Below are 72,089 nucleotides of genomic sequence, written 5' to 3'. Positions count from 1 at the left end.
ACAAAAGCTCATCCCATCGGGCCCTCGGAAATCCAGTGTACAAAAGTCCAGGTGGAAGGGTTTAGAGGGACGCAACACCAAATCCAGAATGTGCCAGGGTTCCTGCGTCTGAAAGAAATGGGTCATGCATAAGCATCAGGAATCACGTTTCTCTCGGGTGTAGATTGGTTAAACCAAAGTGAGTAAGTGTGATTTTATGCCACTTTGGCAATATTTCCAACGACGGACCTCAGAGGTGGGCGTGAGACATAGTATTTAAGTGGGGTCTCAAACACTGGCAGTGAACATGGCGTGCCAACACTTGAAGAACTAGGCTACACTACCACTCCGCTAACATGCAGAAACCAGTCTCAACCTTTCCCATCTATACCTAAATGGCTGTATACTATGAGAGCATGAGTGTGCACTGTATATTAAACAAATATTCACGAAGACGCTTATTTTCTTCCAAATAGAGTTGGAAACACCTGCCTGACTGGTCCTCTGTCGTCCTTCCAAGGTATCCTTGTCTACAGGATTAAAACCTAAATCTACAGGATTTCAAGACTTTCTGTCTCCACGACGAATATTTCACATCATTGTGAGTCGGTGCTCAGACTGAGTCGCTTGCTTAAAGTGTGCGGCTGGAAACGACAAAGGGCAAACCAGCCACCTTACGCAACCTAATCCCAGTTGCCGAACCCGAAACAAAGGGTTAAAGCTATTGAAAGCACCTCAATCACAAGTGTTAGCACAGAGACATATTTTCTGATTTAGCGTGAGCCAAGTAAGACCTGGTAATATTCTTTGTTGAAACAAAACGAAACAAAAATTTCTTTCATTAATTACAGGTTTATTTATGTAAGACAATATAATTAAAACATAATCAACGGCTAATACAATACAGGTATGACGCATTGTAAATTTAAGAACCCAAAGTGACATAGGTGACAGATCATTCAATACAAATGAATTAAAACAAACTGTCGTCCGTGTGTGGGAATGTTGTAAATTGTGATGTGCTTATCACTGCTCATCGCATTCGTGACTCACTCGTGTTATTTTGCGATTACAGTCTGTTTGCCGTGAGAACGTACCCATGAATGTGTCTTTAAACAAAAAAAAGTAAATCGGAAAAAGTGAACTTAAGATTGCAAATTCATATAATTTTACTTTGCCAATTCAACATTTAATGCTCAGTATTTTATTGAACTTAGGATGAAAGTTGTTTAACAAACATCATAATTTCAAATCACTTTCTTTGTTTGTATTACAAGGGGGTATGCACATTAAATTAAACGCCGAGAAGAAGTTGGGTTGGTCTAAGTTTACGCTCATCACGTACCGCACGTGCTATTGTTTCACTGTTCTGACTGCTGTGCTTACCCCCTAGCAATACAAACCAGTAATAACGATTTGAATCTATGATCGATCGTTTGTTAAACAACTTTAATCCTTAGCTGAATAAAATTCTAAAACTTAAATTTTCAATTGTCAAAATAAAATTACGTGCATTCGAAATATTAATTTCACCATGTCTGGTTTACTTTTTGTTTAAAGTGAGAAATCATCTCAACATGAGACACCTCCATCACATTCACCAATACATGGCGCACCACCACCGGCATTACATGGGTACACCACAACATCCACCAATGCACGGGGCACCGCCACCACATGCACCACTACATATAGACACCACAGTCACCGACACAACATGGGACGCAACACAGCCACCACTAATTACGACACAGCTACATCTACCACTACACCACTGGAACACCCAAACCACATCAGTCACTGTATGCATGTCATCATCAAGATATGCTGCTATGGTGGACACTGAAGTGTTTTAGCCCTTCATGTTCAGTGGTGAGTTTGTTCATCCTTTCCTCGTGGAAACTAGTTCTAAAGATGTGTTGTGATGCGACGTGCATCCTAGAAAGGCAAAGTAGGATCGTACCTTTTGAATGAATTAAATCTTTCGATATGGATGAATTTGACGTTAGAGGAAAATGCATTTGAAACCGCAATATTGACACCTAGGTGATTTACAAAGTACATATGATATGCTCCCAGTTTTGCGATATTCTAAAAAAATACTATATAACTTTAAACACATGAAACGTTTTATTGATAACAGTGCTTCTTTTTTATTCTTTACACCACGTTTCAGAGCTAATTCTTGCTCCTAGATTTTTTCCAGATGATAATATGTTATACTTACTAGTCAGTGTTTAGAATACCTCTTGGCTATATTTTCAGCTTCATGTACATTTGCTGAATCAGCTATCACGTAGATACAAGTCATGGTGTGGATGCATATTCCAGTCATCGTACATTGTAGTTTAAACATTTGTGGATTTAGATCTGGTTTTACATAATCGTGGATTGTACATCTGTTTATTCAGATAAGAATCTAAATAATCGTAGGTTATACATTTATGGATTAAATCTGGTTTTGAATAATTGTTCATTGTCTATGCGTGTATTAAGATCTGGCTGCAGACAATAGAACATATAAATTAATACATGTTTTATATAACTGAATCAAATTCCGATTTATTCCCGTAAAATTTAAAGATATATCCGCCTTGATGATCATGAGTCCTACAATTTCTTTACAATCACCCCACCCATGTTTGATGAAATTCGTGAATGCATCACCCCTTCATTAAATAAGATGTCTTTCTTTTGTCCACCCTCATTTTTGTCTGTGGAGGCATGATGATGTCGATGTTTCCATCTTGAAACTGATAACGGAAATAAGAATGGGCTGGGTACTTACAGAAATCAAACCAGGACATGTCTGCTATTATCACTGCACACGCTTTCTTTCTTGGTCCAGCCTCATTTCTCTGTGGAGGCATGATGATGTCGATGTTTCCATCTTGAAACTGATAACGGAAATAAGAATGGGCTGGGTACTTACAGAAATCAAACCAGGACATGTCTGCTATTATCACTGCACACGCTTTCTTTCTTGGTCCAGCCTCATTTCTCTGTGGAGGCATGATGATGTCGATGTTTCCACCTTGAAACTGATAACAGAAATAAGAATGGGCTGGGTACTTACAGAAATCAAACCAGGACATGTCTGCTATTTTCACTGCACACGCTAGAATCAGAGTGAGAATGTAGTGCGAAAAGGTGTCTGAATACGAACTAGTTGAGTTAAGAAAGAGTTAGAGCTGGGTAGTGCATGTTAAGAACGTGGTAGGTCTAATTCAGAACGGATATAGAGAGACTAAAGACGGGTTTGAACTGCTTGAAAAAGTTGTTCACATGGGGAGAAGGCTCATTTCTTCCCATCCCAGGTAATACCAACTGTCTGGGGATTGGGCACAGATGAAGTAGACATACTGACAAAATTAATGTTTATGATCAAAAGAGCATCGTCATTTATATAATCATTACACTTTCTATCCCGTTCAATCTCATTTTACAGTTATTGTTAAGACAGGTCAGAACGTCCTAAGAACTACAAATGTACCTTGATGGCCCTACCAACAGGTAGCATGGCCGGACCAACAGAACTCCATCGACTAGACGTGTTGAGAGGACCGCTGATTTTGTCCCAATGTCTTGGTAGTGGTGTGATTTTACCAACAATTCTGACTTCTTGTGCCGTTGACGATCATCTTTGATTCGCTCCCCTACTTTGACCGACTCTTGCCTGACATACCTGTACCAAACAGCACCAACTTTAATGCACTCAGTTCGATTCCGAATTTATCCCAATGCATATCAGCCAAGTCTCGATATTTTGAAGCAGTTCCCTTTCTGCACATTTGCAAATTTGCCATTCCATTTAACTATATGAAGAGCAAGCATTCTCTCCTCTGCTAGCATGCAGTGAAGGACCATACACTCCCGTTTAAAGTTCCTCTTACAAATATCATTTGATGTTTTTTTCTTGATGTTCCATCTAAATGAGCCATTGTGAAAGGAACACCAGAAATGTCAATGTGCTAATCAGGATTGATGGAAAATCCATTCAGTTTCAAAATTAATAACGTGTCATGTCTGTATCTTACGGTCATTGAAAGTGGAATTGTTGTCCCAAGGTATATAAGTCACAGCTTCTTGCATGTTGAACAGAGCAAAAGGATTGATATCATACGTAGTCAGCTGAACTCTTCCAAGACAAACGTTTAGTCACCTTTACATCGATTGAACCTGAAACTGAAAATCTCCTCTTCTACATTGATTCCCCCAAAGTCTGTAAAGCCCAGGGTTGAGAAGCTCAACACAACAAATGGGTCACGATTTTAATGTTCACAAAACAGTCTTTACATCATGTGGACATGTTTCTAATGCTATGTATCTAACACATAATGTAGTGATGCTTGTAGATGAAGTATTGACAACCCCCCACCCCCACCCCACCCCACCCCACCCCACCCCACCAACATCCAACAATCTAAAACGTCTTATTGAGCGAGTTAACTACCATGTGCATGTGTGGATACAACCAAACATGAAGATTCCTTCACCAGTTGGCCATGGTTGGAGCATTTAAAATATGATGGTCAGCTTATCCCTTTTCTGCTGTTCTGATGTCAAGAGATTGGTTGAACTGCCAGCAGAGAGATCTATGTCAATGCAGATGAACTGAGTTATTGTGCACAGAGACATGTCTTTTTGTATGGCAGGTGATTGTTGCCCGAACAGCATTGGCTTGTAGATAACTCCAATTCTGACATGATGTAACGTTTGATATGAAAGAAAGTGAAGAGGAGAGTTAATTGTACGTTTCTGAATGTGTCAAAAGTGATCAAGTGTTACCTGACAGACCCCTTTGAATGGCTACAACTGGACCGAATTTATCATTTCTCATTTAAAGGAGCACTATCAACATTAAAAGAATGTTATATCAATACGTTTATGCATAAAAAGTAACCTGTAAAAAAATTATAGGGGGCAGCTGTACCCCTGATTCCCCGACCCTGTACAGCCAGAGCTTAGACGCAGTTATCGGCCGTGAAGCATAGTTTTCTAACACTTTGGATGATGTTATTTCATCAACTATTTTAGGCAAATTTCATAATCCATACCACTGAAATTTAGCTCTTTTTCGATATTGTATAAAACGTTTGACACCAAATGAAATGTTTGTTTACATGCTTACTTGTTTACAAACTTAGTCCGCTGCTATGTATACGTAGTGAAACTGAAATGGCGGCAATCTTGGCAGCCATTTTGAATTCTGGGTAATATGAAATAATTCCATACAACATGCTGTCACTCTAGAAGTAAACAGGAAACAAAAACAGCTGATTCTAGTTACAAGAATAATGTAATCTTTCAATAAATAAATCACCACCACACATTTCCATGAAAAGCCGGAGAATCGCTACAATCCCCTGTCTCAAAGAATACGTTGTAAAACATTATAATACCACGACGACATGACCATGCAAAATTTCTTGTTTTGTGCCTAAGCCACCACTCTAGAAGTAACAAGTGTCAAAAAACATCAAAAGTATCAACATTGGATGTAAATGGACACATTCGGTGTTAATTTTTATGTAACTTTAACTGCCGAGACGGCAACACACGACAATTCAAGATGGCGGCCAAAATGGCGACCATGTTGATTATTTTCAAAAGCAAAAATATGTCAAACAAATTCGACATCCTTTAGCAATGCACAAAGTCAAAATGAAAGTGATCAGATTGATAGTAGTAAAACTATCCATGATTAACTTTGAGATGTTGTCGGGAAGCAAACCAAATGTCATGAAAATGCTCACAGACCCCCACCAATTAAAATGGCCCGTGAAAAAAACCTGATACCACAATCTTAGAGTATTACAGGCCTTTTCATGAGCCCAAGACATCATACTAACTAAGAATAGTATCAAACCAAATCAGTACTGGGGAGGCTACGAAATCCTATTTCTAGGCCCCTTGTGAGATTCTCCCCCTGGACTATTTCTCTTCAGACCGTCTGCGACGCCGACGCAGCTTTCGACCGTCATCAGATATCCAAGGAGCTGATGGGCGATCTCGAATAAGTCGAGTGACCCGTGGAGCATGCCGATCTAGTACTAGGTTGAGGTCTCTGATATAGGCGTTGACTAATGCCTCCAATTTCAGAAAGTGCACTTTTGACATTATTGGCTGACTAAAGGCTTTGATTTCATCATTAAAATCACCAGAGAGATTTGATGTTCCTTGGTGTTGGATGAATTCGAAGCGTTTGGATGTTTTAAGGCGAGAGACTTTCAGCTTGCAAACTACAGCATGATGGTCTGACAGGTCTGCACAATCAAGAACTGTATCTAATGACAGTAGACTGACATCACTACGCACGACAACCCAATCCAAGATATGGCCATTCCGATGTGTCGGTCTATCCACCAGCTGGAAAAAACCATGCTCATCCAACATCATTTTAAGCTTGTCTGCATGCATGTCTGAACTATCATCGTAATGGAAATTGAAATCACCCATTATAGATACATCGCTGAGACAGTCAGTGAAAGTAAACAACAAATCTGGAAGTTCCTTAAAAAAGTCAGATATTAACAGCTTGTTTCGTTTACTGGGCGGTGGCCTGTACAGGCAGACGACAACAGCAGACGAGTTGCATGTTGCTAATCTGAGTTCAACACATTCAAAATAGTTATATTTCATAGGTTTAAAAGATATTTTTGTAGCACAATAATTCTTAATGATACAACCTATGCCACCCCTCTAGACTTTGTCCGTAGAAACGAGTGAAAGACATGGCCCAGTGGCGTCATTGCTTCAATGTAGGCTTCATCACCCTGGGAAAATAGCCATGTTTCTGTCAAGGCTAATATATCAACATTGCTATCAGCAACAAGTTCATGAATATCAGTTCCTTTCTGACGACATGAGCGCACATTTAAACAGATGATCTTCAACTCCTGAATAGCACCATTCCTTGTCAGCTTGGATTGTTTCTTGCCTCTCCTAGTTTCCTTACATTTACCATTTTGCCAAGATTACATAGCAGATCAAACGTTGATTGGGGTAGTCTGTTTAACTTCGGTCTGATTCTGATGAGAAGGAAATCAACAATGTGCACACTCATGAGGACCACTATAGCTAAAGGCCATATCTTACAGGACTCGGGATCAAGGGCAGATAATTCATAATGGATTAATTTCAAGCGATGAAGTTCACACTGTGGCACCTCAACGGCGCAACCAAAGAAACCTGGTTAGGTGTAGCACCTTCGGATGTTATGATATTTTGTTCTTGCTGGCCAAATGTCATGCTGATTGACAGTAACACTGGATTGAAGGACTTGGACTAAAGTCGATAACTTCTTTCTGAAAATATTACGTGCAACGCGTCCAAACTCGAGTGTGGCGAGTGCGTCGGATATGACAGACACACAATACCCAGGACGAAAAACGGCTCTGCAGTCGGTTAAAGGGGGGTCATTTCTTCTGATCAAGTGTTAAAGCAAACTACCCATGACCATTTTTTTCACCGCCAACGACGCAGGTAAGTCGTCCATTTGTGTCCACCCTTTTCTCTGTCTGTAGATTTCCTGTGTATAGAAAAGACTACTATACCCTACTGCCCATCAGCTGATCATTCAAATAACATGCTCTTTATAAAAAGTGAAAGGTGACATACATTGGTGTCTGTTTTGCATTTCAACTTTGACAAAAAATTCAAATTCAGGGAAGTGTTCGTAAAATATGTAAAAACGGATTTACAGTCGACTATGAGAAAACTCATAGTGCAGTGACAATCTCCAGCTAGCTAGAACAATAAAGGAGATAGGTCTACCGGAGGTATAGCAAGGTGTATTTGGTACCGTTGGAAAGATTGGAATCTTTAGTTTTCCAAAGCAAAGATGCCAGACTTGAACGTGTCAGGCAGTATGTCATTTTGGTGCGTTTCCAAAAATGATAAAATCACCATTGTAATGAAAACATATTCTTTCACATACAGCTGTCATGCTCTATGAAAAATAACATGGTTACCATGGAAACGCACCAAAATGACATATTGCCTGACACGTTCAAGTCCCGGAGGAATCAGAATTGCACCAAAAAACATTGTGTATGAAGCTACCAAGCTATATCTATAATTGGTCGAATGTGTCAACGTATTCACTCAATCAATATTATATATAGCCCTCAACGAGTAATCATATACTTGCATCAAGAGTGAATGAGTGAGTGAAGTTTTACGCCGCACTCGACAATAATCCAGCTTTATGGCGGCGGTCTGTAAATAGTCGTGTCTCGAACAGACAATCCAGTGATTAACACATGAACACCAATCTACGCACTTTGGATACATGCCTGACTGCCCGTTCCTGTTGCCACCACGTATTGCAAGCACGGGTCTCTGAAGATCAATTCTAGCCCGGGTCTTTACGGGTTTCATCAGAGAGACATTGAGAGGGTGTACGAAGTACCTATGATGAATAAAAACAAGTCTAGACTTGTAACTACTGGGAATGTCATCAGATGATAAATGCCATTCAGTTAAGATGTGAGTGATCCTCGAAAAAACGCAGATTTGGCTCAACAAATGTATGACAGCGTATCTGTTCAGTGTCTGGAAGTGAAAGACACAAGGCTGGGAATCCCAATACTATAAAGGAGTCGGTTTTAGTAATATTCCAGCGGTGTGGTGTGAGGGATGCCAGAAATGGCCGTCACACATTGTACCCATTTGGAGAATCGAACCCGGCGTGACCAACTAACGATTTTACCACAGGGCTTCCTCACCGCCCCTCTATAACAGTGAGTGAGAGTGAGTTTAGTTTTACGCCGAACTCAGCAGTATTCCAACCACGACGATCTATTAATAATCGAGTCGAGACCAGACCCAATGATCAGCAGCATGAGCGTCGATCTACGCAGTAGGGAAACAATGACATGTGCCAACTAAGTCAGCGAGTCTGACCTCCCAATCCTGTTACTCATCTCTTACGACAAGCATGGATTACTGAATTCACTTCTAACCCCGATCTCCACGGGCCCCCTCTATTACAGAGATATCTTAGGAGACGCAAGTCGACATTAAAGCAACAGAACACTTCATATTCACAGAGATCCGCATCACCAACCGCATCGCAGGACGACTACCTTGGTTGAGTTGACACCCAACTTGGAGAGCTACAGATGAGGCCAGCTAGGGTAGAAAAACTCCCCTTGTTGAACGCTGTCAAACGTTATGTTGAACGCTGTCAAACGTTATGTTGAACGCTGTCAAACGTTATGTTGAACGCTGTCAAACGTTATTATATGGAGAACATAACACTTCGTTCATGAGTACAATATGTCGTGTTCTTCAGCATCTATATGTAGTAGTCTGCGATTGGAGAAAACTATCTGAATATTTTGATTGTTCCACTGGTGTTAGACACGGGTGTCCACTTATTCCCTTGTTCTCCATAGAGTTCCCCCGTCGTGATACTGATGGAACAGTGCTTCAAGGGGCGTAAAACTACACTCACTCACTCATTAGTGACTGTAACGAGAGAATCTAGACCCTGAGTCAAATATATCCAAGAAAGCCCACACAAGTCAAGAAAATGTGGAAGTCTCGTGACTCCATTTCATTACATTATTTTTGCTTGCTATGAACGTTATTCAGTAAAATATATTCATTTGAGAGACTAGATGTTAGTCTAATAGAAACCCTCAATTATCAATCTCTCAATGAAAGCTTGTACAGATGTTGTTTTCGATGGTTAGTTATTCGCTTAAGTTTTTTTCGATTAGTCGTTTAGAATGCGTACAGTTTGAATGTTATCTCGTTACACCCACTGACTCCAGACCGCCATAAACCGCCACCACAAGCTTGTGAAGTAGTGCACTACAAATACACCGTTATGTCCATTGTATTCCGGACAAACAGCTTTTATTGACACAGCATGCAAATACAAAAGAAGATAATAGAAGCCTAGTGGAAATACGGCTGACGGGGCCTTTTGAAATATAACACACAACATCCTACATCTCAATTTGAAGCTGAAATAAGGTTTCTAGACAATCCTGAATACATACTGAGGTAATACGAATTTATGTAACTGCGTACCTTGGTTTCATAAAGGGTTGGACCCGTGAAAATCCGGAGTAGAAAAGGTCTACAGCAACCCATGCTTGCCACAAAATGCTTCTGTGCATGGCGTGAGAGGCGAGTACATATAACGGGATCAGGTGGTCAAGCTAGTTGATTTGGCTGACACGTGCCATCGGTACCCAGTTGAACAAACCGATGCTCATGCTGTTGGTCAATGGATTTTCCAGACTTGGTTATTTACAGACTGGAATATTGCTGGATTATCAAATCTAAATATAATAATTATGACTGGATAAATACGTGAACATATTTTCAAGTTTGATGTTGTTTATGTAATCAAATTCCCAAATCAAATAAATATCCCCAGAATGAGTAATTCCCCTGTAATCAATGCTAGTCTTTGTTATTACCTCCTCTATATAATATACAGTCGCAATACTCTGCCTGCCAAAGTCGACATGATGCTTAATTATGCTGTTGAAGAGACATTCAGGCTTTGCGTTGATATAAGTCCTCTGAAATCAATGAGAAATGCTATCGTTAACTGGCATCCTGTTGATTTATGGTGGGCAGAAAATGCCATTACCATGGTAATTCAATAAGCAACTACTACAACCTCAGCGGAAACAAACGTATAAAGTAATTATAGCGGCTTCCTTGCATGAGTATGCCACAGTTCGTAGATGTCCTTGTAGAAAATACCGATCCATATTGTAGACTCGAAATGGGTAAAGGAGTGAGTGGGTGCGCGAATTAAGTATTATTTTACGCCGCTTTTAGCAATATTCCAGCAAAATCACAGCTAGGGACATCAGAAATTGACTTTACACTTTATACCCATGATGGGAATCGAACCTGGGTATTCGGAATGACGAGCGAACGCTTTAGCCACTAGGCTACCACATCGCCTCGGGTCGGCACAGAGGATATATACAGGATGTGTGTAGTGAAATGTGACGTATCTGTCGTCTTGTGAGGTGAAACAATTTACGTTTTGACGAGTGATCTCGTCACCAGTGAAAACATCACTTTCTTCACGTCTGGAGATTACAGACACATCATACACTCTTCAAAAAAAAAGAAACGCGAAACCAAAATGAAAATTTGGTGTTATTCAAGGACGTGTAGATCAGCGGAAAACCAAGATACATGAAGGAAATTTTGTGAAGCAATGCATCTTATTTTATGAGAATAACAGTCATCACAGCCATTACTGCTGTCCACCAGATGGTGTTGAATTCAGTACCTCGTCTGACCATCTCCAGCTGCTACCACTGCCCGACACCTCCTTGGTACAGATCGAATAAGTCGTTGGATGTTTTGTAGTGTTTTCCATTCCTTCTGCAGCATTTGGAACTGCTGAAGATTCTGTGGTGGATTACGACGTCGACGTACCCGTCTATCGATCTGATCCCAAAGGTGTTCGACTGGGTTTAGATCCTCGGATCTTGAGGGAGGATGTTGATATGGGCCAGGTAGTCCACGGTGATGTGTGGGGCCTGGCGATGTCCTGTCGGAAGAGCTGCCGTTGACGGTCAACAAGGTGAAGGGCGTGCAGACGGAGAATCTGGTCGATGTATCGAGTGGCTGTCAAATTGCCTTGGACAAGCGCAAGTTCCGATCTGTGGGTGTACGAGATCGCTCCACACAATAACACTAATATCACCGTTTCTGTCCCCCTATCTGATGCAGTTAGGAGCTAAATGTTCATGGCATCGTCTGTAGACACGGTCTCTACCACGATTTGCCAGGTTCCATGGCAGCACGATGTTACACCATGTCACTCGTCGACGTCGATGTAGTCGTGTCCACGAGGGGGCAACTTTTGGACGTTTGGCACGTATTCCTACTTCTCGGAGACGGTTCCTGATTGTTTGATCGGACACTCTTCGGGCTCCAAACTGTTCTTGTGCTGTGTCCCGGGCGGTACGATGGCGGTCACGTAGGTGGGTTACCCGGATGTACCGATCTGGGCAGGCGTGGTGACTCTAGGTCTTCCTGATCATGTACTGTCATTTGTCGAGTTTGTCTGACGAAATCGATAGAACAATCGAGTTATTGTGCTTGGATGAAGGTTGAAGATCCTTGTAACCTCACTCTTTGAATCGTCAGCTTGCAATCGTCCAATTGCCCGGTTTCGATCGGCAGCGTTGAGGCATCCCATTTTCATGTACAGTTCTTCTAAAGATCGTGGGTGAAATTGTGAGATTCATTTGGGTCTTTTATAGTCACATGATGTACTCATGTTTTGCATGTGAGAAACAATCTGATATTCGTGTCTGATATTCGTGCTGCATGACAGCCACGTTCATCATGACAATCCTGATTGATAAAACCGTTCAAAGGCATTTTTGGTTGCGTTTGGTCAAGCATGATCTTCTAAAATATTCAAGAAACAATGTGCAACCCTAAAAAAATGTTTGAGTTTACATATGTGCACAAAATTGTGAGATTCATTTTTGAATTTCATTTTGCGTTTCTTCTTTTTTTATGGGAAGAGGGTATTTCCACCTGAACTAATTTCAGTTAATTTTATTTTGACCTTTTTCTCTTAATTAAATTCAAACATTATCAACCCCGCGAAAGTTCGCTTAACGAAATCGAAATTCTCAAAACCGTAAACTGACGACTGCTAACTTCTTCGATCAGACACTTGTTGATTGTTTGTGGTATAACGCCGAGCTCAGAAATATTCCAGCCATTTGAGGGCGGTCTGCAAATAATCGAGTCTGGACCAGACAATCCAGTGTCAACAGTGTGAACATCGATCTAAGCAATGGGGATCCGATGTCATGCGTCAACAAAGTAAGCGAGCCAGACCACCCGGTTACCGCCGTTTGTCGCGACAAGCATGCATTGCTGAAGACCAATTCTAACGCGGATCTTCAGGGGTTCCCAAAAGGTTCAATAGGAAACAAAATGTAAGATTTGACCAGAGTTGGGTATAAGATAGACAGGAATACAACAACAGCAGTAAGCGTGGGTAGATCTTTAACTAAACAGTGTAATAAGCTAGCATTAATGAGCTGAATATACTTACATACATACACTAAGCTTCATAAACGGGTCAAAATGTTGTGCTATTGAAAATATCAGTCTAAGTAATCTTAGGTTCAGTACACTGTATAAGCAGTGTAACGAATAATACTGAGTCTAAATTTTAAGGTTGAAAGACTGAAAAATATCAGTCTAATGGCTCGTCTTTCGTTTGGCCAATGTTTTGTCATAACAAATTAATTGACAAAACTCATCGCTAGTAAACTCAGACAGAGAGACACGCCCTGAAAGGGAAGCCGTGTAACTTCTCATTTAATAATATCAATATCGAGAGAGACTATTATTTGCGCTCATAAATACATGCCAGGCAATCAGGTTCAATCAGATTCAACGTAATCCAAAGAATAGCCAAACCGGGCTTGCACTAATCACTGACTTGGTCTACTCTCGTTGTTTACAAGCGTTGTTGGTCCATCAGATCCCAGACATTTTCAGTGGTGAATAACTGGAGGGGTTTGCGATTCTTTGTTGTTGTTGTTAAGTTTGTTGTTTAATGTCGCACTCAGCAATATTCCAGCTAAATGGCGGTGGGCTGCATATAAAAGAGTCTGGGCCAGACTATCCAGTGATCAACAACATGACCTACACAATTGGTATATGATTGTATGATGACGAAGCTCGGAAAAGCAGTCGGTTTATGTGTGTGTGTGTGTGTGTGTGTGTGTGTGTGTGTGTGTGTGTCTGTCTGTTACTAGCATTACTACATGCATGAAAACTCCTACATGGGATTACTAAATGCACATGTAATTATTCCTACAGAGATGTAAACACTTCTGCTGAGTATATTTCCTTCGGATGTAAACTATTCTTGCTAACGTGTGAAACAGATATTGATCTTACATTTTAAGCATATAGTTCACTTTCCTTAATCCCATTTGACTTTTCGACGTTTCAGTACATACCATTTATTGTTAGGTTGGAGCAATATTGGGGGTTTTCCTGTTTCTTTCTTGTTCGAAACGATTAGGAATGATTGACATGAAACGCGCGATAGTCTGAAATTCGGGGTAGAAAAGGTCTTCAGCAACCCATGCTTGTCACAAAATGTGACTATGCTTGTCGTTAGAAGCGACTAACGGGATCGGGTGGTCAGGCTCACTGACTTGGTTGACACATGTCATCGGTTCCCCATTGCGCAGATTGATGCTCGTGTTGTTGAACACTGGGTTGTCTGGTCCAGACTTGATTACTGACAGACCGCCGCCGTGCAGCTGGAATACTGCTGAGCGCATAAGAGACAGAAGTAAATAGTGTGAGGTGTTATATGATTCCCTTTGCCAACCAGTTTGGGATAAACGAGAATACAAATGAGTCACAGTTTTCGGACCGAAAATAATTTCGACGAGGATGGGATTCGAACCCACGCGGGGAGACCCCAATGGATTAGCAGTCCATCGCCTTAACCACTCGGCCACCTCGTCCTTAACAAAAGCTAGTTCAGTCATCATAATTGTAAGCAGGTACACAGCAGTAAATGATATCTTGATCAATACCTATTCACGTGACACGTACCTGATATGCTTACATGCAAATGACCCACAGCATGTACATATAAACAGAAAGCTGGGTCGCCTTGCACTGCACCGGAGGGCCCTCAGTACTGTGTTGCGCAGCATGCCAGTTCTACCAGTTATGCTTATACTGATTAAAAGATAATATGTTTGTGTGCACTGGATGGAGCAATTTGAGTCTGGGCGTTTCATGGTTTCAGGCATCAATGGACACCATTATGTCTACTGACCTAAACATACCCTTGAGGAACACCACACTCAGCAGTATTCCGACAAGCGTCTGTATATAATAGGGCCTGGTCTAGACAATCCAGCGATTGATATCATATGAACTTAACTCCTCACAACATCAGTTTCACTTACATCAGGGATACTCTACAACATATAGACTCCCTGCTTACATGTAGTTGGCTTGTTGAGGAATTACGGTATGTGTACCTTTCTTATCCGCGAATAAACTGTGAATTAATCTTGGTAAGAAATTTTCAAAATTTATCCCCGCTATAACTAGGATTGGTTTATTATTTATAGATAAATGATGTTGTTTTTTCCTGCAGCGTAATGGCGACAACAGACCCGTTATCTATTTCTGAAACGACGTCACTTTAAATCGTGTGAGATGTCGTAAACATACAGTATGTCATCAACATTGGAGCGAGAATTAATCAACAGAGCGAAGGTAATCTTCCCCGGTGAGAAATCCTGAAAAGCATTCTCTCCTTTTCTTTCCTTTATGCGTGGGTAATTTGTAAAACGCGGGAATATTGCTATATAAAACGGCATAAAACCATACTCACTCGTGTAATGTGTAGATTTAAACGTTGGCTTAGTCATTAGTCAGTCCCCTGGTTGCTTTTACTCACCCTCAAACAGAGTATTTCAATTAGATTCCATTTACTGATGATATTTTGATATACAGCCCTTTAAAATATACTTGCACCATGGGTGTTTGGACGCTAAAGAACAATCCTTGTTTTCTCGCTAATCGTGAGAAAGTTTTTTAAAATTTTACAACAACCTTACCTAATAAACAACTTAGCCACTTGTAACGCAGTACAGCTCGTTATAGCCTGTGCCGTAATACTATATAATCCGATGATAGTTAATGCTATTTACACACATTTTTGATGGACTCACTCAGTTTGTTAGTTTTTGCGAAAAATAAAAACCAACCCGAAACCCCAACATCCTCAGTTTATATTAAGTTTCACAACGAACGATGTTATTTTCCAGGAAACAATTGATTAGATTATTATATTTATTGTGGATGATGCCACACCCCTTTGTAATTTGTTTTGGGAAAGTTCGGCAAGTAAATTCGTATCATACTACTTTCGTAACAACACATTTTAATTAATAACGCATGAGGCAATTTCAGTCAAGTTTTGGTGAACTGTATTTACAAACATCGATTACATATATGTGTTATTTTTTAAAATATCAATATTAAATAACAAATGGTATCGTTTCAGTGCATGTCAGTTAAATATAGCCTCCGACTGTTGCAGACGATAGCTTTAGAACGCCCACTGGTAATTCATTCTTAGTACAAACCTTTATTTATACCAGTGAGGTCTTTAGACTACTACGTATATTATACGTAAATGTACTACATATGTATAAAGATATGTTTTTGAGAACCATTTGAAATATGACCAATGTTAAGCATATAATTACAGCATAGTAAACACAATATCACGGAGTCTTTAGGGAACTATCATCAACCTTACGTGGCTAACAAACTGTCATGGCGGAGACTGAAGGACTTGTCAATGGTGTTGAATCACTATCTGTGAACGACACGCCGCATCCAGAGTCTAGTGACAATGTCTCTGGCGATGAATATCATATCAAGTGGGGATTTTCCTTGGAGGAACTCTACAAGATCGCCCTTAAGTTCTACAAAGGTAATATTAACATGAGCACGACAAATGTCACTCGCACTTTCGCTTTTTGGCCGCTTTTCAAGCTAAATTTTGTGGCGTTTATTATAAAACAACAACCTCAAATCCGATTTCTGAGTAAACTCTCCACTCTAAAGATCAACTAGGTTTCGAAATATTCATTATATTGTATTAGATTTGTTGTGGTGATAACATTGATTAATTAGTGATTCGCTTAGTTTGTACTGTTTTAATTTGTGGTTGTGCAGCTTGCATTTGTGTTGTTGGTAATAGGAACGTAGCCAAATACTAGCTGTATCTACGCCTGTCATCAAATGTAAACATTGAACACTCAAAAGCCATAAAAGCAAAGACTGTTGCACGTTAACAGTGTACTCGATAGTCGATATACAAAGTCATCAACCGAGAGCACGAATACCAGTCATAGCTGACAACCCCGAAACTAATAAATCATGAAAACAGCAGAAGTAGACATAAGCTTAACAAGGCTTATACTGGGATTGTTTAGCATTTTAAGTTCAATGAGTGGCATAATTCCATAACAACAAGGTAACTGAATATTTTTCAAGTTAGAAAGTTTGAGGGGATTATGATTACCATGTCATTACTATGTTGTTGACAGTATGTATGATGTACATGTATGTGATAGATAGTATGATAATGGTTTACTCTTCCCTAATTTTCTAAAGACTCCATTGGCAAGTCTTGTATGTAAATAAAACACGATCAAGTCCAGTGACTTGGGACCCGTGAAGGTCCCAGGGTAGAATAGGCCTTCAACAACCCATGCTTGCCATAAAAGGGGACTATGCTTGTTGTAAGAGGCGATTAATGGGATCGGGTGGTCAGGCTCGCTGATTTGGTTGACTGGATTGTCTGGTCCAGGCTCGATTATTTACAGACCGCTGCCATATAGCTGGAATATTGCTGAGTTCGGCGTAAAACTACACTCACTCACTCCAGTGACTTGGCTGACATATTCACAGTATCGATCTGTGGATTGTGTGGTTGTGATTCAGTGGTTTACAGGTTGCTGTTATATGGATGTTGGTGAGGTGGGGTAAGCAAGTGGTTAGAGCATTCACTCAACTTGCGTGGAACACACGGGTTCAATTCCCCACATGGGTATAATGTGTGAAGCCCATTTTCTGGTGTGCCCCCTAGTCATATTGACCACTTTTAACTTGTATAAGGTAATTCACTACAGCCGTGTGATCAAGAATGATGTGTAACATATCAGATTATATTCATTGTAACCTAGCAGATGTAGATATTCTCCATGCAGTGCTACAAAGCAGGGTTGTGAGGTTGCTTTTACGCATAGTAGTGCATACGAAAGTTACGGTAGTTGTGAAGGATGAAATGATACATTATCAGCAGTCTAAGTAAACTCAGCCTCAGTGTATTTCGTAACTTACACTCCAACACTGAGTCTAACAAAACCTAGTAGTAGGTCGCGTCAGGTAACTTTTGAGCGACCAATAACCGCCCAATCAAACGCGAAACGGTTAAATAGATTTAACCAGTCAGACAATGGCTACTATTTAGGGATCTGAGGGACTTTCAAAATATTCAGCTCACTGACACACATCTCTCCACAAACAAAAATCCGCATATTACACAATTATTTTACCTGCAGTATATACGCTTTGGGGTGTTTGTTGACAATGACATGGTTACCATTAGCTAATACATGTATTTCCACAAGATGACATCCTTGAATATTGCCCAAAACACCATTTTCAGCAACTGTTTACTTACCATTGTCATGGTTGTACGTACGCCGTGTGCATCACCCGGAAGCGAGAGTGCGTTAAATAGCATTTGGTAATCGTTTGGGCATGAAACTTTTTGAGATAAAAAGTTCTAAAGGTATGTGGGAATGTCCACTTTCATGATTTGGTAAGCTGTGTTCTGATTGGTCAACCTCAAAGGTTAGCTGACGCGATCTCCTTTAAGGTTTTGTTAGACTCAGTAGTGGAGTGTAACGAAAAAGTTTTGAGGATAAGTTTACTTAGACTGACATCATCAATGAATATCCAATCTGCTCAGGACCAACATGTGTTATTACAGCATAATGTTTTTCTTATTCTGGGAAAAGGTGACATAATAGTCCAAAGTTGCGACTGTTCACTTGCTTGGTTGTGTCCCTTACCCATGTCAGGATCTGATTAATCATGATGGTTGTGATACTGGTCTGTCAGTTAGGTCTGTGCAGTACCCATTAAGTTTTCATGGCAGTGTCTTAAGACTTCAATCAGCATGATTGAAACCCAGGGTTTCTTCTCTGATAAATATGTCCTTTTCAAATGACTGTGGCATATAATGGTTACCATGGTAACCAGCTCATTAACAAATTTCAATTGTCAAGTACCCATTTTTACAGCTTAGTTGGTAGTTACAGGAAAAACAGAGCATTGTTTTGATTGCAACACCTGATTAGTAGTGTAAATACTGATATTAATATCCAGTGGAAGGGTATAATACTCACTAAATAGACAGGAAATAAGTATTCTTTATCTTTATGAGCAGTGGTTTTACCTAGTGATTGGAGTGTTAGCTTGTCAGGCTGGAAATCAAGGTTCAAATTTACATGTGGATACATTGTGGTGTCTCTTAGTATAATACTGTGGTATTTCTAGGTCTTTGTGAAGGCAGCTTGAAGCCTGATAGTCTTATGCTTATTCGCTGCTTATCTTTGCAGAGAAAGAAGGAAAAGCCCTTCAGGTGACTTACAAAGACAAATTGCGGCTCGTAGCATACACGAAACAGGTGTCGTTTGGCAAGTTCCGCAATGACGTATCACCCGATGTTGGCTTCCTTGATGTAGTCGGCAATGATAGACGGTAAGTACCTAAAACTCGATCTATTTTTGTAGGAACTAGGAGGCAAAAGGCACTATCGCATGTGCTTTAAACTTGAAACTTTGCCAGCCCCAACTTGTCTCAACTTTACAACTTGTGATTTGTAACATGAGCTGTCAATAGTGCATGAGTATATGATAGTGGCACATGCCAGTGTACTGGGTCGTTTAATATAACAAATATTTTCATGCACATTTTGTAGTCGGGTGTATGGTTTCCAGTGCTGTATTTGTATTGTGCCTTTGTGTGAAGTCATAACTTTACCAAAGATGTTAACTCTTTTGAAATTTACACAGTAACAAACTTCAGATTCAAGAAAAATGTTGTTGAGTGCCACAGTTAAATTTTACAATGTTTTATTGTTCTCAAGAGTGCAGGGCCTAGATTTTTAAAGTTCTTTCAGTACTGAGATAGTCGAAAGTCACTGTTTATGTGTGGCCCTTACCACTAACTTAGGGCTAAGATAGCTTCGGCCCAGAACCACAAGTACTAGAGTTAAAGTAATGAGCCGCCATGAGCATACTGCTTGTCATCAAGGTCATTTTGATTTGCTTCACTCAGTAAATCAGGGTCAGACACAAAAAAACCCCATGTTATCCTCATGTCTGTTGGTTTTCGCGGGAGTGGCAAACATCTGAAACCTGCATCTCTTATGTTTTCCACTCACTTCAATTTAAACTGATACATTGTTACATTATTGTAATATTTTTCAGAGCAGTGTTCAGTTTGATTTTTGTATTAGTTTGCCTGACTTGTCGTAATTTTGAAATGAAGAGATGGGCATGTAGGAAGTCAATTTTGAAACCTAAGACACACTATGTGCTTCAGAGTAATTTGTAATTACCTCCATTCACACAAACTCATCACTTCCTTGGACTGACCCCTTGCCTCCAATGCTTCAGGCAGTTGGCGAGTGTATGTGACAGTTCCAGGGGACCGACCAGTCTACTCACTGGATAAAATTCTCAGCTGCTGTTCTGTCAGTTAATTTGGACAGTAATTTGAATATTATCAAGTTATGATGTGTTAAGATGAACATGTTTCCAATTTTTGAATGTATGTTTTGTAAGAATTTTCTGATTGGCTGACTTGATAATCTATTTACTATTCAATCTAGACATCATCCTTCCAGGTGTAACCAACATGGCTGGTTATCTGGACAAAGTTTTAAATGTAAAAACAACAACTGAACATATATAACCAATAAAAAAATCTAAAAACACAGAGGACAACACAAACTTGGAGACCCGTGAAGGTCCTGGGTAGAATAGGCCTTCACCAACCCATGCTTGCAATAAAAGGTGACTGTGCTTGTCGTAAGAGGCGACTACCGGGATCAGGTGGTCAGGCTCGCTAACTTGGTTGATACTTTAATCATCGGTTATCATTTGCACAGATTGATGCTCATGTTGTTGATCACTGGATTGTCTGGTCCAGACTCGATTATTTACAGATGGTCACCATATAGCTGGAATATTGTTGAGTGTGGCGTAAAACTAAATTCACTCACGCACTCACAAACTTGGGAATGGGAAAAAAATGGGAATGAGAATTTCAATACTTTTATGATTACATTTTGTGCTGGCTTGTTGACTGTCATTTGTGTAGACAGTACCCTGCTTTATCATCTGCTATGTAATGTCAGCATGAATATGTTGTTTCCTTTTCCTTGATTTAGGCAGGCATGTTGTAAATCCAAATGCGCAGGTAGAAGTAACATATTTCCCCTAAACATGTTTAGGTTTGTGAACATACCTGATTTTCACCATGTGCTGTAAATCAATATCACTGTGGGAGATGGATCTGCTATGACTCAGAAGTTGATGCATGTTATTATTGATTATGAAGTCACATTATTTCCTATCGTGCCTATCACCGTTTACAATCTTGCACAAATATTTTGTCAACAGTTGGCGAGAAATTAGTCCAATCTTCCATGCTCAAGCTTGTCATATCAATATTCTCATAATGTTATGTACATGGTATTGTACAAACAAGTTTGTTGATTTGTTTACTGATTTGTACCTGATTCAATGTTGAATCGGTTAGACCACAGATAATTTGTGATTATGGGAGGCCCTAGCATCCAGATTCTACTGACTAGACTGACAGACAAAAACATAGATTCAAGAGCAGAGTTTCATATGCCTGTAGAATTCTGTGATGACCAGTTAACACGGTGAAGATGCGGTGTTGGAATTGGTCTTCAGCAACCCATGCTTGTTGCAAAAGGTGACTAACAGTATTGGGTGGTCAGGCTTGCTGACTTTGTTGTCACTGTCATCGTATCCCCATTGCATAGGTCATGCTCATGCTGTTGATCACTGGATTGTCTGGTACAGACACAAACATTTACAGACCACCACCATATGGCTGGAATATAGTTGAGTGCAGTGTTTACTTTAACAACAAACCAACTAAGATGTAGGGTGGTTTCAGAATTACAGGCCCCTCCACCCCCCCAGACATTTATATTTTGGAATCAGGTTGATGCTCCAATTATACATTTTACAAAGATAATATGTTCAGTTTTTTATCTTTGAAGGTGTGGTTGATTGTGTTCATATAACAGTAGTCCCCATGCTCATTTTATCAATCACTGGATTGTTTGGTCTAAGGGCGGTGGGGTAGCCCATTGGTTAGAACATGAATCGTCACACCAAAGACCTGGGTTAGAATCCCTACATGGGTACAATTGTGAAGCCCATTTCTTGAGTCACCCACTGTGATATAGCTGGAATATTGTTAAAAGCGGAGTAAAACCACACAAACTTTCAGTGTCTCGTTCACTGTTTGGTTCATGCATGAATATTTCCTGACTGTGGTAATAAACATGATGTAGTGCAGCAGTAGTGAGTGAAATGTTAAACAAGCAAAGAAATAAAGGCAAGAGTTTTTATGGATGACAACTTCTGATTGTCAAGTCACGACGTTTCAAAGTATGTTCTTACTTCTTCATCAAGTGAATGAAACAAATCGAGTACAGCCAGATATATATGTACATGTAAAAACAACAACAGCATGACAGAGGAAGCCAGAAGTTAATTGGTAGATGGACAGGAGTGGAAACCAGGGGGTTGCTATCCCAGGCATGACGGGTAAGATGAACAGTAGGATGATAAACACAAGGAAGCCAGATGAGGAGGGGTATAATGGACAAAGGGAAGCCAGGGAGTGTTAATCCAGGCATGACTGATGTGGCAACAGATAGGAGTGGGCCTTATTGGTAGTATGTACAAGGATGAAGTGGGAAGCAATGATGATGAAATTATCCCAATATTAATAAGTCCTAAGCACTATGGAGATATGTTCCTTGGTCATGGTTGATAGCTGGTTGGCTTCATCTCATGTCAATGGCCTCTTGCAATTTCCTTTGCCGCCAGCTGCTGTTGTTGACAGGTAGGGCCTTGGTGGCTTCCCTAATGATGGTATGGTCCTGTTTCTTGCTGATGTGTTCAGAGACAGCAGATTTGAGGTCAAGTTTGTTAACGGATGCCTGATGTTCTTTCAGTCTGGTGTTGAGGGGTCTAAAGGTTTCGCTGATGTATGTGTCACCACAATCACAGATGACTTGGTATGCGCATCCTCTGGGATTGGGTGTGGAGCTGCTGGTGCTTCTGCCGTTAGCGTGTAGGATCGTCTTGTTGCTGGAGAAGGTGACATCTATGTTGACTTTGTTTTTGACTAGTCGGGAGATCTGATGGCTGACAGGGCCTAGGTAGGGAATGGTGATCCTGATGGGTGGTGAGGCAGCTTTGAGCTACCAATGACCATCCAATCAAACGCGAGACGGTTGAATAGATGTCAATCACACAACGGCTACTATTTAGGGATCGGAGGGACTTTCAAAATATTCAGCTCACTGACACAGATCTTTCCACAAACAAATCCGCATATAACACAGTTATTTTACCTGCAGTATATAGGCTTTGGGGTTTCTGTTCACAGGTTACCATTAGCTAATATTTCCGCAAGATGACATCCTTGAATATTGCCCAAAACACCATTTTCAGCAACTGTTTACTTACCATTGTCATGGTTGTACGTATGCCGTGTGCATCACCTGGAAGCGAGCGTAAGCTAAATAGCATTCAGAATCGTTCGGGTATGAACCTTTTCGAGATAAAAAGTTGAAAAGGTATGTGCGAATGTGCTTTTTCGCGATTTGGTAAGCTGTGTTCTGATTGGTTAATCTCAAAGGTTAGCTGACGTGACCTCCCTTAAGGTTTTGTTAGACTCAGTGGTGGAGAGTAACGAAAAGTACTGAGACTAAGTTTACTTAGACTGGGGGATTGTCTTTATGGTTTGAATTAAAATCTAGGGGTCTTCATTCCCAACAAATCTTTTTGTTCTTTATTCGATTACAGCATACTGCAATGACATAGTGTCATTGCAACTCATATGAATCCCTGTCAGTGTTATAATGGAAATTAGTTATGTTCGTGTATGACAAGTAACTTCTGGCAGCACATGAAGAAGCAGATTACAAGTCCTATTAAACATGTTTAATAACAATGCAAGCAGAATTGGTTTTGAAAGGTCCACTCGTATGCTTGAATAATATCAAGCAGACAGAATTATGTTGAAAACTATGTTTGCTCTAATAATAAATGCAGACATAACATACTACAATTTTGAGCACACCACAATGGCAAAGTGAACTTTCAGATGATGAATGGGATAAGTACTATCAACATGACAGCTGTCTAGAAACATCACAGCAGATAAGTTAAATCCCTGCATTATCATGATTATGTTGATGCTCTTTGCGTATCAATAAGTGGTATTATTTATGGCCATTTATATGAGCCATGATTATACTATCACTTGAAGCTTGTGTTAACTACCAGAAATATGACGGGAATACAACATGGATAAACTCTTTCTGTAATAATCCTGATAATATGTTTATAGAAATTGTGACTGTATTTCCTCAAAAGAAATGATGTTTTGCTTCTGAATCCTTTATTTAGCTTGTTTCCACTCATCAACTTTAACTTTATCTTGATATGTCTCTTTATTTGTTATTTAGTTAAAAATACTCTTATTATAATAACGACTTTAAATTTTGATTTTTATTTTTACATGCTAACCTCAGATCCTGAGCTTTTTTGTCACATAAGTAAACATTGTAACTACCCATCTAGAAACTTACCCACCTTGAATTTTGATAAGAGGTAGGGACAGTGCATGGGGTAGTCTAGTGGTTACAAGTTTGCTTGTCATGCCAAAGACCCTCGTTCGATTCCCCACTAAGGTACACTGTGTAAATCCCATTTTTGGTGTGTCTGCCATGATAATGCTGGAATATTAAAAAAGGCATAAAACCACATTCACTGATAAGAGGAAGAAAATCCATTTTTTCACGTGAAAACTATTTTTGTTTTATTTTGGCATTACCTGCTGTTCCTACAGACTAATAATTTCACTGCCTTGACTGTAGCACTGCCACAAGCCAGTGGTGAGTATACTGTATAATGTCTCACCATAGTTCTGTCTTGACGATGTGTCCTGATCACAGTCTAACCCTGCTGTTGTGCTCTCTCTTTCTGGTCTCCTCCTTTACTATAGTCAATGTTATGTGCAGCATGACCAGATGTTGTGTTATTAGTATGTGGATGCAGGAGCTAAGCATCAAGCAGCTAGTTGGATAACTTATATCGGATTCAGAGGAATGATAAAACATTATTCTTTGGTGATATGGCCTTGATACTTCATATATCTTTGTACAGTGTGTAGAATATTGCCTTAAAGGATGGGTTTTTTTAAGAGGAGAAGATACTGCTATCTCTGTTGTTTTCACATCTGAATAAACGAAACTATAGACCTGAAAGGATTTTTGAAAATGCTCACTTTTGTATAGTTGTATTGTATGTAGGTATCAAATTCTGATTGATCTTCTTGTCTTATGATGTATTTTCCCTAATCAAATACATGTATGGTGTCATGATAACTTGGCTGTCAGTTAAACCATTAATGTACAATGATAATACTGGTATTGGTGAGTCATACTGTGTATCATGCTTATCATCTTTGTGTGTGAAATATGTAAGGACTGTTTAGGTTGGTATTTCCTTTGTTGCAGGTGCCAACTTCTGAAATTCACATTTCTACTTCTAGTGTTAGTTTATGCTTTCTTCCATTTGTGTTGTAATCATGTTAAGAAAGCCCATGTGCACCTTGTACACTGTTAGATATTGTTGAGTTCAACGTCTGCAAGGAATTGTTTTGTTGTTATCAAGTTATGTTGTTACGCAAGGTGAAGCATCAATGATAGATTTTTGTTGTAGTATTAGGCCTACTGTGTACTCTAATACCATGCAGTCTGCAGGACCATAGCTCTGTATTCTGCAGGTCTGGTACTGTATATTCTGTAGGACCATAGCTCTGTATTCTGCAGGTCTGGTACTGTATATTTTGCAGGTCTGGTACTGTATATTTTGCAGGACCATAGCTCTGTATTCTGCAGGTCTGCCATTGTGTTTGCTGCAGGTCTAATACCTTGCAGAATGTAGGTCCATAGCTCTGTACTCTGCAGGTTTACTACTGTGTATTCTGCAAGTCTGCTATTGTGTATTCTGCATGTCTGCTACCAAGCAGTCTTCTGATCTGCCAGTGCTACTATACTGCTACCGTCCAGTCATCGGGTCTACTGCCATGTATTCTGCACGTCTGCTTGAGTGTAGGCCCTCTGTGTAGATGTACATAGCAGTATGCATCTACACTGAAGTGGGCAAGCATGGTGATTGTACACATCTGGCCTGCTGCATTACACGGTCAATCCACAGCTTGTTCTGTCTGTGATGACCTACTAGTTGTAACCACAGATGTTGAGAAGTAGTCATGTCAATATCGTGACATAAAAATTGATGATATTCATGTAAACATGGTGCTTGTGTGGAGCTGTGGACAGATAGATGATAGTGATGAAGAAAAACCTGTTGCAAGAGGGATGAATGAGTTTAATGTATTGACAGCCATCAGACTTGACTTGAAGTTGAAGGTCTACATGATGTTATCTGATTTATATGAAACGACTCAAAACCATTGTAAGCAAATGGTCAGACTGAAGTGAAAACTGTGTGTCAGTGCAAGCAGGTGAAGTGTAATTATGTGGATATGCCCCACTAGAGATCTTGGGTAGAGCTGCAACCTAAGCTTTTATAAGAGGTGAATAATTCGTTGTTAAGACTTTAGGACTTTGGTGCATAGATAAATTCACATGATCTCTGTCACAGGATTGTCTTGTACTACTGACTCTATTCCTTATAAGCCACAATCATACTGTGGTTATATTGCTCAGTGCGGCATTAAACCAAAAACCCAGAACAAAGAGCAGTGTAATCAGGAACTGATTATTTCCACACATGAATATATGTAGTGCAAGTAGTAAGTATTGCGATTGTTATAACTGTTATGTGGTAGCTGACGGCATGTTCTTAATAACATTGCAGTAAGTCCACCATTGTAAGACATCTGTACCTGCTAACAATGGAGTATTTCTGGCTCTGTAATGTGTCCAATGTAACTAACAGGTTCACCATTTTTGCAGCTAAGCATGTTCTATGGTGTGCTTGGGATGTTGTTTGGGATTTAAACAAGGTAGCTGTTAACAGGGGTTAAAAGTCAGTTTTCATTTCAGACAATTCAAATAATAGTATTTCACTTGTCCATGGGCTAATAGATAATTTCCACTTATGGTTTCAAACTTCAAATAAACATGGATTTCATTTCATATCTGCTCAACATGTAGCCAATAAATTTCACAATAATAATAAAGTAGAGTTATTTCTTTGCTAAAACTGTTAACTCTGTCATGTCTATGAAGCTACTGAAGGTGTTGAATGCTTATTTATATTTGGGTGTTTTAGTTTGATGCCATCTTGGGGCCAAATATTGGGATCTGTACATTCTGGCAAGGATAAGTCCATGCAGGATTCTTCCTGATCATCTTCTGTGGTTGTCAACATCAATGTTAATGAACAGTCCATCAAACACACTCACTCAAGAAGCATGATCAACCAAGCTTTAGTTATAGTGTTATGTGTTTAATTTCAGGCAAGCCTGGCAAGCTCTAGGGGACATGTCGAAGGAGAGCGCTATGGAGGAGTTTGTGAAGTTTCTGGAAGGGTCCTGTAACCTGTTCAAACCTTTTGTGGAGGCTCACAAGGCAGAGAAGGAGGAGAAGCTAAGACAGCAGTAAGTTCCAGTCATTCTGATACTCTGAGCGCTACTGAGTATATTTTCTGTTGGTATAGAGTATGTAAATTATGAAGTTCATTAGAGTCTGAGGTCTTCTTGTGCTTTACCTTGCTCAAGAAAAGTAATGGTTGAAAGGATCCCTCCTTGCTTACGCTTTATGGGTCTTTACAAAAAATGTAATTTTCTTTTATAGTGGTGAAATAGTATGCCGTAGTTACATTTATGATTTAATGTATTTCTGTGTTATGTAATGTCATTGAGAGTCAGAACTTGTGATAGGAGGTATGGGTCCATAACCGTGTGAGAGTGGACATGTGGCAGTTGAATTTCTTAACTCTTTAAATCGAGTAGTTGGGCACTGTTGATAATTGTCCACATATTTATATGGAATGCTGTGACTGATTTGATTCCTTGACCTGTGCAGGCAAGAAGAGGAGGAACGACTTCGTCGTGAGGAAGAAGAGAGGAAGCAGCGGGAGCTGGAGGAAGAGGCACGGAAACAACAGGAGGCAGAGAAACAACGGCAGATGGAGCAGGAGTATGTGTTCTTCAGTTTATCCGTGCTTGAAAGATTCTGAGAGGGAGTGGTTCAGTAGTGCACTGAGCATGCACTGTAGGTATATGGGGAGAGAGAAGATCTCCAATCTGTAAGCTGGCTTGTGAGACAGAAGACAAATGTAGTCTGTTGTCTGTGATAGAGTGCATCCCCATTTGTATGATACATAATGATTTCATGATAGAAAGGTTCCAGGTTGTTACAGGATACTAAATGGACTGGAGGTTTGATCAAACTGTTAGCTTGCATGTGATTATATCCCATTTGCCAGGATTGAAACTCAGGACATCACTCACTGCACTATTTGGTCAAGGGTCTATCATTTTGTCATCATAGTTCAGCTGAAATATTGATGTGTGCTGCATTATACAACCAATTATCAGTACCTCATGCATTAAGGCATAACCATGGTAACATGGAGTAGGTAGCCAGTAGAGTGCAGCCGTTATTGTTTCATTGTTTCAACAGATGCTGATAATGACACTTGCTAATTAGCAGCGATGTAAAGATACAGCAGTACACTATGTACAGTGCAAATGATGCTTTGCGTTAGAAGTTACACTGATGGTAAAGTCATGTGAATATCAACAGAAACTGTTCAAGAAGAAGTTTCTGGTATGGATGTAGGTGATTGTCTTCAGGACAGGGGTCTTTCTGTCTTTCAGAATGCAGATCCGATCTGCGTTGAACCAGCAGACGGCAGCTCAGTTCCGACAGTATGCAGAACAGCAGTATCCAGGCAACACGCAGATGGTCAGTTACAGCTCTACAAACCTTACACCCAACCCTTGCTTTGTCTTAGACTAAACTAGAGATCTGGCTGTAAGACTAGCCAAGACTAATCGAGACTAGTGAAACTACACTATCTCATTTCTAAACTGCCCAATTTTCACTAAAAGACGTCGAACGTTATTCCAAATTTCACCAGGTTGAGGCCTGGTTCTCAAGTCTCAATGTGGCTCATTTGTTTCTATCAGCATTATGTGTTTTATGTATTTGTCTTGGAATATGTAACAAATCCCGGCATTTACCGATGGTTTCTTTTCCTTGTTTGTAGCAAGAAGAGCTGATTAGGCAGCTGCAGGAACAGCACTTCCAGCAGTACATGCAGCAGGTGTACCAGCAGCAGCTCATGCACCAGCAGCAGCAACTGCAGCAGATGCACACCTCCAACAACAACAGTAGCACTACCCTGCCTCAGCCTGCCGTGCCACAGCAGCTCAACTCCTACCCACAGCAGGGCATGGACCTTGGGCACAGGGAGGGTCAGGCCTTAGAGAATGGCCAGACAGATAGTCCTGAAGGTGAGGAGGATTCATCCCAGTTGCCGGGGCTGAGGGTAGCCAAATTGTTCATGAATTTGTCATGCTGAAGATGTGGGTTCGATTTTCCACTTAAGTACAGTTTGTGACACCAATTTATTGTGTCCTAGACGAGTATTGCTGGAATATTGCCTAAAGTGGTGTAAGACCATGTTGACTCGCTCTTCCGTTACAGGAGCACATGGTTGTACATGCTGATGGTATTGATCTCAATGACTTCACTCTTATGGATCCCCATAACCTGTGTTGACCGTAAGAGTTGACCAGGCCCCAATTTCTCAAAACAAACATAAGTCTGAGTTTTGACTTAAGTTTGAGTTTTTACTCAAATTTTAAAAAGTACATTTATTTCCCTGAATTTACTGAAATTGATATTAATGTCAAAAAAATAGTAGACAGTTTGATTTTTGTGAATATATTGCTTAAGGTGTTTGGGCATTATGTATTTTAAAAAATGCATTTGCTTTACAAATAAAGCAGTTTCAAATTGTCAAACTCAGTTTGAAATTTGAGTAAAAACTTAATATTGTTTCGAGAAATCGGGGCCAGATCAGGTGGTGGAGCATGGTTAATTGTTTGACATCATACACTGGCATGAGTGAATACTTATGATGTCAGTCACTAGATAGTAGATTACTAGGTCAGGACTACTTTAATTGTGGGCTGCAGACATGTAGCTGGAAAATTGCTGAGTGCAGGTTTAACAACAAACATGTAGTTTTGGAATGTTTTGGGTGTAGACTTGGATGATACCTTTTATACAAAGAATTGTTATTTTTCATTTTTACAATTTTTTGATGATTTGCTACAGAAATCAATTTGATAGTTTTGCATTTATAAACCCATTTAGAAATCATGTCATTTCTTGCAAAACAATAACTTCATCAAATTTGTTGTGTACATGGAGGAGAAATTTAATGGTGTTGCCATGGTTACAGATGGTTCTTTTCTGGAATCGTATGGGGTTTCCACTGAAGATTGACATGGTACACATCCAATATTTCAGAATCTATTGCTCCATCTTTGCCACATATTATGCCTGCATCAATGTGGACCCGTAAAGATTTGAAGCAGTTTAAGGAAAGTGTTGGAAAGTGCAAAGAAAATGTGATCAAAATAGGTTCCCTGGCAACGGCCACGGTGAGTTGAATGTCGGCAGGTTGGTCTCGCAGTGCAGTCAACATGTGGGGGAAGATGGGCAGTGGACAGAACATCAGGCTCCTGAGGGTTTTTATTGGGGGTAAATCTGTGCCAGATTTTATTAATTGTGTTGTCTCCCTAATATCATCACCTTAAGGTGGCATTGATAAGTTTCAACAGAAAGTTCTTTAGCAGTCATGATGGACGTCTGAACCTTCTATCTAAAATATGACTTTGAGCATCAGTTTCAGTAATGTTTACTTAGTGGACTATGCCAAACTTTCAAAGTCCAAAAGAAATTTACAAGACTTTGGATAGGTAGATGAAGTCACTGTCTGCTGTTTTGGTGTATAATATTGGTAGATTTCCTTCAACCATTTGATTCACCGAATTGCATGACCTTTCTGATTGAAATACTTATGTTTTATTCTCAGTGATCTTCATTTAATATTGTGATTAAAATGTTTGAAAATGTGAATTTTTGCTTTAGCATGTTTATTCGATCTCTTAGTAGGTGTTAATATTATGTTATTTGTATACTTTCTCTTTAAAAAAATTGTTCCCCCAAAAAGTTACGAGTTGTATTGATTAAACTGTGGAGCCTGCCATGTTCCTCCTTGCCCAGCTTCAAGTTCCTGTCCGGTGTCTAGTTAAACCTTTCTATGTTGAGTAACACCTCGTCATTTGCTTTGTGGTGTTTCTAGATGAGTTACCTCCCATTGCCGCAGCCTCCATGTGGACTCGCAAAGATATTAAAGAATTCAAGGATTCCCTACGTAAAGATAAGGACTCTGTAATTAAGATAGGCTCAGGAGAAACAGTTACAGTGAGTATCTTGTAGAGCAGTGTATATGAACCTTCCACTCACTAACTTACAGTTCTAACTCTGCTAATCACAAGGACATAGAACTCAGTGTGACACTTTTTTTAAAACTGACCCCAAACCCTTGTTGTTTCAACTGAAATATTTTTCTTCCATTTGGAAGTTTCTGTATGGATTCTGTCATATGGACTGATATACCAGAGCTGCATGTATTTACATATGGTATTTGTTTTTGGCTGAACGACATTAATGTACTCGCACTTTTATGATGTAGGTTTTGATCCTTTGGCAAAAGGCTATTGTAGACTTCCTTTTGACTAGCAAAGCAATGACAGTGTATTTCTAGGAGGGAGCCAGCTAGAGCAACACAGTGTTACACAGGAGGCAGTAGGCAATGTCTTTGGTGTTATTACTGTCACTTCCTCTTGCAAAACTTTTAAAAGAGAAACTGGTGGAGGAATTAGCATAACAGAAGGACCTCAGTTGTCCAGTGTGTTAATACAGTCGTACAACTAAGTTCTCCAAAGATGAATCCCAGGATTCCATGGCCTTGGCTTCATTTTTACCAACTCACTTTCATTTGTGTACTGGGGCAGTTGCATAGCCTAGTGGTTAAAGCATTTGCTTGTCATGCTGTAGACGCAGGCGGGTTCGATTCCCCACATGGGTAAAATGTGTGAAGTCCATTTCTGGTGTACTGTGCCATGATATTGCTTGAATGTTGCTAAAGCGGCATAAAACTAAACTCAACTCCCTCACTCATTTGTAAAGCATGATGCTAAAACGAGCAGTCCAGTCAAAGTTCAAATAGAGATCTAATACACTGGATGACTGAGCAGGCGTTAGTTTAGGGAGGACTTGTATAAAATGTCAGCATGTGCCATGAAATGAAAACAGCTATCTCCAGCTATGAATGTTGATGATTCACATTAACATATGTTTTACCAAGACATGTTAAGAGAACATTGAGGTATGAACAGACCCAATGTTTTTTTATCCTTCTTTAGAGAACCATGTTTGGTTTTTGCCTTTGAGGCACATCATTCAAGTAAACAATTTCATATGAAGGATTTTCAATTAGACTTTTTTTTATCAAATGTATACTGTCATTAAGCTCCCTATTGCTGTCTTAGATGCCTAAGCATTTTGAAAATCCTTTCAATTTCTTTAATTGAAATTTGTTGCTGTGTCTTACGTTCTGTTTGTGCAAATGGAAATGGTACAGTTGGTGATGGGTTGGTGGTTATTTCTTTCAGTTTGGTGAGGAAAGGACTTCTGAACCTATATTTTACCAAACTTTCTTGTAAATAGCTATAAAATGCTGAGATGAAAGGCAGTGTTAATTATTAATTCAGTAAACCTCTCTTGCAAACAGATTATTCCAGTGAACTGGTTACAATCTGTGACACATTGCTGATTATGTAGCATCATACCTGTGAAGATCCAGGTTAGAATCAGTCTTCATTAACCCACGTTTGTTGTAATAGGCGATCATCAAGATCGGGTGGTGAGGATCACTGACGTATTAGCTACATGTCGTCGTATCCCAGTTGTCTTGATCAATATCATCGATTGTCTGGTCCAGACGACTGCCATGTTGCTGGAATACTGCTGAGTGTGGCCTTAAACCCCCAAAATATACACATGTGTAGCATCCTACCCTGATTATGTGGATATTCTGATAATGTCCATCAAAAGTTTGCCTACTGACTTCAGGCTGCCATTGACAATTTTTGAATGTGGTGTAAAACAGCATTCACTTGGATCTTCTTCAGTTCACATTGTATGTGGATATTTTTGTCTACACTGTATGTATTAATTGTAAAAATATGACAGTAGTATATATAAGATTTCACATTTGTTAATCATCAAAGTATTATGATTGTATGAGCTTCTGTTGTAAGACATTGTATGACTGTTTGTGTTACCATGGTTACATGAACACGGTTTCTTGTTGCAGGTGCGTGTTCCAACACATGAAGATGGCTCATGCTTGTTCTGGGAGTTTGCAACAGATTACTATGACATAGGGTTTGGTGTGTACTTTGAATGGACGATTGCTCCGAGTAACACGGTCAGTGTGCATGTGTCGGAAGACACAGATGAGGAGGAGTTTGAAGAAGAGGAGGGAGGTGGTGAAGCCGCAGGTGAGGATGAAGCATCAGATGGGAGACCTGGGATGGGGATCGTGTACATCAGACCTTGGATGGGGTGTATAAGGTGTGATGAGACTGTGGGTAAAGTTGGTCATGTTTGGGCTTAGGAGAGTTGATGGAGAGATGTGGTTTGGATGAGTGAGACTTAGGATGGGGAGGGAGGTAGTGAAGCTGCAGGTGAGGATGGAGCATCAGATGGAAGGCATGGGATGGGAGGATGTACATCAGACTTTGGATGGGGTGTGTAAGGTGTGATGAGGCTGTTGGAGTTGTGGAGAGATGTGGTTAAGATGAGCACGACTTTGGATGAGGAATGAGATGAGATATGGGTACGAGAGGGAGGTGAGATATGGAATGGGATTGAGACAATGGTTTGGGGGCATCAGGGTAACTTTGGGATAAGAACTGGGTTGTGACTTTGGATTGAGGTGAAGGGGATCTGGCAGTGAGGTGTAACTTGTGAGGAAGATGCTGTGAAAGGAGATATTTCCACAAACTTTGAATCATATGTGAATCCATCTGTTCTAGATGTCAAAGGAGATGTTGAGAAAGGGAAGAAGCAAGATAATCGTCCACCGGCAGATGAAATAATTCCAATCTACCGTCGTGACTGCCATGAGGAGGTCTACTGCGGCAGTCACACCTACCCAGGGAGGGGCGTCTACTTACTGAAGTTCGACAATTCCTACTCATTATGGAGGTCCAAAACTTTGTATTACAGAGTGTATTATTCTCGGTAGGGGGCAGGGATGACACAGTAGTAACAAGATTCTGTATGGGTTATGAGGCGCGAGTGTGATGATAAAGAGTGAAAGATAATATATGACAAACTGACATAGCTGCCCAACACCCTTCCTCTCACAGACACAGGAAGATCAATACACAACATGACATATACTTTTCAAGGTATTGATTGCTTTTTTGACAAATGTAGACTAATTTGAGCTGAGCCTGGGTTAATGTCACATGTAGATCAAAGCACACCATACCTTTACTTTGATGTTTGTCAAGAGTTGTCAAGAGTTACTTCCCTTAGTACATTTACTTCCTTCACAGCTTTTTCTCCTCTGAAGTGGAACAATTTGGCAAGGAGAAAAAAATCCCTCTATTCTACATGTGTGAAAAGGTACTTCAGGCTCACTTAGCTGGTTATTTTTAAAACAAAAAAGTTTCACAAATTTTTTGGTGTTGATAGTTAAAGTAATGTGTGGTATGTGGAAGGGTGTTGGTCACATCCTTCATTTAGCTGTCTGGAGACAACCATTATAACAGGGATTTGTTATGAAAAACAGATATTTGTGCAGTGTTTTTATGACAGATTACTCACCAGGATGCTTTTTAATTAACATAGCTAACACGTTCTTGCTTTCGTAAGTTCAATACACAGAAAATTTGATAGTTTGAATTTTTTTCATCTTGTTATCTGAATTGGTGAAAAAGCTTAGTTCTGCTAGAATCTCAACATAACTTGAAGTAAAGAATACTTCTGGTTTGTTCACAACTGATTGCTGTTTATTATTTCCTTTTCATGCTGAAAAATAACTGAGTTTTGATGCAAATCTTCATTCTTTTGATCCCAGTGTCTGTAGGGAGAAAGTCAAGAGCAACACGATCAAGATCTTCATCTTTTGTTTTATCGATCCTGCTCTTACATGGCAGTGAATGTACAAGGAGGTATTAGATTGAGTGTTTAAAGCTGTGTGGCTATGTATGGCTTTAACAAAGCCATCACAATGTTTAGTTGAAGAATGATCAGGCTTAAGTCAATACAGATGCTAATTTTCTGCTGAGTCGACATATTTTTCACAACACCTTATTATCAACACCAGTGTAATTTGGTAATGACCATACTACAGGCCTGTGTTTTCTGTCCTCAGGAACTGCCAAACTCCTAAATCTGGGAGATAATTTCCGTCTAGATTTACATTTTTCGGGAAAAGTGAATCATGCAGACATAATAACATCACTTTGTGTGTGCATGTATATTTTCCATACAGTAAGCATCAGAGCTGTGCTCATGTAGATAAACTGGGACTAGAATTTGGATGACTTTGGAAGGAATGTTTAACATACATTGATTGGTGCAATTGTCTGATGTCAGTCTACTATCCATCAACATTTCATTTATTTTTGTGACATGATTATTTATTACAATTGCTTGAAAATTGTAAGGAGAAACAATATGCTGAATTTGTTTTTTAGTACCCCAAATTATGAACATTTTGATGCACAACAGATGCCTAACAAAGTGTATCTCTGATAACGATTGGAAGAATAAATGAATCATGTCTTTTGATCACAGTGGAAGATTGACAATGAGGTTCCCTATGACAATGTGACATTATAGCATCTGATCAGGAGATTGGTTGATAGTTCATTCTGTCACAGTTGGGACATGGTGTCGGAGTCAGTGCTCTGTTTCATGTTCAGTGTTTGACCATGTAATGCTGACCACTTCAAGACATTTGTCACTTTATATGTGTATTTCCCTCATGCTGAGAGTCAGCATTACACATGTTCATGTAATTATGAAAACATCATTTTTGATATTTCTTTTTATATGCAAATTTGTTTGCATTCTGTAATTTTACTAGAATTTTTTTGTCATTTTCTGTTTCTGCATCTTTGAATGGCAAGAGCGGACTGAACTTGTCTGACTGAACTTATCTGAGTGAACATTTTTTCTGAAACGAACCTACTGCTCCAATCCCAAGCTAGTCACTTATCAATAAGTAAATATAAGTTGAAATAACCTCATGGATAAGCCAGTTATTGTTTGAATGTCATTTGAATGAATGTTGGAGAAGTAAAACTTGAGGCAGAAGCTCAATAGTAGTCCAGTCTTTGAATGGGTTCTGAGATATCTTTGCTATATGTTGGGTTGTAGAGGATAACTGTTATCCTGTGATCTTGTACAGAGAGGGCTCTAGGATCTAGCATGGTGGTATCATTATTGCGTATGTCCTGTTATGACATGAATGGCTATGATTGTTGCCACGGATACTTGGATGTGGCTTGTTTGTTCGACAATTACAGATGTATTTATTACATTTCCAACTCTCTATTTATTGTCAATCAAACATCATCAGATTTGACTCATTTATGGTTGCATTTTTGTCTGTAATTGATTATTTTTTTTAGAAAAGGCTGCAGCTTACACATGGCTACATTAAGGCGCATTTTTTTTTAAATGTAAAGAGACTGGAGATTGAATTTTCAAATTTGTGCAAATATGAACGACTGAAAGAAGTTTAAAAACTATTTTGGTTTGTTAGAGCTCGGCATGATCATCTCATGATGTAAAATAAGAAAAAGAATACTGGTGTGTCTAATCTGGTTTTATACCTACCAGTAGTGTTCTACCTACCGATGCCACCAGGTTTGTGTAGAAAGAAGTGTTTTGTTATTTGTAGTGTATGTTCAGCTTTGTGACAAAGGCTGGTCCACACACAATGTCAAACACAGTTGTATCAAACTATGATTTTTTAGTACACTTGTCAGAGTATAAACTGCGACCCTGTGTATTCTTTAGCTTGTCTTCGTTTTGAGGTTGTGTCTAAAATGATATCTCAAAGTACTTGTTTAGCTCTCTAATCTTTGCCAGAATGGTGCTTGTTTACTGTCAGTAGTGGCTCCCCTTGTTGGCTTGATGTTTTCAATCCTTCTTAGAAGGGACTTCTGTCAGTTGCCAGATAAAGCATTTGTTAATCACTAAATATATCAATTATATTGCATGAAGTACTATTTGAAATGTGCTGATGATTTGGCTGATAGGGTCATACTTGTGCATTATATTCAACATTACTGGTGTATTGTTTAGTAGGGCTGCACAAAGTTAGGAGACTGCAAGTTCCAATCCAGGAAAGGACTATAGAACTAGAATGTGTACTTCGCTGAAGAAAGTGTGATCACAAATATAGCATTTTGTATTCAAATATTTTGCCTTGCCCATAGAAGCATTAAATAACAAAACCTCACAAAGGGGGGCCAAGTTTTTTGACAGACAGATAATCATTCAGCTGGTAAGCATGACAAATTAATATATATCTTTTTTGGTTCCAGTTTTGTTGTGTGCAGCGTTTGAAGTTGGTACCTTGCAGACAGTGTTTTTTCGTAGGGACTAAACATCACCCCTGGAAAGTTTTGCAAATAGTCATATTCATTTGTGTCTAAAAAGGAGATTGTAAAAACAACTATAAAATTTCATTGTTGAATTAGAACTTGGGATAGCTGTGCATGAACCATCTATACAAATAGTTCTCTCTCAGTACATAGTGTTATGGTAATGTAGTTTGTCCTTGACACAGTCATTTTGTAACATATTCCATTTCCATATAGATTTTACTTGTCCTTGTATTTGTTACCATGGCAACATTGTCACTGTTTCGTCTGCCTTCACTGCTGTGTTTATCACCTGCATTGAGTTGCTCATGATGTTTAATGACGATGATGCTAATGCTAATAAAGAATATGCATTGTTACACATATATATCTGCTCATGCTTTAAAGTGATGAAGTCCTCTTGTCAGATCCTGTCCAGCAGTGACACACTACTTACTTAACCTGGTTATGGGGATTGTGATGTCGCCTTGCTTGGCAATGTGTCCACTTGCTTTCTTTGACAATCTGGGTTAAAGTCCACAAATGGAAGTATGGATGACTTGTGTCTCCCTATGGGAGATGACAGTGTAGTTGGTTTCAGATTCCAGAGTGGTCCTGATGGTGATCCATTCCTTTAGTTTAGAGAGTGGTTAACATCTTCATTGACAGGACCTTATTCACTTCCTCATGTAGACTTATACCACATGATCCTATGTTTTTCTGATGAATAATTGACCTGCCTATTCATGTATTTGTAATACATCGACCTGCCTCTTAATGTATTTGTAATACATTGACCTGCCTATTCATTTGTTTATGATGCATCTCAACAATAAGGCAGGATAGGCTCATATTTCATAAACAGCTGGTATCACTATTTGATACTAGCCATAAACACATGCTCATGATATAATATATGGGTATTTCTAGCAGAGATCAAATCAAGTATTTGTTTTCTTTGTTCTAAGAATAGCTGAAATATACGGATGACAGGTATAGGATTTCTGAAACTTGGTTGCAAGCAGTTTATCAGTGAAGTGATTATAGATTTAAGTTTACATTAATTCATTGACCATGCTCCAGACCATGTATTTATTCATAAGCTCACCTGTTGGCTAGCATGCTTCTTACAATTAGTGTTCTTCAATTGTGGGAAATATATATTCTGGCCCAATACGATTACGGACAGTGATTTGTTCAGGTCAAAACGTAGTTAGGCCTTACATTTTCCTAACAACCTCAAAAGTGAAAAGGTCAAGAGAAGAAACGTTTTAAAGGAATTACACTTCCTCTTTTTATTGACATTTTAACAATAAGAATGACAGGAATGCTGTCAGAACTTTGGCTTATGATAATTATGAGCCCCTAAAACACTTTTTTCATCAACTAATATGAAATGCTGTACAGTAATATCACTACATTTTTTAAAACCCGATCAAAACTTTCACTCTCAACATCCAAAGTTGAAAATCAAAGGGAAAAAGTCTGGCTATACAAGTTTGTACCTCACGACATCGCTTCCTGTAGTGATCGCCAAATGGACTCGGATGTCCATTATCTTCACCTATGGTTACTGTTATTTTGTGTTCATCGCGACCGCAGCTTGCACCCGGTTCCATGGTGTACTGTGTGGCTTGTACAGTTGTGTATTGAGGGTGGAAATCACGTTGACCTTGTGACATTGTACAAATTAATGAGAGTACAAGGTGTTGTAAAGTTCCGTTGTTGCATATTAAATATATTTAAAGACTATTGGTTTGTTGTTATTGCAGAATGGCCGGATACGATGTAAAACTTGGTCCTTGGCAAGAGGTCTTGCCTTGGTTCGGTCTCCGCGTAATAGCCCATGTTCCCCCAAGGATTCAAGCAAAGAATCGACTGCTAGTAATTTAAGTCTGTAAGAAGCAGCTAAATGAGTCGGTGCCTTCTCTAGATCGTCCATGCTAGTGATGACTGTTATTCGTACTGTAGCACGGAACGTCTTGCCGAGACTCAGTTATTTACCGACCTCCCTGATGTTTGGTTGGAATATCGCGGACTGCAGAGTAATCAACACGCCCACCAGGACAGAGCTTAATTTAGTTCAGATGTGGGTTACCCTGCACCTGCAGAAATGTTGGATATTTATGACCCTTTGCCCCATTAGAGAGCGACAGGTCCCCATGTTCCGAACTTGTGTGACGACCTGACCAGTAGGTATTGGGTGGCTACTGATAGTGACCGGGCAGATTTACTGCCACTGATCCCTATAGCATGAACCATTGCTTCGAGAATAAAGTGTGAATCGGATTTGAATATGTACTATGCGCGCCAGCCTGGTTCCCTGGGTCCGACACTCAGCGTTAGCGTAGGCGCGTCCGACCCAGGGAACCAGGCTGTATGCGCGCATCCTTAGCATACTATATATAAACAGCTGTAGCTGTAGCTGGTATAATGCTATGGATACACAATGTCATTTGAAAAAGAGGACAAAAGCAACAGATGTTGTCTATGAATTGACACCTCATTATTGTACAGGTTCTAGTATTCTAGTTTAGTCTCATCCCATGCTTTGAACCTGTCGACCTTTCTTACGCAGTATCGTCCCTTCGTATAGCTAGGATCAGATGAACGAAGACCGAATCATAAATTCTGGACGATTAAAATCCTTTATATGTCCACATGTTTCGCGGTGGTGAACTTTAGGGCTAGCGTTATATTTTGGAACCCGTCGTCGGCATTAAACTTGATGTAACATAGTTGAAAACCTAGTTCAGATGCAAACTCTAAATCTCTTCACCTTGTATAATCCACAAGGTCGGTGACAAACTTATGCTTGATGATGCGAATAATCATATTACATGTGTACAAAATACAACTGCGGCTAGTCATCACAGTGAAAAAATATATACAGCAAACGTGTCATATTTTCGGTTACGTGATGCTTTTTTTCCATAATTCACGATGTGTTCTATCACCAGAAATACTGAATAGACTGGTTTACGACAGTCACTTCTTTTGACGCGTTTAACAGCAATGAATCCGTTAAACCTCAGTTTGAACAGCGCTTCAGTCTTGTTACGGCGTTCCAGACTACTTAACTCTCATACTTCAGTAAAACATGGACTCATGACTGTCATGTAAATAGTTTTGTACAACGGCACCTATGTCATTTATTCCGCTGTGAAGGTCCCGGGACAGAATAGGCCTTCGGCTTGCCATAAAAGGTGACTATGCTTGTCGTAAGAGGCGACTAACGGGATCGACTGGTCAGGCTCGCTGACTTGGCTGACATCGTTGGTTCCCAGTTGTGCAGATTGATGCCCGTGCCGTTGATCACTGGATTGTCTGGTCCAGACTCGATTATTTACTGACCGCTACCATATATTTGGAATACTGCTGAGTGCGGCGTAAAATTAAACTCACCCATTACTCCTTAGTGAAGCCAACGAGCTTGATAATCATGTCCGGCAGAATAAGAGATTCGAACCCTCTGTCATCGGATTCTGAGAAGAATAACCTCTCACCACCAGTGACGACTGAATGGAAATTGTAAACCGAACTCATGAACAACAAAGATCAGTATTTTGTTTCACCGTAATACATACAAAAGAAACACCTTGATATGAAATTGACATATGAATATTTACAAAACTTTGTCGGCACGAATTTTGATTTTGATGTAAGGGTGGCATATAACATTATTACGAAAATTGTGTCGGCAAGATTTTATACAGATGTGAAACTGACACACGGCATTAACGAAACTACGTAGGCTTGCTGGTTTTTCGACTTTTCGCACAAAGAAAATTCCCACCAAGACACATTCCCCACTTGAATTGAAATGGGAAGAAGCGTGTGTCCACAGTGAAGGCTGTAGTGGAACCATTTCAATTCTGCTGTGTTGACATAAGGATTCTAACGCTCATAATTTATTCCACATTTACTGACATTCTATCCGTCTGTTAGTAAATACGATTTCTCAGTCGAATAATATTTCACTCAAATATTTGCCATTGATTGTGAAATGTGGGTGAAATGGATTAGCTGATAATATAGTCATTCAATCACAAAGTGAGTGAACCCGTGTGTTGTTTTAGTCAACCCGTGCGTTGTTTAGTCAACAACGTTTATTCAATCCATGTGCTGCTTTAGTCAACAAGGTTTAAATTAGTCAAACCGTTCTTGAAATAAAGAAATACCGCATGCTCGATATATACATGATTTCACATTTCACGTTAGTGATGTTGATATCGTAACGCGCTTGTACTGGCACTTTATCCTTACTCACTATACAAATTCATGTAAATATCAATACATGCATTTTGAAATGGATCATTGTAACAATAGCTGGTAAAATCAAAGCGATGATATTAGAAGAAGATTAGGTTGTAGTAAGTGAGTGAATGAGTGAGGTTAGTTTTACGCCGCTTCTATCAATATTCCAGCAATATCAGGGGACACCAGGAAGGGGCCTCAGACATTGTTTCCACTTGTCTTCGGCGTGACGAGCAAACGCTTTAGCCACTGGGAAACTGCACCGAATCGGCTAGGCGGTAAATATTTAATCTCTCCCGTTTGTCTGTCGTAACTTTAACAACGTGTTTTAGGTCGGTATGCAGTTTGAATATCTCAAGTTGAAGTAGTCTATATTGCTTATCAGTTCTTTGGCCCAGTTTACCATAGTAGTTTGCTTTTTCACCTATATAGTTTACTCCACAGTCGAAAGCCATCAATATTCCAGCAATGTCGGGGAGATGGGGTAGCCTAGTGGTTAGGGCGTTAGTTCGTCACGCCGAAGACCCGGGTTCGATTTCCCACATGGGTACAGTGGATGAAGCACATGGTGTCCACCGCCGTAATATTGCTGGAATATTACTAAAAGCGGCGTAAAACTAGAGTCACTCAAGTTGCGTAATTTGACCATTCAATCTATTCATTTCCCTCCTACGATAAGGATGATTAGGTTACTGGGGGTCCAGTGTTGTAACCACCCGGTGGTTGATATTATGAGCGTGTTCCCAAAGCAAGTAATCAAGCCACCGAGCCCGATTCAATTAAGTCGGCTTTAAAACAAGGAATACAACGAAGGTATGGGTGAGGGCAGTTGGGACTATTTATTGTGACCCAGGTCTCCGGAGGGTCTGAGTATTTCCTTGTCTTCAGTGACGACAAATATGCCTCTAAACAAAGCCCCGTTCACCTGTTGGTATCAAATATGTAATCTTTCCTTACCCCGGGACGGGTAAGTCAAATGTATTTTCTTATACGTGACAATGCCACGTATACCTAACAATCAATATTCATCATACAACATTATTCGATTTCACAACAGAATATTTAATGGACGTAATACCAATGTAAAGAATGGGGCCATACAGCGAAACAACAATGTCTGGCAATAGGTCTCGATTCTGTTAACAAGACGTTGAGCGACCTTCATAATGAAACAACAATACGCCGGAGAGCTTTATGAGTGACAGGCATATCGCTTGCTGATTGACCTTGCGGCCAGTGAGGTACAGGTGGGAGCGGATCAGTGCGACCACAATATTTACTCAGGGTGGTCGGGAGGGGGCGGGGCTGGCACTATAGCATGGTTGTATCGAGGGCAAATCCATCATTGTTGAGAGGGAGAGAAAGCTGGTTGACAATCGCGGACGGGCAGACAGGATAGTCAAAGTTGGGTGTAGTTGTCTCAACATTTAAAGGAGGTTTGGAGTGTTAAAGGTGTTGTATCTTTGGTTTTGCGTTCTGGAAGTATCTTGACTGCAGTTTTACAACCAAGGTGTACTTCATGGAACATATGTACGAAGTTTAGACTAGAGGGGTAGCACAGACTGGTGCTGGATAAAAGTGTTGACAGTCTGCCGGTTGTCATTACGAACTTTCGTGACTTGTGTCAACGCCGACAACGCTGCAACTGAAGCCGTTCCAGATTGTGCAACAACTAAACATCAGACATTAAGGAAACTGGGACATCGCATCAGATTCAAAGACAACAATTTGCCAAGCATAGAAGTATACCCGATTTTGAACATTCCATTTTGAAAGTTGCGACGTTTCTCAACAAGATAACCTCTCAGACATGGAGACCGGAAGTAGACGATCGGACAGGCGCCGGGCGTGGTCAGACAGGATGAGTGACCGAAGCAGCAGATCCGACACCAGCAACAGGACTCGTTACTCCAGGTTCAAGACTCGGCTCCGGGCCATGGTGTTCTCGAAAACCTTCGGCGCTCCGATTGAAGAGAAGGTCTGTTACGAGAACACCTACAAAATGGAACCGGAGGAGGAAGGAAAATTCTCCACCCGGAAGTGCGAACAGATCATCTACGGCATCCTGGAATCTTACCTCTCCGGGAAGGAGTACAACAGTAAAACCTTTCCCCATCTCACCAAGACCTTGGCAGACCTGATCAAGGAGAGAGTGAAGACTTCTGGATTGTCCCGCTACAAGATTGTTTCCTATGTCACGGTAGTGGAGAAACGAGAACAGGGTCTCAACCACGCCAGCAGATGTTTGTGGGACGACAGCAGTGACAACTTTGCCTCGGCTATTTTCGAGACTCCCACATTCTTCGTTGTGGGGAACGTGTATGCAACTTATTATGAGTGACAATCCCGATGTGTTCAGTTCAACGACCTTCAAGAAGACGTCCTCATGCCATCGAGGTTGGTACTGGTAAACGCCTGTGATATTTTATGTGCCATATTTCGTGAAAAGTCCAAATATTGCACACTGGTCATTAAACCATTTCGTCAAAAGAATCCGTCTTGACCAGTATTTATCGGTATATGGTGTCATATATGACCGTTCTAAAATGCCAGTCGGTCTTACCGCTGTTATTCTTCGTCTCTCACTTTGGTATTCTATGGGGAGAGTTGCTGAAAAGAATATGTCCTCAACAACAGGACTCGTACACCTGACTTATTGATGTTCTCAAATATATGATGTAGGGAGACCAAAAACAGCATTTGTTCCGAGAAAGAAATTCAGTGTTTTGAACCTATGGATGACAAAGGATGGTCGTTGTTGCACTGATATCTCGTTCAATAAACTCTGAGACTACCGGAGCTGGATATGACGAACAATAACACCTGGTTAGGTATATCTTGTGTCAAATGGCTGTTCTGAATCTCTACCCTTGGGTCTTACAGTCAGCCGACTCCGAATTTAAACAAGCAGACAATTAAATGAATGTAATTCAGTTTATCAGTGTTATTGGACCTTAAATATCGATCATGTCGTTTGTTCCTGGGATGATGGTGAAGCCTTGTGGTTATAACGCTGGCTTTCAAAACCGGAGACGGTGTATGATTCTGCCACACAGGGGTCGCCCATTTGTTGTGTCCCCCAGTGTCAAATGGCTGGAATATGTTGAAAGCGGCGTAAAACACAATTCGCCCAGATTTCACCCTTGTAACCGTCAGAACGACTTGTGAATGACAACTAACAGAAATCTCGTCGTATTCTCCTCTACATTAAGGCCCCTCTCCACGGAAAGAGTATAGGCTTACAATGGTCGTTACCGCCATATCCAGTAGCATCATTCTAGCCCAGCCCGGCCATCGTTCCAGCGTCGTGGCGCTAATAATGCTTTGTGAAACAGTCCATGGTTCCCGTTAACGCAGCTATGTTAGCTTTACGGTATTGTAACTCACTGGCTTACGATCCTGGTAGCTTTGTGCAAGGGGTCCAGATGGAATGCGAATGGTTTTGATGGGTATGGTTGAACGCTGCTTCCAGCAATATTCCAGCAATATCGGGGCTTCACACCCTGTATTCAATCATATGTTTTTGTCCATGCAAAATATTATTTGCGACATTAAATACACTGGACACCTCTGCTCTTATTCTCGAAACGTTCGTAGAACAAAGAATTGTTAACTGTGATCGTAGAGAACGTGTTACGAATGGGCTTAAGAACGTTTCGAGAATAGCTAGCCTGGTTATTAGTCTACCATGTTTATTTAAATCTCATAAATCTCAGGTTTCACACGAAATGAAGTCATTCGTATCATATATTAGTTCTTGTCTATAAAACTGTCAATGTTATTAAACGCTAGTCACATTCTTGTGAAAAGCTTTGTCAATATTCTTTTTAGTCTGACGCCTCGAGATCTTGTTAAAACCGTATACTGTTGTTTAATTGTTTTTGAAAAATCCGCCAGTTTGGGAATAGTACGAAGGTTCATTGTCCAAAACCCCCAATTAATACCTTAAACAAACAAAAAGCCACTCAACTTTAATCATTTATACAACTTCATCTGAAAGAGGTTTTTATGAAGATTACCACTGCATATATAGAACGAAATAACATGTCATGGATCTGTTCCAACACGTCATGGAAGTGGAGAATCATTGGAAAGGGACTTCGATCTTGGACTGCTCCCCAAACCAAGAAGATATTACAAACACGTCTTACATGTAAAGGCGAATGTAGAGCACTAGGAACAACTCTTGGCTTAAATAGACTAAAAATCAGGAGTGGCGGATTTAAGGGCTCTACAGACATACTTGAGTTACGTTCTAAATCACTCCTGTAATGAACGTGTTTGTGTCTTAAAAGGATATTCCACATAGTCTTCAATGGAGTAAAGTTACTTTTATCTTATCAGATAAATTGCATTTCTTTGCTGGTTTGGTTTTGTTGAAGTCAGTTCATAAAGATGCGTTTGTGTTGATGGCGCTGTGTTTTGTCGTCCTTGTAAACACATCCGACATTTATGGATTAGGAAAGGTATTAGCCTGTGTGATGTCAAAAGCGAAAGTATTATGTCGCTATACTTTAAAGGAATACTTGGCTATATATATTTACAAACATATGTTTGCAGTGGCGGCGAGAAACGTAAAACAACAAATCATTTAGTAATGTGAATTCTTGTCGAGACGAAACATCTGAGCAAGGTGGTTGAATGTATAGTGTACACTATCATGATCCCGGGTCTCTTCTGTTCATAATCCTTGGCACATATTTAGTACAACAAGGATTCAGTGGGGAATGTTTCATACCATGTATTTTTTAATATTTGTTTTGTACAACATGAGTCTAATATCTCACGGTGTCCCCAGTTCATCACGTAGGATTAATTGTGGTTATATGTTTGGTATGGAACGTGGAAATATTACATCAACTATGTTGCCACTAAATCTTAACCCGCTCACACATCGTCTGGTGTTTTAGTGTTTTCCGGAAGCAGTATCGCAGTAAATGGACTTTTACGAAATTATTGACTGTTTCTGCAATTTAAGGTTGGTACATACGAACACCGTTCATATAGTCTTGGCAGTGTCGGTCAATGTTCGATACACCCTTAATGACCAAGTCTAATGGTCTAAGACGCTGTATGCCGCAGTGCATTTTTTACACGTGCCTGGAACATGTGATGGTGGGTTCAAAACTGAGATTGGCGCTGATAGGGCCCGTAAGTGGGTCACGTACTTTGCGAAATATTAGTACTACCGGTGCCATACGGCAATGGCGATGGCACTGTTACAAGGGGCATGTCCTTGCTAAACATCCTACACACTCGCCGTCTGACTCAGGAAAGCTGTTGCATGCAATATTCTACACTAAAACTTTTTAGTGTGAATAGCACACGTATATCAACAGCTGTGACACCAAGCGTGGTACTACTGGCGTTGGGAATTGGTTTAAATCTCATTATTGATTATTAATAATTGCTCAGCGTCATGTATAAAATTTTCATGGTTTTATTTGTTAACGTACTACAAAAAATAAAGAAGAAAACATGCAATTCTTTAGTTTTTCTACACATTCCACGAAATGCATTTGCAAATTTCACATCCTCAAGAATGACTAGTGTCAGGAACATGAATTTACGTGAGCCCTTATCATACATTCACTCAATGACTTGGAACGAGCTTGTAGCGCTTATCAAATGTAACAGACAAAAACAACTTTGTGAAAAATATTGTTACTGCAAACAAGTATTCCAAAATTGTTTGTGTTCGATTATGAGAAAACATGATCGAATGCTTGGTCGTTTGTCATTGCGACCATCTTCGATTATTTCACTTAATCGAAACACTAATAGGTACTACACGTGGTCCAGTTTATTTTATTGAAGTCATATTTTGCGGTCGCGCAATTTGGATCCAGAATTGGTTCTTTAATATACGTGTGTCACCGGGAATCTGTTACAGGAAGTAGCACCTCGCTAGACCTGTTACGTTTTTGGATTTGACAGTGCCTGGTTCTCACAAAATTGGCATGTGTCTAAGACTTTCCTTTCACATCGCGCTGTTGGTACCGCTGTTGGCACTGTTCTTCAGAAAGTCATGCTTGTCGTAACAGGCAATAGATGGGATTGAATGGTCTGCCTCGCTGATGTGGTTGACACATGACATTATATCCCAGTTGTATAGGTCAATGTTCATTATGTTGATCACTGGATTGTCAAGTCCACAGTCGATTATGTACAAACTGACGCCATACAGCTGGAATATTGTTGATTGCGGCGTAAAACATAGAACCACGTTCGAAACAGGATTAAACCAAACACCCTCACGTACGCAATAGATCACAAACATCCCCTCCTAAGACTTATCTTAATGACCATTTACATAATACGGTACGCACAGCTTGAAAGTGAGAAACGATACACATTGTGTGAACGTTTTAAGCTTGTATTAATATACTGCTTACTATTGTGAATTTCGTTTGATTTTATATAATGCACTTACACTTTGACGTACTTATCGTCTGGTCTCTATGCAGCTGAACTATAGCTGGTGCGGCGTTTAACAACAAACTTTAAGTCTCTACTATCGGTTAACAGGATACCAATAGCACTCGCTCTGTATTCATTGTTTATAACAGAATGACAAGCCCAGACAACCCTCCGCTGATATTAGTAAGGGTAAATATTGACTTTCCCTGTTGATTCAGCTCAATTCAAATACACACGGTTCGTGAAAGTTTGCAACCTGGGGACAGGATTAAGTAGCTATACCTGTCGTGGTATAATGTTATCGCTCCTCCATATCAACGCTGACCTCGGGTCACGAGCAGTAATTGTATTAGAACGTTGACGCAGGTTTTAATTGAACCCGGATAACGAGCAGTTGAATCCGCGCACCGACATTACAAGGTTCAGCGGCCATCTTGGCAGACTGAATTAAGGAATCAGTCTCTAATTCTTCATAGCGTTTCACGGCCAGTACAAACTCTTGTAGCTGGACCAAAATAAAACGTAAAGAAGATTGTTGTTCATTAATTAAATCTGATTTATCCAAAGACAAGCAGAAAGTAAGCAAACTATGATCAAACATATTTAGTGAAGTATGAAATGGTGACCGTCAATAACATGGAGGAAATATTACATCTTGCATGGCCTGAGTTGGTAGTCGCTTTCAGTATCTCCCATAGATCATTTCTTAGTTAATGGAGCATCGACACATTCACACCAACCGATTTTTTTAATTTTCGAGTTCTCGTTTGTAAGGATTTATTTTATAACCACAAGGCATATTTACCTGTTTTTTTCAATAATATGGAATAATTGTTCCACAATCAGCTTTTCCAATCCTCTTTAATAATACTATATTCACATCCTCCGTTAAATCGATGCTTTATCGTGATAAATCAAAAACTATTGCGATGGGATTGCTTTTTTGTTTGGTACTGTAGTTTGAGTGAGTGAGTGGGTTTGTTTATACGCCACATTGAAAGGTATTCCCGTATATCACAACAAGCCATCATGACGTGGAGGAATGCCTGGGGAATGTTGGTGTTAGACGTCTACCATTTAGTGAAATGAATGATGAAAGGGTACTGACAAATTTGGAAACACAATGAGGACGAACCTGGCTTTGAACCCTCAATCATGGTTTCTGTCGTAGATAGACATAAGCAGTATATCATAACATTATTGCCTGAAACAGATCCAGGTGGCAAGCCATTGTATGATACACCCTTTCTCGCCACCTGCATCACTTCATCATCAAGAGGTAAACAATGCACGGCGGTGACCTATGTCAAAATCTAGTTTGATGAAGGCTAGTGAATGAATACTCTCAGACCCAGTCTCGCTGATGACGTCCTATCTACCTGTAACGTCTGCACTTCCTGTCCATCGTCCCGTCTCCTCTTCCTGCCACGTCTTTACGTCCCATGTCCCATGTTACATCTCCGTTCCCAGCCCCCGTCTACCCGTTACGTCTTCAGGCCCCGTCTACCTGTTACTTCTCCACGTCTACCTGTTACTTCTCCACGTCTACTTGCTACTTCTCCACGTCTACCTGTTACTTCTCCACGTCTACCTGTTACTTCTCCACGTCTACCTGTTACTTCTCCTTGTCTACCTGTTCCTTCTCCACGTCTACCTGTTTACGTGTCACGTTTCCTCCTCTTGTTAGATTTTCATGTTTCGTCTACCTGTTACATCTTCATGCTCGATCTATCGTCAAGTCCCCACGTCCTGTTTCCTTTCCCTGCTCCGTCTCCACTCACCTACCCGTACCCTCTCCTTTCCTTGTTACGGTTTCTGGTTTCGCCTACCTATTATGTCTCCTGGCCCGGTCTTCTCTCCCTGTTACGTCTCCGGGTCCTGTTTACGCATCACTTTTCCATGTTCCGTTTACGTGTCTCTTCTCAATGTCCCGTTTACGCGTCACTTCTCAATGTCCCGTTTACGCGTTACTTTTCCATGTCCTGTTTACGTGTCTCTTCTCAGTGTCCCGTTTACGCGTCACTTCTCCATGTCCTGTTTACGTGTCACTTCTCCATGTCCTATTTACGTGTCACTTCTCCATGTCCTGTTTACGTGTCACTTCTTCACGTCCCGTTTACGTGTCACTTCTCCATGTCCTGTTTACGTGTCTCTTCTCAATGTCCCGTTTACGTGTCACTTTTCCATGTCCTGTTTACGTGTCACTTTTCCATGTCCCGTGTCCTCACTGATATCACGCCACCCTCACACCACCAATTTACCCCATCTTACTTGTCAAGAGTTATCTAACGGAGACCACCCTTTACATTTATTACCGAGAGAGGACGCCCTATCTTGGTGGTCATGGCTATTACAGTTTTGATTTAAGGTTCTCGAGACTGACATTTATAAGACTTGTACACAAGTGGCTGATTCACTGACAAAGTATTGTCAAGTGGAACCTGTATAAAGTTATAGCATAGAAATTACTAAACTACTAAATTTATTATATCACCCCCGTTCAATTGTGTAGGTGCTATTGATCGTGGAGCTGCCGTTAGTGCCCATGGTGACCGCGTAGGTAGTATATGTGGTTAAAGGTTTACACGCTCGGACAATGAAGTAAGAAGATTGCGTGTAGCAAAGTTATACCTACACAAACAGTTAGTCTGAATATATAAATTTGATTGTAACAAATAAACCCATTGGAATTTAAAACCAGTCCAAGAGAGACCGGAGATTCCTTGACTTATTTCATTTAGGGCTGTCACTGCAGGGAGATAAACTTCGTTACATCTACCCCATGCTGATACCACAGGCAACCACACTCGGGATATAACAGGGTACCACACATGCCGATATAACAGGCAACTGCAATGGATAAAAATCACAGTCTACTGCATTGGGGATATCAGAGGGTACAGGACTGGGGATATCACGGGGTACCGCAATGGGCGATGTCACAGGTTATTGTACAGTGTGATATCACAGGTTATCGCAGTGGGTGATATCACATGCCGTCATACTGGTCGATATCACATACTACCGCATACAGTGTTCCCTACTTGTTGCTGAAACAGACTGCAGAACTGGCCGACATCACAGGATACAACCCATTTATTCATAACATGGCTACAAGAATAACCTGCCACCCATTATAATATGACAAATATCACACTATCCGTGGAAATATTACAAGTTACCACACCATCCATATTAATATCACAAGCTGCCACACAATCCATGATAATAGTACACCGTATATGATAATATCACAGGCTACCACACAATTCACGATAATGTCACGGCGACAACACCATCCAAAATAATATTAAAGGCTACAACAGGATACATGACATCACAGGCTACAACATCATAATTCAAGATAATATCACAGGGTACCACAACATCCATAGTAATATCACAGGCTGCCACGCTATCCATGACAATAGTACAGGCTGGAACACCATACATCATAATATCACAGGATACAACACCATATATGATAATATTATACGCTAACACACCACCCATAATAATATCACAGGCTACAACACCATCCAGGATAATATTAAAGACTACAGCAGGATACATGACATCACAGGCTACAACACCATAATTCAAGATACTATCACAGACTAGAACACCGTCCATGATACTATCACAGACTACAACACCGTCCATGATACCATCACAGACTACAACACCGTCCATGATACCATCACAGACTACAACACCGTCCATGATACTATCACAGACTACAACACCGTCCATGATACTATCACAGACTACAACACCGTCCATGATACTATCACAGACTACAACACCGTCCATGATACTATCACAGACTACAACACCGTCCACGACAATATCACGGGCTGCAACAACCTCCATGTCAAAATCATACTCTACTACTTCATGAGTGTTAATAGCTAATTGGATCTTGGTCGTTTCTGAAACATGTGTATAATGTGTTATTATTTCATCCCCATTGTGGTGATCATCAGCGTTGTAGAGCGACATGCTGACATTGTTGAATCTCTACGTTGGCATTAATGAATTCTAATCATACAGTGGCGAAATCTTTTTCATTAATAGTTCGATGACAGCTGGAGTTTCTTTTTCATAATAATGCAAACGCCATGTTAGTTAAAATGTTTTTAATATTCATGCTCACGAAGTACTATTATTGCTAAAGTTAACCATTGCCATAAGAGATTGAAAATTTAATTAACGCCTTGCACATTTTCTTCACTCTGACCAACTTCGGTTATTTCCTTGTGGTTGCATACAGTTAGTTCCATATTTTTCAAGTTGGTGATATTTTCCACGAGTAAAACACACTTACAAGACTGCTGTTCCGGGACCGCATGGTCATGACATGCGCGGACGGTTTATTGCGCGGAGTGATATATGGTAAAAAGCCGCTGAGGGATATGTCAGCACGTCAGTCACCCTGTGATGGCTGGAACAGCGATGCAACTCGATCCTCCACTCGCCATCTTACATATTCCCATTACAAATAGTTGCTACATACTACGAATGTCATTTGCAAAACGTTTCACATGCCGGGGGATCATTTACTGGTGTTTTATTGCACTTTGGCGCGTTTGCTTTAGTTCGCTTATCACTAACTATTTTCTCACATCCATTACGCTGAGGTTAAGTGTTCAAGTTAATCAAACAAGGCTGACTCTGTTCCGATATAAGCCTTGATTGCCTCTGACGTCTTGTGAAACAGGTGAACAGGAAGATACTGTGACTGATACATTGAATCGTAGGTACGCCAAGCCGGGAAGGTCCGGGTTACAGATGGTTTTCAGCGACCCTTGCTTGTAAGAATTGGCTACCTGAATCAGATGGTCTATTTTATACATGGTTGTCACATGTCATGGTGTTTTATTTGTGTGGACCGATGTTCACGCTTGTAAGAGATGGGCATCTGAATCTGATGGTCTGTTTTATACTTGGTTGTCACATGTCATGGTGTTTTATTTGTGTGGATCGATGTTCATGCTTGTAAGAGGGGCTATCTGAATCAGATGGTCTATTTTATACTTGGTTGTCACATGTCATGGTATTTTATTTGTGTGGATCAATGTACATGCTTGTAAGAGTTGGCTATCTGAATCAGATGGTCTATTTTGTACTTGGTTGTCACATGTCATGGTGTTTTATTTGTGTGGACCGATGTTCACGCTTGTAAGAGATGGGCATCTGAAGCTGATGGTCTGTTTTATACTTGGTTGTCACATGTCATGGTGTTTTATTTGTGTGGATCGATGTTCACGCTTGAAAGAGAAAGACATCTGAAGCTGATGGTCTGTTTTATACTTGGTTGTCACATGTCATGGTGTTTTATTTGTGTGGATCGATGTTCATGCTTGTAAGGGTTGGCTATCTGAATCAGATGGTCTATTTTATACTTGGTTGTCACATGTCATGGTGTTTTATTTGTGTGGATCGATGTTCACACTTGAAAGAGAAAGACATCTGAAGCAGATGGTCTGTTTTATACTTGGTTGTCACATGTCATGGTGTTTTATTTGTGTGGATCGATGTTCATGCTTGTAAGAGGGGCTATCTGAATCAGATGGTCTATTTTATACTTGGTTGTCACATGTCATGGTATTTTATTTGTGTGGATCAATGTACATGCTTGTAAGAGTTGGCTATCTGAATCTGATGGTCTATTTTATACTTGGTTGTCACATGTCATGGTGTTTTATTTGTGTGGACCGATGTTCACGCTTGTAAGAGATGGGCATCTGAATCAGATGGTCTATTTTATACCTGGTTGTCACATGTCATGGTGTTTTATTTGTGTGGATCGATGTTCACGCTTGTAAGGGTTGGCTATCTGAATCAGATGGTCTATTTTATACTTGGTTGTCACATGTCATGGTGTTTTATTTGTGTGGATCGATGTTCACACTTGAAAGAGAAAGACATCTGAAGCTGATGGTCTGTTTTATACCTGGTTGTCACATGTCATGGTGTTTTATTTGTGTGGATCGATGTACATGCTTGTAAGAGTTGGCTATCTGAATCAGATGGTCTATTTTATACTTGGTTGTCACATGTCATGGTGTTTTATTTGTGTGGATCGATGTTCACACTTGAAAGAGAAAGACATCTGAAGCTGATGGTCTGTTTTATACTTGGTTGTCACATGTCATGGTGTTTTATTTGTGTGGATCGATGTTCACGCTTGAAAGAGAAAGACATCTGAAGCTGATGGTCTGTTTTATACTTGGTTGTCACATGTCATGGTGTTTTATTTGTGTGGATCGATGTACATGCTTGTAAGAGTTGGCTATCTGAATCAGATGGTCTATTTTATACTTGGTTGTCACATGTCATGGTGTTTTATTTGTGTGGATCGATGTTCACACTTGAAAGAGAAAGACATCTGAAGCTGATGGTCTGTTTTATACCTGGTTGTCACATGTCATGGTGTTTTATTTGTGTGGATCGATGTACATGCTTGTAAGAGTTGGCTATCTGAATCAGATGGTCTATTTTATACCTGGTTGTCACATGTCATGGTGTTTTATTTGTGTGGATCGATGTTCATGCTTGTAAGGGTTGGCTATCTGAATCAGATGGTCTATTTTATACTTGGTTGTCACATGTCATGGTGTTTTATTTGTGTGGATCGATGTTCATGCTGGTGACCACTGGATTGCCTGAACCAGACTCCCCTAATAACAGACACCCGTCCTATATTGTTGGAATATTGTTGGAATATTGTTGAGTACCATGTTAAACAACAAACAAACAAGTGTGGGCACAATGAAGGGTCGGCTGGAGAGTGAATGTGAACTGGTCATGGAGTCTTTCTATCTACAAGGGGATTTACCCCTACAAGGAGATTTAAACGTACTCGCCCCTGAAAGGTATGCACAGACTGCATCATCCGTCAATCATACATCGCTCACGATGTGGTTGTTTCGTAAAAGTCGTAGCGAGAAGACTATACATGACATAAGCACACAGATCACGAGTGAAGGGAACTTTTGAGAGATTCACTTAGATAGAGAATAGTCTCAGCAGCTTCCGGTTGCAAATGGTTGATTTAGTTCTGCTGCAATATTGTGGTAAACATTCGATTATAAGCCATTGTGTTTCAGTATAATGTAAGGGATTGCCTGTTTTGTCCATAAGAATGTGAGGAACCTGAGGGTAATCTACACCTTATGGTCAGGAACACGCTTCACTGAGTTTCAGTACTAGTGCATCGACGATCATAATTACAGGGAGATCCAAACCAATGATCATCACATCTGCCAATACGCGAAAAAGGGACAGAAATGTCCCTTCGTACGTTAAACACATCTTAAAGCAGCTTCTCGGTACAATGCATTACACGTGTTTCATTTCGAGTGTGTTCCGCCGTGTTCTTGGCTGAAAGTTCTAAGCGCCGTAAAATCATATTCATTCAATCCGTCCGGGGGTCTCACCGTGATATACGTCTGTACAAAGTCAAGTGTTCTCTTTATCATTATAGCTAATCCAGCAGTTTCGAACGCAACGATTCACTATGGGATTTGATCCCATATTACCCCGCCTAAAAATATTGTTATTGTCACCACGTTTTGATTGTTGTTACATGCCACACTCAACAATATGCCAGCTGTGAGACAGTGGTGTAGAGGACAATCCAGTGACTGATGTCATGACCATCGTACTACATCTTTGGATACCTGGACATGCACCAAACAAGGCACGGATCCGGGTGGTAGCCATCTCAAGCATGAGTGCTCAGGCGAAAGATGTTCACCTGTAGTCCGGTTCTTAAGACCGACGATAAGCTGTTGGGTAAACATTCCAAAGTGGGTCCCCACGGAGCCACAATAAATAAGTCCCTCACAACTGTTTTAAGCAGTTTTCCAAACATTTACATATTTGGTATCCTTACAAAATATTCAGATGCGCACCTAATGTAACGTACATCTCAAGGGCCTTGGTGCATGAACCCCTCAAGTTTCCGACACAGGGAATCGACACACATGTGATGCACATTCATGAATGAACACATTGTTCTGGTTTAACACGAATAACACAGCGAAACATATTTAAAGAGAACGCGACATTATCTTCTTTTGTTCTCCTTCTAAAAACACAGTCTGTGTGGCAAAATCTCGGGTCGGCTGCGAGACCTGACATTTTAACTGAGCTGCAGCCGTTTAGCACGTGCACGATTTGTACGTGCAGCGCTGGATGTCGGCAGCCCCCGCAGGGCCGACATTTTAACCCCACATTACTACATCCCGATGTACGGAATTAACCCCTGATGCGGTCACCACAAGCAGCAGCGTAACCAGGGAGAGTTCTTCAATAGGTAAACTTGCGTAGATCTCTTAAAGCACAGCTCAAAGTCGTGGCCCAAAAGCCTGTATTTCGGACACGCGTGGTGCTATTTTCTTTGTGATTTAACGCCATGATCAGCAGCTGTATTCTAGCTGTAAAAGGATCACAAGAAAAATATACTGCGTGTGTTTATAATGATACACTGAAAAACGCTGATACACTGTTGCTAAATTTGTTTATGTCTATTCAACAGCAATTCATCCGCGGGCTTGGTATTTTTTTTATGCAAAGAGACCAAGTTGAATACGACTGAGGTGGTAAATGTATTACTTACAACTATATGTAACTCAGCCATGTTACAAATGTAAAATTGAGTTGAAAAAAAGGAAGATTTTTTTCAGTTTCAAAGATATGATGTCAATGATGTCATAGGAAGTTGTGACTTACGTTAATGCTTTTGTCTTGTATTGTATTAAATATCCCTTACAAACAGACCCACCGCCTCTGCAGTTTATTCTAGTTTGATAAAATGGCTGCATTAAATTATCTTCAACTGAAAACCAAATGTATAATCAACTCTAATCAGATATATAGTTTCTTTTGTTTCTCAGTATAGACACGACGCTCTATAAATAATTAGGACCAGACCAGTGATTGACATCGTGGACAACGGTCAACACAGTTCGAATGTTATACAGTCAGTGTTATTATCGTTGTTATTACCTCCAAGAAATAAACAAACAAACTGTGATAAACAAAAACAACTGAAAGAACGATAATGCTCGTCACCTTATCATTGGGACTAATGATGCCTGTATGTTACTAAGCAAAACATAGCAAATTAACATGTCTTAAACGTTCGCTGAAGTGCACCGTTATGTTCCTGTACGTGCCACTTTTCCTCTTTCGGAAAAAATATACAGGTGAGTCAGGTTCAAAGACGCTTTGAACATTACTTCAGTACCCATCTAAAGACAATGAAAAGTCGGAAATAATGCAGGTTTACAACCTTTATTAACAGGCGCCGGGAAACTTCGAAACATGATCAGTCGGATCCGAATTCTGACCAGAGATGATAGGTTCCTGATGTGCCAAAGGGACACAACTCTGTAAAGCGACTTGCAGCCCACGATACTGGGGAAGCACCTGTTGCTTGTATATAAAATCAGTATCTTATTGTGTCACCTAATTTTTTTTCACAGAATAGTTCTCCAGTCTAGTCAATGTGAAAAGAAATAATGTTTTTTGAGCTGCCCAACATAAAAATTCTGGGTCATTTCTTTTCGTAGATTATCTTTCTTTCCTACATTCACTGTCAACTGACACACTAGGCTCCAAATCCCTACTGAGCTAACGATCATAAGAAAACTTACACAGCTGTTTCTTTTAATACATTTTTATGAAACGCAATAAACATTTATTTATGCGGCTTTATATCCCTAGCCAAGTCTAGGCGATTTCTAACAAACTAACCGACTACACCTACCGAGGAAGCTACTTAAAGGGGACGTGCTGTTATATCATGATATGGACTTGGGACCTCTGCTTATTCATTTCATGATCGTGTCATGCTAACAGGTTATTTCCCCGAAGCCACTTAACAAACGTACCTACAATAAATGCTACTTTAAGCGTTCATTTTTACCGTATTCCTCTTTTGGGGTCTCTTCAGCGTTGCGTGATAGAAGGCTGTCTTCTCTGGCCGTACGTTTCTTGCACAATGAAATAAAACAACGTCCATATATCTTCCAGCTAAGGGATGGTGATTGTATGTTAGTGAGTACATACCTGTTTGTTTGACTGTGACGAACTACATTTAACGTATTCCCTTGTCACGGCAAACATGCAACAGGCCTTTTTTCTGGAGTGATTATCGGGACGTGTTTATTGCTGTCCTACTTTTGACGCATGGTAAATGCATATCCCTGAAGACTGCTTTCCTGACATGACACATCTGTATGATTCCACTCATATATGTTCATGTTGTAAGACATACTGAAGGGAAGGAATAAAAATGCATCAAAATTCTGAAGCATTATGCTTCTTTGGGATTTCATATTTTACATATGAAAAAACAAACTTCCTTCGGTGGTATACTGAAAACTTCAGATACTAACATTTTAGTAAACGAATAATTTCTTTTTGTGTTTGAAATATTGTAACAAATGCAGGAATACAAATTTTCGGCTGTCTCAGCTAATAGTACACGTCTTTCTCTTTTCGAAACCGATATAAAATTTCTCAACCGTAGTGCCAGATGTGTTCTCATGACAAAATGATTCGCAAGATATGACCGAATCAGAATACACTTGCCAGACATATACTACATTAACCATTCAGGAATATATACTCTGTGTATATATTATACATGCAGTACGTAGAACTGTAATGTTGTAAAATGCAGTCTGTTACCAACATTATTCTGTGATGTATGATATCAGTATATCCACGTACAGATCGATCGTGATGATACACCAGTGTCTTCCTACATTAGAATATGTCCGCTGCACTTACGGGTAACCCTAGGATACAATGTGTTGTTTTGATGATTGTGTGTCCACGATAACATAAGTCGTTCTAATGTTGTGATTGGCTTCTCTGGTCAAAACGTAAGTGTTGCGTATACTGAGTGCTGAGCAGTGCGTGAAATAGCAACTGGCCCGCTAGCTCGTGGCTAGTAGAAATCGGCCAGTAAATCTTCAAGTCAGTGGCCCGACTGGCCAGTGAATTTTCATGGGGTCATTTTTTACACTCTCTCCGACTTGTTTAGCTATGCTGTACTTTTAAATTAAGCAAGATTGTAGCATGATAAATGATGATATTTTAATTTTTTGTAATCTTTTACTAAGTTTCTACATTTATATTTTGGGCTAGTGAGTTAGTTTGCGGGTTAGTATCTTTCAGGCATAGCTAGTCCGACTTGCAAATAAAATTTGGAAACTATTCTAAGACATGGACAACGGTACAGGCATTTTAATGGATACAGTTTCTTTTCATTCGTTGTCAGTATGAGCGCGAGTCTCTCAGCGTGTCACTGACCATAGGTTCGAATCCTAGATTCTCAGCACGACAGCTTTGCTCGCAATGACATAGCAGGAAAAGTGTTCAAGGTGGCGTTTTTAAACACAAATGAGTCTCTCGTTTCATTGTCCCTGGCTTTGGCTGATTTCCAGTATACAGTGGAAGCTGTCTAAACCGGCTCACACAGAGACTGAAGAAAACTCCGGTTTAGACAAAGTGCTGGATTGAATAGCTGATGGTAAATGTTCAAGCAATGGATGGGGCTTAGATTGTATGCCGGTGTTGACGACTTGCCGGATTGGACAGATACCGGTTTTGACAGCTTCCACTGTATGTATATTCAAGTCCTAATTATTGTCCACTTTTATCTAGCTAATGATTAAGGAACGAAACGAAATGAGTTGATCGACTTCCAGTCGTCGTCGTCGTAATAGTAGTAGTAGTCAGCTAAGCCCGACTGTGATCTACGGTAGTCCTAGCAGCGGTAGAGGGGACAGTTACAGTTCGTTGTTAATTACCTGTTGGATGTTGACCTGTATATTATTACTGAATTTTGTGCTGTGATATTTTCTATTTGCAAATAAAAATATAATAAATTTAAATGTGTTTAACATCAAACATTTAAAATCAAACATTTAAAATCAAACTCTTTTGGACTTTGTGTTTAAAGTGTTTGTGAATGTAGACTTGATCTCGTCACTGTATGGCTGAAACAATGCCGACATAGAGCCCAAATGAACACCTAGCAGCGTCTGTTATACGCGTGAGTACAGTATACTTCTCCGTAGTACATTTTTCGAATCGCCCGTAAAATCCATCTTTCAGGGAGTACATATCGATTTGTATTGAGAGTTGATCAACAAACCAATAGTATCATTTAGTAAGTTGAATGCTGATATTCAATTAGGAATACCCCGATCGATCAGGGATTGTAAAATACTGTTCGACAATGTTCATTGAAATTATACAATATACGTCAATATAATACCTCCTTGAGAAACAGAGGCTTCTAATCTCTAATCCGCACCATGCCATCTCATCTGCGGATAAGCCCGAGCACCCCAACAAAGCAATAACTGATTTTCTTATTTCGAACAATCATGTAATCGGGAAGTTCCGAATGCCAAAAAAACCCCCCAAAAACCAACATATAGCTGCGGTTGATTGTAATGGGCATCTTAATGCATCTAGGCGTTTCTGATCACTACAACAACGAGGACGCACAGAGAAGCCTCTCTTTATCTAAGACTGAAATTCTAAATCGAGGATAAGTGATCGGTTCCTTAGTTTTGTGCGAACAAAGTTCACTCAGGACTCAACTTCTAAGAGAGATATCATCAGATTAGACTGATCGGCCTCTTAACATATATAATTTGGGTAGAAACACATAATCCCTTTTAAACTGATTCTGAATCTGAGGAAATCTAGATCTAGAGACTTGCTTCGTTTAGGGCTTTAGACCTGGAAAGAGGGCTGAGCGGAATGGAAGTTACAGTGGAAGCTGTCTAAACCGGAGTTTTTCTTCAGTTCATGTGTGAGCCGGTTTAGACAGCTTCCACTGTAACTAGTGCTAGATTGAAGAACTGATGGTAAATGTTCAAGCAATGAATGGGGCTTGGATTGTATGCCTGTGTTGACAACTTGCCGGATTGGACAGATACCGGTTGTGACAGCCTCAACTGTATATACATCCCGGCATGTGGATATACGCTCAAATGAATTTGAGTGCTGGTAAGAGTCACACATTATAATTATGACAAAAACACTTATACTACGACCTTGTCGACAAACATGATTGTCTGACTCCACATCTCCAGCGCTCCGACTGAGTACACCGATGTCATGCTCACCAGACAAAGGAATCATTGCTTATATAGCTAGTGTCAGCGACTACAGGGTGGTCTCAAGCCAGGATCAGTCAGGGGTGACTCCGGCAAATACAATCTGGCCTGAAATGTCAGTGGAGATCGAGAGGTAACCTCGCTGTAGGGAGCGCTCAAGTGAACGTCAGTAATCCACATACTCTGTGTGTTACTGCTACGTTTATGAAGTCAAGCAGCTCAAACCTTCCACCATCATGCACGGAATGCATACAAATCTGCGCCACAGTGCGGCCGAATGTTTTTTCATTCACTTGGTATGCCATCCCAGTCCTAAACGCTGCATGCCATCCGTGCTTTTTGCGTCACACGTCAGTACAAAATCTCGGAGCTCCGAGAAGAGAACGCAGCCGTCGCGAGATCGCATAATGCACGTCTTTCAGCTATGGCGGGCGCGCACAGCATGGAAGTAAAAATGGGCCACTGTTTTCCCGTTCCGCTTTGATGTGTGCATGTCCAAATTAGTTTTTAAATGAAGCACACATGTGCTCGCAATTTCTCAGACAGTCAGGGGAACACGAGATGGGACAGCCCAGTGGTTAAAGCGTTCGCTCGTCACGCCTAAGACTCGGGTTCTATTCCCCACATGGATAAAGTGTGTGAAGCCCATTTCTGATGTCCCCCACCGTGACAGTGCTGAAATATTGCTAGAGGGCGTAAAACTAAATTCCCCCCCTCAGACAGTGAGCAGTATACGTCACTGGAGAAGTTGCACATACTGTCGAACATGTTTGTGTCAAAGTTGAAGACCCACGTTAATACTTCGAGTCCAACAAGTTTCGACATAACCCCAGAAGTATGATAATGTAAGGATTGATTATTGTTTAACACCACACTATTCCAGCTATATGGCGCGGGTCTATAATAATCAAGTCTGGACCAGATAACCCAGTGATCAATAACATGAACATCACTCTACAAAATTAGGGTATGATGACACGTATCAGTCCAGTCACGGAGGTGGGGTAGCCAATTGTTAAGGCGTTCGTTCGTCACGCCGAAGACCCGGGTTCGATTTGCCCACATGGATACAACTTGTGAAGCCCATTTCTGGTTTCCCTCGCTGTGATATTGCTGGAATGTTGCTAAGAGCGGCGTAAAATATTTACACACCCAATCCCCTCAGCTTCTCTGATCCCGTTAGTCGCCTCTTAAACGCATTGGCTACTGAAGACCAGCCTTAAACCGGATCTTACCGGGCGGAGTAAGTGAAGAAAACAAAGAACAAGCATTTATTAATTTTTGAGACAAACATACATTCGATACTTCGAAAATCGACACAACGCTGCTCGAATGTACTATAAGTCAGTGATGAGGTGGAAAGTCGTGTGTCTACCCGTTGACCACACGTCTTCGTGTTCAGGTCGGACGAATTAGATTTAGATAACGGCCAGTTAACGTCACCTAAAGTGGGGTCAGACAAGGTTCATTTCAGGCCATCTGGATTTACAGACAAAGAAAATGACAGTGTAGTTTAATTGCAACGTTTATTAGACGCGCACCGAACACGGCATGGAACACGATCTCCGACATCCACTTGCATGCACGTGCATTCCGTGAAATCGTGATTAATAACAGCTTTCACAGCTGTCTGTCGGGGAGAACAAATGAGAAGATGAGTTGATTTAAAAAAAATCCTAAATCATTTTGATGAGACAGTTCATATAACAGAAATTTTCCAAACAGGTGTATGAATGCACGTGAATGAAAGCGCTTCTTTTCTAAACATCAAACGACTGATGAATTTTGTTATTTTCTTTGGGAAATGTATACGAACAACAGTCCCTGAGGACAAAAGCCAAAAGAGAAACTGATTAATCTAATCTGATACCCATTCCCAAGACGGTATAATTAGCATGTTTAGTTATTTACTGTTGAAACGAACTAAAGAAAACTACCACACTGATTTTAAAATTAACATACTCGTTCCATGCACGTCGCTGGTAACTGTACCCATCGACAGGGCAACTGTCAAAATAACACATTCTTCAATTGATGCTGAGAAATCCAGTACTATTTACACAGAAATACGTTTGTTCTTTAAAGAAAGGATGACTGCATTCTTTTGTCAAGTGCGATTATTTTTTCATTTGCGTTTAAATATGCGAGGTGTGGCTTAAGAGATCTTTATGAATGTTTGAGAACCGCAGTTGGTCTCCTCGCGTTAACAAGTGTTGTGACAGAGAACGTAGACGTTTGGAAAACTTAGTTCCAATAATATACACCCCAGACAGAACAGATAACTATAGTAGAAATCAACAACTGATTAAACAAAATAGTTTAGCTCAGTAAACATGTATGAAAAATTAGCTAAATTCATCAGGACGGTTTTATTTCCAAGTTTCATTTTTTTTAAACAGTGAACCAGTCAACTGTTCTTTTATCCACTGGCGAAACATACACGCGCATAGATACATAAACAAACACACAGAGACACTCAGGCACACAGACACAGACAGACAGACAGACAGACACACACACACACATACATATATGTTGATATGAGGAACGTGACCCTAGAAGATTCGTCAAACAATTATGATTTTGTTAAGCCATAAAATAATTAAACGAGAGTATGATTCTGGTAAAAGTCGTGTATTTCGCACATATTGTGTGTACTGAGGCTATCTGGATTCATTATCAAGACATGAACAAAAACGGTTAAATACGACAGTACAGTGCAGGTAGTGTATAGTACAGTACAGCACAGTGTGATAAATACCGTGTATGTAGTTTAGATTAATCAGTGACCCTAGAAGATTCGTCAAACAATTATGATTTTGTTAAGCCATAAAATAATTAAACGAGAGTATGATTCTGGTAAAAGTCGTGTATTTCGCACATATTGTGTGTACTGAGGCTATCTGGATTCATTATCAAGACATGAACAAAAACGGTTAAATACGACAGTACAGTGCAGGTAGTGTATAGTACAGTACAGCACAGTGTGATAAATACCGTGTATGTAGTTCCCGACACACGTTTCTGTGTTGATAGATACAACCTGAAAAGCATCATTACTAATCACAAATTCTGGACCTCTGCAACCTCTGCAACAATTCTGGTCAATTAAACAATTTTGTCTTATCTGTCACTTCTTATCATTCCTGCGGTTCGCATGGCGGTGGATTAGCCGTGTGGTTCAAGCGTTCGCGCGGCAAGCCGAAGACCCAACACGAGTACATTGTGTGAAGCCGATTTCTGGTGCGCACACGCACGCACGCACGCACACACACACAACACTGGTGTCGTAATATTACTGGAATATTCCTAAAAGCGGCGTAAAACTAAACTCATATACTCCAAGCAGCTGGATTGCTTCGTGGCACGAGACGCCACAAGCTGCTCTGCACCGTCCTTTTATCAAGAAAGGAGAGCGAGAAGTATGGGTTCGAATCCAAGATTCTACATGATTATGGTTTATGGGTCGTGTCATCCAAATACTGAAAAAGGAAACTTTAAGACTATAGGTGTATGGTGAATCTGTCGCCTAAGGTGCAAGTATGCGCAGTTCAGATTTGCGTCCCTTGGGCATGCAAGGATCCTAGTTTTGATGGTCTTAATCAGACATGAAGGATCCGATGAAGGTTTAAACTGACAGATCAGTCATATTTCCTGTATTGACACCGTGTTGTATCTTAATTCTGACAGGTCATCGAGATTTATGGTTAAGATGTTTCATCAAATGGAACGTCGGCCACATTTGCATATTTGAGACTCTCTCGTAAAGGTGACCATGACACGTCACGGCGTACATCTGGCCCGGACGGTCATCTCCCGGACACAGAGTGCAGTGACTGTGATGTAGGTATGTAGACCCTGTGTAAGAATATTTCCACCTCATTATGTGGGTGTTGTCACAGCTGTCGTGGGGTTAGGAATGGTACAGAGGTATTCTAATTTCCTAGGTCCCTACATTGTACCTGCTCCCAGCTCGCAGAATAACTGGAAGTGCGACAAGCTGTGCACGATGCGGCTATAATGTTTTATTAGTTATCCTCAGTTTGGGCCAAAGTGTTTTTATCACAAGCCCTGATCGACATCTCTACGTAGTCTGATATAACTCTTATGAGACATGGGACCCGTTTATTTTTTCTGTTATTTCCTAAGAGGGATCTGTCATATTTATCAGTCGAAACACGTGTGAGGAAAGCAGACATTATTCGGATATTTGGGCGGGTATTCCTTTCAGGGGTGTCGTCGACTTAAGTGGTATTTCTGAAAATTAGGAGACTGGTAATCAAGGTACATGAAACTAGAATATTCATGAAATTACGTGTTATGTGTTGACAACACATCATTGACAGTCTCACGTTTCTTTTAGCTGAAATATAGTTTGGTATCTTGGTATCTTCCTTTTTAAAGAATATTTGAATTTTTCTTTGAGGCACCATTTCTCACATGGGTGAAAAATTTATTTAAAAGAATTTTGAAAAACAAACCATGTACGCGGTGTTATGGTGGATATGAAAAGAAGAGTGATTGACACTGCGTCCAATAGTCATGTTAAAAAAGTAATTCCGTTTTTAGCTGGATCTCGATCACTGTCAAACGGATCAAATACAACATTTATCAGTATGAAAATATTGCGTTGAAGATGACTGCAATCATACCATTGAGGAAAGCTTGAGTGAATATGGTTTTAGAAATATCCCAGCAATATTGCCACATAGGACACCAGAAATGAATATTTTTACCTGACAATCGAACAAGGGCCTTCACCTGTATCACAGTGATCACTGAGACCATCACTATCAAACCATATTCTGTGGTAATATCGTGCAAGGTTGTGTTAACTGCTATATAAGATATCATTTGCCTGCTTCCTCTGTTCAGCATTATTGTTGATCATATTGTAGCAACAATGGTGGACAGCATGAGCACCTACACAACTCGGGTCACTTTTATTCTTCAGAAAGGCATAAACACGGTAACCAGATGCACTTGCTGACTTTTCCCATTTTCTATCCAAATGCTTACTTTAAATTTCATTTGTGTGTAATTGGTGTCGATTTACATCTTATTCAGTTAAAAGCTTTCAGGTAAACGTTTTCTATTAATATTTGACAGATGCATATATGTTCTAGTAAGTCTAAGTAGATTAATGAATTTGTAATTGCAAATTACTTTGTAATTATTGCATGGGCAACATTGTACTTTGACCCATCAATATACATGAAGTAAAAATTCAGAATTAGTTTCACATAAAAAAGATAGATGCTGATTGAAAAATGCCATAATGATTCTTAAAAAGTTTCTTTTGCATAGTTGATGCGAACTGTTACGTTTTAAGTGCATTCCAGTGTGGTCTGACATTTTTAGAACATAAATGACAACACATCTTTTCATAACGTCCATGTAAAGAACGTTGTACCACTTTCCCATATCGTAGAGATATTTACTGCTTATCATACACATATCTGGTACAAATGCAAAGCAGGCTCACAGTCGTTGAACCACCTACTGTCTAGTCTTCCCTGCAATGCTTATGCCGGTCATAATAAAATAAAGCAAGTCTAGATTTCTTCTGAATCTGTCAACTCATTGGGGCACCTTTCCAATTTACATTGGTTTGTTTGTATTCAGAGACCAAGCGTTAGTCTAAGAGGTCAGTCTACGTGTGTTTGTGTAAAGGTTAAATAAAACCAAATATTTTCCCATTGACTATAGTAACGTTACGTGTTCTTAAATTAGCAAATATATCAGCAGCTATACAACAAAATAACAAAAACAAAAACAAAACAAACAAACCAACCAACCAAAGAAAGAAAGAAAGAAACAACAAAAAACAAAAACAAAAACAAAAACAAAACAAACCCAAACAACCCAAAAAATCCCATACGGTCAGTTTTAATGTGCATTTAAGAAGCACAAAACTGTTTCACAAAATCAACCAATCACCGCTGTCAGATGATTCAGTCTGGATTGAAGGCTCTCACGAAAAGTGCTTCATAAAATACGAATTCTGATTTGGTATATTGTAACAGGCAGTCACAGTCTGGTAGACTTTGCAATGGCTGACATGCCCTCTCTATTGTGATAGTAACATGTGAAAGCTGGGCTCACAATCACGTAGAAAACCGTCGCTTATTTCATTTTTTCGTAATTCGCACCATGTACGTCTCTCAGAAATGTCTTTGTCAATTTCACAATGTGCATGTCAGTCATATTTCATCTGTTTCCAATAGGAATACATCGCTGCAGTAACAATACGCCGTGACCGCCATATTTTCGTTGGTAATGTCCCCTGGAAGCGGAATACCTTCCACTGCTTTCATCACAAAAGAAACACAATCTCATTGTTTGACTTGGGGAGATATGAAAAGAATCATTTCACAGACATCGGTGGCATTTCATTCTCTACTTTATAACGTCCATGTTTATATACGACATGTATGAATTCCTTTATAAGTAGAAAAATATTGACACCAATATTTGAAATTACTGGTTGTGAATTTGGCGTGTTTAGGAGTTAGATGAAGGAATAATATTGCAAAGAATATGCCAAGCTTATCAGACGCAGACAAAGTTAACGAAAGAAAAGTACTAACTAGACTGTCGCTTAGTCTCTGAATATATATATTTCTGGTGTCCCCAGCCGTGATATTGCTGGAATATTGCTAAAAGAGGCGTAAAACCATACTCACTCACTGAATGTAGAATTCTGATAATTCTGAAATGTGAGGGTTGAGCATTAATACAAATACGAGCACCTTCAATTATCAAATAAACAAATAATTTCTTTTCTTTTGAAAATGATGTCCCGTCAGAGGGGAGATCTTGAACATACTGGGATTCTAGCCTTACTTCATTTTGAAAAGGGATCAGCGGGAGATGAAATAATGCGGTTAATAGGCTTTGTGACAGATTAGCAGCTTATGAGTATATCGCTTATCTGAGTCCAGACTGAGTGACTGAATAAGGTTTAACGCCACCTTTAGCAATATTCCAGCACAATCACGGAGGGAGACACCAAAAGTGAGCTTCAAACATTGTACCCATATGGGGAATTGAACCCGTGTGTTGATCGAGAGAATGCATTAGCCACAAGGCTACCCCACCAACACCTATGACAAAAATACATGAAATGTGAGGGTTGCGCATTAACACAGATACGAGCACCTTCAAGACCGATTCGGAATGTGAAACAGATATGTTATGTGTAATTCCTAAATGGATGTGGAAACCTCATTTAGGGGATATGAAAAGCTGAGGACTGTATTCATCATACTGCATGCGGTATGAGAGTCATCGCCGGGATTCCTGGCAGGGGATTCCTTCAGAGGGGAATCCAAGGCTTTTCGTATAAGTAGACTAATGAGAATCGAATGGCTGAAATATGTGACCTTGAAGATCGTGTGTCATCGCGTTACGACGTCGTTGATAGTTGCCCATGTTGCCGTGTAGAATGCGGGGTAAAATGGCATGCACTCACTTGGTATTCATACCCACAACATTGCTCATCCATTGTACCACAAGTGTGCATATTACAACGACATTGTCCAGTCACTGATTAGCAATCGCTAAAACATCATTAATATACCATAAATATTTTGTATAAACTATCTGGGTATAGCTGCAACGTTTTAATTCGCCGCTTAACGTTCCGCGTATAGCTACAACATTTTAACTCACTGTAAAACTTGCTGCCTATGCTGAAACATTTTAACTCACTATAACTTTCTGCGTATAGCTGCAACATTTTAACTCACAGTAAAACTTGCTGCGTGTAAATGCAACATTTAACTCACGGTATAACTTGCTGCTTATGCTGCAACATTTTAACTCACTATAACTTGCTGTCTATAGCTGCAGCATTGTAACTCACTGTATAATTATCAGCGTATGAGCACAACATTTTGAGTTACTGCATAACTATCTGGGTGTAGCTAAAGCTTTTCGTACAACTTGCTGAATCAGGTTACAACATTTTAGTTCACTGCAATATCATATGCATACATTTTAATTCACTGTATAGTTTTTAGGATTGTTTTTAGCTTCGTTCCCTCAAACATCAGCTCTACATGCACTACACACACCACGACACGGCATCGTCTCTATACCTCGAGATGACGTGGTCGTTAACGGCTGTAACTCAACCGTCCTGGCATCCACCGTGACAAGTGCCTCTCCACCAAGCCATGTACCATTACAAATTACAACATACAGACTTCGACGGCAGTTATTCCACACAAGCAGTGCAAGATACACATGTCACATACATGGCGTAAATATATGAACGTTATGTAAGCGCACGCATACTTCACAGCTACTCTTGTCAAAGCCTGTTAGTCGTAGGTACTTCTTTGGCTTGAAAAAGGTGCAGCTTGTAAATCTATAACATGGAGATATTTAAGTACATGTCATATTGTTGGTGCGGAATATTTATCCCCCGTGTCTCGCGGACATCACATAATTCGTAGTTTTGTAATAAAGACGTAAACTAAGGGGCAAAAGAGTGTTTGAGATTTAGCTTTACGGCGCGTTTAGCGATAGTCCAATAATATCATGGCGGGGGACGCCAGAAATGGACTTCACGCACTGTAACCATGTTTAGAATTGAACCTGGGTCTTCAGCACGAGACCCGTGAAGGTCCTGGGGTAGAATAGGCCTTCAGTAACCCATGCTTGCCATAAAAGGTGACTTTGGTTGTCGTAAGAGGCGACTGACGGGATCGGGTGGTCAGACTAGCTGACTTGGTTGACACATGTCATCGGTTCCCAATTGCGCAGATCGATGCTCATGTTGGTGACCACTGGATTGTCTGGTCCAGACTCGATTATTTACAGACCGTCGCCCTATAGCTGGAATATTGCTAAGTGCGACGTAAAACTAAACTCACTCACTCACTTTTCAGCATGAACGCTTTAACCACTAGGGTATCCCAAAATCCTTGGGCAAGTTAACACCTCCGAATTGATAGAAACGGTTCACACGCTGAAAGCATTCGCCACAACATGAGGTCAACAGTGAGTGAGCATGGCTTTACGCCGCAGTATTACCCCAGGGCATATGTCAGCAGCAAACCTATGAAAATCTTATCAGTAAACCGAACAGGTGTTCCCTGTTTGTTTTAACATCCACTGAAGGTATATACTTTCACATGCTTGGTGGATTTTTTCAGTTTTTTTCTATTACGAAGCTTCCTATCAATGTTAGAAAACGTTGACCACATATCACAGTCTTCTATTGGTATAGATAGGGAACAACGGAACAGTTCAACGGATCAAGATTACTCCATTAACGCTGGATTCCTTTTCAGTCAAATACTCAAACAACGCAGTTACTTTTCAGCACAAAGATCCAAACAATTTATATTTTGTTCAAACAGTATTTGTGTGCGATGTTTTTTAAAACTAATTATATATTTACATATTTCCTAATTATATATTTTCTAAAAATAAGAGAAATCCACAACCAGGAATGAGCTACTGATCGAAAAAAAAGGAATCTAAAAGTTTCGTCAGCCAATCATTTGAAAGAGAACACAAATTACGTAAAAAAACTTATAAACATAGAATCATACTCAAAGAGACATTCTGAGAGTTCAAACCGTGTCATCGGATTCTGGAACGCCTAAGGGGATAACTATGTACAAAACTATGCCTAAAAGCCTTAAGAAATTTTAGTTTTCGCAATATGATAATAGTGAAAATCCTTATTGACAATTGCGGGTTGGGTAGATCTCTTGTTAAAAAGGTAAGCAGTCCTTAGCGTTTCCTAACTGCAAAGTCTAGGGACCACTTGACTTGCTGTTTTAACAAGACCAACAGTTTTCGTGCATTCACCAACATCTCGGTCGCGGGCTCGTTGCTAGCGATGTGACACATGTTTGAGATATGGCGGAAAGAACGCCGAAACTTCCCGGCAACTCTCGGCGACTGCGAGCAACAGCAAAAAGCTAGATGCGAAGCAGGCACAACAGAAAATCTGCACTAATTCGCCAGGAGAAGAAATTCGTAATTTTCCAAAGAAAATGGCAACGGGAGAAGTCAGCGCAGTCGACTCTCCCCGAGGTCTCGCGCAACTATGCCAAGCTCTCGCGGCTGGCGGCGAGATCTTGTGTTGCGGATTATTCGCACGATTAAGACGCATAGCAGCGTCGAAAATGGCATTTTGGCGTTTCTAAGCTTTTCATCTTATTTATAAGGTATGCTGGGAACATGGCACATCAACAATCCGTACAGGCATGGAATGCTGGCCCGTAGAGGCAGCATATGTTTGCTTTCCTTCAAACAGGAGTGAGGGCAGACGGTTCGGGTTTGAGGGTCACTTGAGTACTCGCTCGGGGGGTCGCGTCAGATGCAAAGATCAACAACGCAGGGCCGGGTAATGCTGCGACAGGGACATTAGGAGAGGTCACATGACAGCGGAATTTGCCGATATCAACGGAAGTGGTTAGATATTCTTCCCTGAGTCCACAGATGGTTGAAGGAACCTACGTAAGTGCTTCGACTTATCCGATGTTCGGCGAATGAAACTTATTACGTATTTTTTTGGAAAGGTTTGAGTTACACACAATTCTATATGAAACAATACTATTTTACAGTTATCCGGCGACAACACGGACTAAT

General features: G+C 40.2%; 2 protein-coding genes and 1 non-coding gene across 4 annotated transcripts; 2 read left to right on the top strand and 1 right to left on the bottom strand.

Moving 5' to 3' along the window:
- Nucleotides 1-14,404: 14,404 nt before the first annotated feature.
- On the bottom strand, nt 14,405-14,486 carry Trnas-gcu (transfer RNA serine (anticodon GCU)). The gene has a single exon. It is a non-coding gene; the product is annotated as a tRNA-Ser (tRNA).
- Nucleotides 14,487-16,292: 1,806 nt separating this feature from the next.
- On the top strand, nt 16,293-39,396 carry LOC137294197 (Golgi resident protein GCP60-like). 2 transcript variants are annotated; one of them, XM_067825197.1, is made up of 9 exons: nt 16,293-16,483; nt 19,185-19,326; nt 27,403-27,543; nt 27,971-28,084; nt 28,768-28,855; nt 29,160-29,406; nt 30,431-30,564; nt 33,348-33,534; nt 34,072-34,643. In XM_067825197.1, the coding sequence occupies exons 1-9, from the start codon at nt 16,324-16,326 to the stop codon at nt 34,281-34,283; spliced, it is 1,425 nt and encodes a 474-aa protein (XP_067681298.1). In that variant the 5' UTR covers nt 16,293-16,323; the 3' UTR covers nt 34,284-34,643. The 2 variants fall into 2 exon arrangements, with proteins under 2 accessions (XP_067681298.1, XP_067681299.1); XM_067825198.1 differs by lacking the exon at nt 30,431-30,564 and adding an exon at nt 31,269-31,390 and having other exon boundaries at nt 16,299-16,483; nt 34,072-39,396.
- A 4,315-nt stretch (nt 39,397-43,711) lies between these two features.
- Nucleotides 43,712-44,242, top strand: LOC137293565 (dynein light chain Tctex-type protein 2B-like). Its single transcript, XM_067824194.1, has one exon. The coding sequence runs from the start codon at nt 43,712-43,714 to the stop codon at nt 44,240-44,242; it is 531 nt and encodes a 176-aa protein (XP_067680295.1).
- The last annotated feature ends 27,847 nt before the right edge of the window (nt 44,243-72,089 follow it).

The sequence above is a fragment of the Haliotis asinina genome, chromosome 8 (genome assembly GCF_037392515.1).
Source record: "Haliotis asinina isolate JCU_RB_2024 chromosome 8, JCU_Hal_asi_v2, whole genome shotgun sequence".
Taxonomy (NCBI): Eukaryota; Metazoa; Mollusca; class Gastropoda; order Lepetellida; family Haliotidae; genus Haliotis; species Haliotis asinina.
Note: the sequence above shows the minus strand (reverse complement) of the source record. Positions and strands in the feature narration are given on the sequence as shown.

Coding starts and splice junctions, on each gene's coding strand:
- LOC137294197 (XM_067825197.1), top strand. CDS start 16,324: ATGGCGGAGACTGAAGGACTTGTCAATGGTGTTGAATCACTATCTGTG. Junction 28,085..28,767: donor CAACGGCAGATGGAGCAGGA/GTATGTGTTCTT, acceptor TCTGTCTTTCAG/AATGCAGATCCGATCTGCGT. Junction 30,565..33,347: donor GTTCCCTGGCAACGGCCACG/GTGAGTTGAATG, acceptor TTCTTGTTGCAG/GTGCGTGTTCCAACACATGA.
- LOC137293565 (XM_067824194.1), top strand. CDS start 43,712: ATGGAGACCGGAAGTAGACGATCGGACAGGCGCCGGGCGTGGTCAGAC.